General features: G+C 41.9%; 2 protein-coding genes across 2 annotated transcripts in view; both read left to right on the top strand.

The window, feature by feature from the left end:
* NDUFA9 (NADH:ubiquinone oxidoreductase subunit A9) overlaps nt 1-5,341 on the top strand; it is a 20,488-nt gene extending 15,147 nt beyond the window's left edge. The window contains exons 9-11 of the mRNA XM_074872034.1: nt 389-484; nt 2,478-2,544; nt 5,061-5,341. Coding sequence (XP_074728135.1) covers nt 389-484; nt 2,478-2,544; nt 5,061-5,231 — 334 coding nt within the window. The 3' untranslated portion in view covers nt 5,232-5,341. The remainder of the gene's footprint in view (nt 1-388; nt 485-2,477; nt 2,545-5,060) is intronic.
* A 7,071-nt stretch (nt 5,342-12,412) lies between these two features.
* GALNT8 (polypeptide N-acetylgalactosaminyltransferase 8) lies at nt 12,413-36,398 on the top strand. Its single transcript, XM_074872035.1, has 12 exons — nt 12,413-12,535; nt 13,440-14,079; nt 17,189-17,477; nt 20,216-20,382; nt 21,488-21,671; nt 23,623-23,820; nt 26,597-26,711; nt 30,086-30,271; nt 31,765-31,902; nt 32,743-32,838; nt 33,418-33,585; nt 35,286-36,398. The coding sequence occupies exons 2-12, from the start codon at nt 13,884-13,886 to the stop codon at nt 35,463-35,465; spliced, it is 1,917 nt and encodes a 638-aa protein (XP_074728136.1). The 5' UTR covers nt 12,413-12,535; nt 13,440-13,883; the 3' UTR covers nt 35,466-36,398.
* Nucleotides 36,399-72,089: the final 35,691 nt, after the last annotated feature.

Genomic DNA, 72,089 nt, shown 5'->3' on the forward strand with positions numbered 1-72,089 from the left:
AGTGGGTCTGTTGGAGCTGGCTGTGCCCAGCACGGGGCAGCCCCGACCCCTCCTCATAGGCTGCCCCGTGGCAGCACGTGGCCACTGGCACCCAACGCAGTGACGAAACAATTCTGCAATTTGTCACGCTGTTACCATTGCTGATGTCAGATGATATGTTTTTCTAATTTAATCCCTCTTTATTTCAAACAGTACAGAATCTGGAGAGCCAAAATTTATTCCTCTCTTGTGAGGAAATGACAGATCTGGCAAATCTTAGAAGAATTATTAGAAGAAAACAGGCCCTTGGTAGGCTTAGGGGTGGAGGACTTCAAAATTTTTGTCTCTTGCTGCAAATATTTAAATATACCTAGCTTACCTATAATGTTTGTTGCTTTTTTTTTTTCAGACCTAACCGATACCTTCTGTATGACATGGTTGAATACATCTATGCAGTTGCCTTTCGAACCTTTATTCCCTATCCACTTCCACGTCCTCTCTACCAGTAAGTGAGACCCTTCCTTCACTAAGAACTTGGGATCCATCAGGCAGCACAGAAGCATAAATAACCATTACATTGGTTATTTAATATTGCCAGTTGTGACTTAACATGGTAGGATTGTAGACACTGGCTTTCCCTAGGTACTCATTAGCTAGCTTTGAGTCTTCTGCTTAGGCACAGGCCCGCATTTAATGAGCTACTGTATGAAATGTGTGCTTGTAATAAACTTAACTATTTATTCCAGAGTGATTGAATGGCTTTGCTGAGTCAAGAAGGAGCAAGAGGTCGAAAGTAGAGACATTAATGAATTAAATGAACTTTTAATAGTACCACAGGGAAGAATCTATGTGTATGTTGCTGACCGTAGGCACTGACAGATTTTTCTGCAGCTTCTTAAGCTATTGCTACTGTCAGCTGTCCTTCCAGTCTGGTGAGCACTGCTGCCCAGGAAGCAGAGTTGCAGTAAGGGTGTGTCTGGATATTGACTTTCTAGTTCAGTCTGTTGTATTGATTTGAGTCAGTGTTGGAGATAAGTTTGTACTGAGATCTTGGCCTGGGAATTTGAGCAGTGCAGTTGTGAGCAAGCATTTCTGTGTCTACGATATGAGGGCAGTAACATCTCTAGAAGATGGTAATAAATTGGGAGATAAGAAGGGAAAGGTGTAACATCACTTCAGTTGACTACAGTGGATGGGCTGCGAAGGCTCTGTTTGCTAGGCTGAGCTGCCTCTGCAGGTGTGTGTTTTGGCCTCAGGGGGCACTGAGGATAGAAGATGATTTGCTGAATTGCAGCTACTGAATAATAGTCCATCACAAAGCGCAGTATAAGTCTGAGTCTGGGCCTAGTCCTTAAGACATTAACCACATCCTCTCGAAGACCTACTTCAAACAGTAAATGCCATTTCAGAAGTTGTCCTCGGTGTGGTTGAGATGTGTTAATATTTGGGGTGCTGGGCCTTCTCAATTTTAGTACAATGCGAACTAATATGCTAAAAAGTCACCAATGTTAGAACCCTCTTACCAATCTGCTAATAGGACTTCACGTTGGATTCATGTAACTGATGATGAATAACGCTGGAACAACATCTTAAACTGTTGTGGCTGTTTCTGAATTGGCTGTAGAGGCATCAGGTTAACATGGCTCAGCTGACAAAGAGCAGCTTGTTAAAAAGTAACTATGTGGGTGCTTATTAGTTTTACTAATTATGTTAATGTTATGCTTTTTCCTTTATGGGCTAAACTATGTAGTATTTCATATTTTTTGAGAAAAGAGTGCATCTAAAAGATGGATAAGCTTAGTTGTGTTTATGTGCAGTAACTTAGTAACACCCTAGTCTGCCAGGTGAGCACTTCAGTAAGAGATTCTACCTTGAATACTGTTGGTCCTGAAGACACTGAGCAAGAGCTGTAGTGTTTTCTGCCAGATTTTCTTTTTTTCAAGGGAAACTTCATTTCTGGAAATGGCAAATATACCAATCCTCATCCTTTTTATAGATGCAGATTGCTCCAGATTCCATCATCTTGTTTGTACTGCTGTTAACTCAGTTGTCAGCAAGCATGTTTTCTCATGGAGACATTGAATCAAACTTCGTGACTAATGGGATTACTGCCTACATTACTAGGGAGCAGAGTTTGGAGGAAAGGCAGGGACAAGACTGAACCCTCTGGTGTGTGGGGAATTGGATGTGGAGGCTTACTTTCCCCACCCAGTAATGCTCATTTTTACTTCTAGATATCTGCTCCTCCATTCCCTTCCAAAGTAAAAGAATAAGAGATCAAATAATGAAGTAGTAAAGAGTCAAACTTACCAGAAGCACAACTAAGAACTTGCTGGCTGGCACATTTACTGCCTTAATGTATTCATAGCTTGCAAGAACAGCTACAGAAGAAGCTCTTGCTCACTGTCTATTAAGCGTGAAATATTTTTACCAGTTCTTGTTTTCTTCTGTGCATCTGGATAATGACTATACTTTTGCAATACTCTTTCTGATTACAGTTTAGTTGCAAGATTCTTTGAGATTAGTCCATTTGAACCATGGTTAACACGAGACAAAGTGGACCGGGTAAGTGTAGGAGAATCCACAAATTCTTCTTGGGAAATGTTTCATTGTGTATTTATATATTGTCTTTGTAGTTTTGCATTTAAGGAGTGCTGAAATGTGTGTACATCATGTGGTATAGTATTTCAGTCAGTCCAATGCCTAGAATTTGATTATAAAGAATTGCTTTCAGACTTTTTGGATACTACAATAAAATTTTTAAAGATGTCTATATACAATCTTCCTCAAAAATGGTTATGATTCCTGCCATACAATTGCTGCAGCTGCTGTTCTGAAATCTTGCTCTTTAACTTATTTGTCCAGACCTGTTATAGTGCCAGGGGGATACACTGTCAAAGCAGTCTGGAGATTCCTCTGGCGTGGTCTTACAAAGACTTAGTAAGAGACAGACTAACATAAATTTTGTTTTAAAAGGCATCATGATGATCCAGTCTTTCCCCTAGCGTTGATGGAGGAACAGTAATTAACATATTTCTCTAAATACATTTAAGAAAGTGATTGAAACAATTGGTGAGAGGATTATGTATCAAGAAGTAATGTGATGGGGGTGGGGAAAGGGCTTAACCTTCTTAAGTGTTAAAAGTGGTCAAGGCTGCAGGCTTTGCTGTGCCCCCTCCCCCCAAAACACATAGCAAAGTCAAAGTAGAGATTGGATGTGCAATGTGCACCTAAGTGATGGGCGCAGGGGGTGCTCCTCACTTTTAGGTAACTAGTGAGTTTATGTACCTCTAGATGCATTAAAATCACTCATACCATCCAGATAATGGCATTTTTGACAACTCAAGTTGAACTGTCAGCACTAGATACAGCCCAAATTCTCACTTAACGTTAGACCGCATTTCTCGTGAACATGTTGTAGCTTCATGTTTATTCCTAACTTCTCAGAGTGGCTAAGTGGGGGTGGCGAAATAACTTGCAAAAAACCAACTGCAAGTGAGGAAAAAGTAGGATTTAGCAAGTATTAATGTCAAAACTGTTGGCATATGTATAGGTTAGCAAAGATAGTCATGTACTCTAACAGTCTCTAAGCTTGCTGCTCTCTGAAGGTATCCCAACTATTTTGCAGAGTTGGAGTTTTAATGCCTTTTGTTATGATGCACTAGCCATAGCCTATTTTGACCCGATTGTCCCAAAATTAATTTGAGATAGGACTACTGTGAATCTGGGAGAATTGGGTCCTATACTTAGAGCTGTTTACTGAATAGCTGTAAGCAATTAATCTCTATGTTTACATTTCTCCATCTGTTAAATAAACTGGTTTCCTATTCTGTTTGGAAATAATTGTGAAAAACTGTGGACAGTATGTGTAATAAAGGAGGTAAGCTTATTCACAGTCTAGTGTAAAACTGTTTTTTTCCTTTTCCCCCAAACCACTGACTCATCCCTCATACTAGAGAGAGTTGGCATGGTAGTTCTATTGGCTGTATTAGCTCAGGATGTAGATGCAACATCTCCTGAAAACCTTACTTCTATCTGCCTTTGTAGTTTATAGGGTTACATTTCATAAAACAACCCCACACCAAATCAGTAAAGCTACTGCAATTCAGCTATAGCATAGATAGTGTGAGAGGGCAGTTTCTCCATGTCACTTCTGTGTCTGATCCTGTTTCCCATCTTTTCATCCTAATCTACACAAAATTAGATGTGATTGACTTAAAGACCTTTCAAGGAGTAATAGCATAAGAGAAATCCTCATTTTCTAAGATACAGGTCATATGTGTTGTAAATATGGTAATAGAATTAAATATTTGTCCTGTACAGGACCCTGTTCTAAACCATAAACAGAGAAAAACAACCTTCCAGAGGTGATAATTCAACATACATTTTCTTGACAAAGCAGAATGTATATAATTGCAGTTGAAATATGCCCTTACAAGTTTGGCCTAATTCCATGGTTGCAATGCAGTCATCTTCCTGATAATGTATACCTGATGGAGAAAAAAACGAAGATGTTTTCTGCATATCTCACTGCTATTTATTCCTGAATCTAAATCTGAAGCCTGAAGGACTTTTTCCCAGATGCAGAACATCTGTATCTCCTGTCAAAGTACACTGGGTACTCAATACCTTGTATAATTATGCCATAGTTCTGTAGGGCCATGTTGAATCTTTTCTTCCTCCTAAGGAAAAAACAGACAAAATCAGTCAAGGAACTGGGACTGACACACAGTTGACTTGAGCCCACATTTGTGTTTGAATAGGTCTTCAGACCTACTACAAGATACAGCTGTGTACTGTATTGTGGGGTTCTTTCTTGGGGGAAGCAGTCTTGCGTCAGCAGCCTTGAAATTGTAGTAGAATCTCCCAAGAGCTGCCATTTGTAGAAAATTTTGAGACATAAAATGTTTCTAGTACTATGGATTTATGCAAGTTTGTTTCCGTAAAAGAAAAAAGGTGGCCTCAGGTATAAGTGCATAATACTTTGTTTTAGTACGTGAATGATTACATTGGGTGTAATCTGTTTATTTTATCAAGTGAATTCCCTCTTCTCCCCTGCCCCCTCTCCCTTGTTGTTAAAGTTTCACACCACAGACATGACACTTCCCGACCTTCCTGGTTTCGAAGACCTGGGTATTCAACCAACATCTCTAGAACAAAAAGCAATTGAAGTTCTGCGCCGTCACCGCAGATACCGCTGGTTGGATACTGAGCTGGAGGAAGCAAGACCAGCTAAGACACAACCTGTGTAACAGCTGATAAGGTGGTTACTTAATGCTTCTTAAACTGCCTTTGTTATGACCCAATTTGTTTGGAGAACTGTGTACATACTGAGTAAAATATATTAATCATGTAAACTATATTTCACCAGTGTTGTCTTTTTCAATTATAGAAGACTGTCATTGAAATGCAATTTTTCTCTTTGAACGGTCACGAAAACAAATTACATACTGTTGCTTAGCTGGTAAGCATTAAAATATTTTGAAGGTTGGGACTAGAGGGAATGTGTCTTAACACTAGCCAGTTTCTCCCTTGGCCCTCAAGGCAAGTGTGTCACTGAGCTTTAGTAAGTGCTCAACTGATTTGAAGAACATTTCAGTTCAGGACTATGTCTCCTAGAACATTTCCTATAGGGATTGCTGGTCCTGCCACCTATTCAGATTACGAGGTCTCAAATAAAGTCCCTTTTTAAGTTCTTGACTCTTCTGAGCTTTGTTTTCTGCCCTGAGCGCAACTATTATAGAAAATGCCAACCAAAATGACACAAGCAGTTTCTAAGGTCAAGGAACCTCAATCAGACATGTAAACAAGTTACTACGTGTCGCCTGATCTCTTGTGGTAATTGTGTGCTGTGGCTCATAGACATGAGGAAATGTGTCATTTCTTCCATTTTTAAATGAGAAAGTCTAATTATTTTTAGATGCTGAAAGCTTTTATGTGCTGGGACATTGTCTTTTAGTAAGAGAGATAAGCTTTGCTTCAGGATTAAATATTTTCAATTGTTTTAAGATCAAGGAAAGATCCGTGCCTGAGTTTGATCAAGAACTTTGTTTCCCTATCCAAAGAATTGCTGGAGGCTTTTGGTTAAATTTTGCAGGGACATCGTTTGCTAGGGTGCAGCTTAGAGCTGAGTGAGTCTGTGCACAGGACTGAGAGCAGAGATCTAGATTTTCTATGTGCACTGCAGTGTTCTGATGGCTTCAAGATGTGAAGGAAGACAGTTCTTGACTCAAGGAGTGAGCTGCTAGTTCTGGGAGTAGGACAAATCACATGAACTAGGATGAGTGGAGATTGGTGTGGAAACTGGTTTTAAACTGGGGCTGAGAGGGAATAAAATGACAGAACATTTTGTGTTTTCACCTCCAAGTTTCCTACTACTTGCCTTTGGATGTGAAATCGGAGGGAAGGATCTGTGACAAGTTGGACAAATGGGTATCAAAGGTAGAAGCCTAATAGAGGGGAAATCTGAAGTGGAGAATGGGATGGAATAGGTGATGAAAAAGGAGAGTAGGAGAGAGAGAACAGACAGATTTAAAAGAACAAAAAGGTCAAGGTTAGGGAAAGCACAGAAGTCTCTTGATTAAATCACACTGCTGACAAGACCAGAATCTTGCTATTTCTGTATTATTGCCAAACTACGTGAAACTCCTGGGCAAAGTGTTTCCTAAATTTCCACAGATTCCACATAAAACTTACTGCTGCTAATGCTGCTCTGTTAGGAAGAGGTAGGCTTTTGTGATAATATGAATTTTTGATCCTGCCTGCTATGTATTCAATTTGGCTCCCATGAATTGTTTATTTGTCTTTTGATAACAAGTTCATTTGTTTTAAAATAAATCTGCCAATCCAAACATTCAAAAGCTAGGACAAACTAGAAGCAAAGTGCATATTGTTGATAATTTGATCCTTTTATTATTTTTCTGACTGTATGCTTTTTTCCATAAGACCCTAGCTGTAAATAAGTAGCCTCATTAGTGCTCAATTAATATGTGTAGCCCTGATCTTGACTTATTGCATGTTATTCACATCCTGCTGTGAAAACAGTACTATTTCTGAACTGTTTCACAAGTGCACATAAAGTACAGAGATTTGCAATTATCATGATAGTTCTGTGTGGCTAACCAGCAGTTTCCATTTTCAGATGACAAACTGAGGCAGAAAAAACCATCAAAGGTAATGCTAGGTGCCAATTCTGGGAATGCTTACCATAATGCAGTGATTTTCTTTTTTTTTTTTTTTCCCCACTCAAAGCACAGCTTTTCCAGTGGCTTCAGTTACACCACAGACCACTCCTACAGGATCTTAATTCAGACAGCCATTAGACAGAGAACACGCAGGTGATGAATACCTATGAAAAGTTTGCTTTAAGCAGCCTGTTCCACATCAGGTAGTAATACTGGTGAAGTGGAGTATCCCATTAGTGCTCAGCTGCTGCTGCTGCAAGTTTTGTTTCCCACAATACTTTGCCTTACATAGCACTTCTGCTCCCTACCTTGTAGAAACTACAATGTGATTTCTCATTATTTATCCTTCCAAAACAATTTCTTTAGGGGTCTTGAATGTTAGAAAAAAAAGTCACTTATTTTGTAGTACAGTCCTGAATACAAAATTTCTATAAATCAGTTTCATCTGTGATTTTTATCCCTCCTCGTTTATCAGTAAGGATCTTCTTTCTTATCCCCTAGTTTCTCAGCTTGCAATAGTTTTTCAGCCATTCTGCAATTTGTGAAGTACTGCAGGTCCTTTAAACGTGTGGACTCAAGGCTCCTGCTAAAAACACCTTTGTGGAGGAAAGGAGGGGCTGTTGTTTTGCACCCTCCCCACAAGAGGTCACTGGTGGAGCAGAAAGTGGCAACGGTCTTTAAGCCTGCTGGGTGCCTCGTCTTGCAACCTGTCTCCTGCTCAGACTTTGCTGTTTCTCATCTCTGTTCCTTGCCTGCACGCAGCCAGAAGGCTGTCCAGAAAGGGATTTTTCAGCTCAACAAATTTAGGTACAGTGGCATAATAATACATGGCACTGGTACCATCTGTGGCTGACAGGGAACCTGTGTTGGTCCTTTCCCAGCACGTAGTCATCTAATCTAATCTATAGCCCACCTTCAGCCTGCTCGAGAGGGTCTTGTGAGAAAGTAGACCCTTGGCAGCATCTGTTTATGGACCAGATGAATTATTTGCGTGGCTGCGTTGAGTGTGTGTGCAAACCATACAGAAAACGTTGCTATTGCCAAAGTAGTATTTTGTTGGTGCTTTTAACCAAACACTGAGTATTTAAAAAATAAATATTTTAAAATGCACAGTATTTAGATACTATTGCACTAGTACTACTAAGGTAATCCTATGCATTTACAGTGCATAGTACAGAACTTGTGGTTTAACCATGATATGTGCTCTTTGCTCCCTCCGATTCTTTTTTTTTTTTTTATGACTCTAAAATGGGCTGTGCAGTAATATCAGCATAATATTTCAGATGTCGTCTGAGCAGAGTTTACAGCCAACAGACTTACCTTCCTGTGTGTGGTGGCGTGCGAACCCTGAACTGCCCAACCTTTTCTTCCCGGCATTTCACGCTAGTTAATTTGATGGGAGTTGTTCATTTCCTGGTACACTGTTTACTGGATTTCACAATACAAACTGCTGTGTTCTTGCTATCTTAGTTTTTTCTTTCCCAAGATGAATCTCATTCTGTCATTTTTTTCTAGCCCTGTTTCTGTCCAGAGGTCCTTTATTTTTCTCTTTCCTGGATTTCTATAAAATTTCAACACAAGCATAACCTGTATGTTTTGTGAAAATACTTTTGTCTTCTCTTTGTAACTGTTCATGGCAAAAGTAAAATTGAAAATTTTTTTTTTTCAAGACAACCAATCTAATGTGATGCTGGGATTCATCTTTTTATTTCTGCTTCCCTGCTCCTGCCCCCCCCCGCCCCCCCCCCCCAAAAAAAAAACCAAACAAACCAAAAAAAAGGTTCTGAAAGTCTAAAAGAAGCAGGAGTATCTTAGCACTGGTAAGCACACTTTCTTTTTTGCATCAGGAAAAAAAAATCAGATTAATTACCATTATTCCTTTCCATTTGAAGGTCAGCTTTTTAACATTATGAATCAAATAACCTTATCGGCCCATCTCAGTTGTGTATTCTTGAAGCTGTCAAAAACCTAACCAAAACAAACGATTCCCTTGCATATTTTTTTTGTTTGTATCATTATTTATTCCTTTGTATCATTAATGAAATACAGGGCATCTATTTTTCTGGCTTGGCCAGCGTCACTGAGGAGAAGGAGGTGCAGTGTTTTGCGTACGGAGTTACCTCTGTGATTGTGAAAGACCAGTTGTCGGGTTCTCCTTGGGTCTTGGAAGTAAGTGAAAGGCCAGAGCTGTTGGTGGCACGCTGCATTGGGTTTGCATGGTGAGGATTTGGTAGAGGAGGTGGCAGGGGGGTGCTACAGGGGTGGCTTCTGTGAGAAGCTGCTGGAAGCTTCTCCTGTGTCTGATGGAGCCAATGCCAGCCGGCTCCAAGTCGGACCCACCGCTGGCAAAGGCCAAGCCCATCAGTGATGGCAGTAGTGCCTGGGTCATAACATTTAAGAGGGGGAAAAAGTTGCTGCACAGCAGTAACTGCAGCCAGAAGAGGGTGAGAATATGTGAGAGAAACAACTCTGGAGACACCAAGGGCAGTGCAGAAGGAGGGGGAGGAGATGCTCCATGTGCCAGAGCAGAGATTCCCCTGCAGCCTGTGGTGAAGCCCATGGTGAGGCAGCTGTACCCTGCACCCATGGAGGTCCACGGGGGAGCAGAGATCCATGTGGCAGCCCGTGGAGGACCCCGCTCCGGAGCAGGGGGATGCCCCGAAGGAGGCTGTGACCCTGTGGGAAACACGCTGGAGCAGGCTCCTGGCAGGATCTGTGGAGAGAGGAGCCCACGCTGGAGCAGGTTTGCTGGCAGCACTTGTGACCCCGCGGGGGACCCACGCTGGAGCAGTTCGTGAAGAGCTACAGTCTGTGGGAAGGTCTCATGTTGGAGAAGTTCATGGAGGACTGTCTCCTGTGGAAGGGACCCCACGCTGGAGCAGGGGAGGAGTGTGAGGAGTCCTGCCCCTGAGGAGGAAGGAGCGGCAGAGACAATGGGTGATGAACTGACCGCAACCCCCATTCCCTGTCCCTCTCTGCCACTGAAGGGGAGAAGGTAGAGAAAATCAGGAGTAAAGTTATTAGCCTAGGGAGAAGGGAGGGGTGGGAGGAAGTGTTTTTAAGATTTGGTTTTATTTCTCATTATCTTACTCTGATTTGATTAGTAATAAATTAATTTTTCCCAAGTTGAGTCTGTTTTGCTGTGACAGTAACTGGTGAATGATCTGTCCCTGTTCTTATCTTGACCCACAAGCATTTTGTTATATTTTCTCTCCCCTGTCCAGCTGAGGAGGGGAGTGATAAAGCAGCTTTAGGGGGCACCTGGCATCCAGCCAGGGTCAACCCACCACACACACCTAGCTCCCCTCTCCTGCATGCTGACCAGAACACACTCACTGAGCTTGAGTTATTCCCGTGGGGAAACGTTTCTGGTAAGTCTTACTCCACAAACTGTGGCAGGTGTTCTGTGGGAAAGCCCTAGATGGTGCAGGCAGGAACACGTGAACAATTACAGTGTTGGCAATGATTGGGAAATGAATGACCTTTTTTCCTCAATTAAGGTTTATTTGCTGGTGTGGTTGTATCCCATGATTTTTCTCTACCATGGACTTTTTGGACTTGGCCAACAGCAAACTTTGACAACAGCAACTTGTCGATTTTGGCAATAGAGGGTCCATGTTCCTTGCTTTAAAATTATTGAGTTCGCTTGTCTCAAGAGTATCCCTGGACCTGGCTATTGCAGACTGACTGTCTGGAGAAGATGCCCCTCAGTTTCTGGTCCCTGGCCAAAGCTGTCTGTACTGTCCAGTAGGGAACCCAGACCTGTCAGAGCAGAAACCCAATGCTCTAACTGGCTGCTTGGTGTGTCCAGCTGCCTGCAGCTGAGGAGCCTTTCCAGTGTGGTCAGGTGGGGCTGTCAGGAAGGTTGAGAGCAAAGGTGACTACAAGCTCCTTCGAGAAGCCCTACTTGGTGGTAAGGGAGTCAGATGGGTGGAGAGGAGGCAGCACAGTGTTCGAAGCTCTGTGAAGCTGCTATCACCTTGTGTTTGCAAGCTACTCCTGGAGCTTCTGCATCCCTTCAGCCAGCAGTGCACGTGGTAAGTCAGTCTTTTGACTCTTTGCTATATAAAAAAATTGCCACGGGTGTTAAAGAATCAGGAAGGTTGTCCAAACTTCTTGGCTTGGAGTGTTTTGTAAAGAGGAGATTCACCAAGCAGCTGAAGGTTTCTCGCCTAGAGGAATATAGTTTCTTCTGTATTTGTCTTGTGTTTGGTTTCTCAGGTGTCTAACAGGGCATCAACACTTCACTTTGTCCCCGTTACAGTGTTTGTGGCATCTCTGTGCCATTGAATTAACTGGTGTGTAAGGCTTAGACTTATGCTGTAGTCTTTCTGAAAGTGGGTAGATGGCAGGGTCTCTTCTCTGTGAAGTTGCCTACTGTCTTTAGCCAACAGGATCGGGACTTACTAGGGGAAGGACGGATAAATAGGAACACATACACAATTCTACAGATATAATTTTCTTAGGAACTCCACCTCAAACAGATACTGGTGCCACTTAAAGCTGAGTCTGCCACTGCATTCGGTGAGGTGCTGAAGGCTGAGGCCATCCTGGGCAAAATACAGGGTTGTGTTCCAGGAAAGTGTTAAACAGGGCGGTACTTGGTATAGTGACAGAACTGAGAGAAAATGAAAACAAAAGGTGTTTGCTTGTTTCCAGTTTTGCCGGCATGATCCTTACCTGTTTCTCGTATGTACACTCCTGTGCTATATAGCCTTCGGTTGGTTTTGGATAGGAAAGAGAGATTTAGCTATCAATTTGTGATTAAGCTCCAGGTCACCAGCTCATTGCCAAGACTTGATTTCACTCACTCTGGTCATTCCAGTTGCTGGCACTTAGTCACACAGTCCCTCTGACCTGTGATCTCCAGTTGCTGGCACTTAGAGCTCAGACACACAAATGCACATGGAATAGAGAGTCCCTCACCCAGGAATATGCTTAGAAATGGAGCTTAATAAGAAGACAGGACCGATCAGGCACAGGGCATGGCCAGACAAGCATACGGACCAGCACTCATTCTTCCATGTTTGTTCCTCCCCAAACCACCACCAGTTTCTTTCCTAAGCATCATAACAAGCTTTTTCGATCCTGAAATGCTCTTCCTAGTATCACATATGTCCCATACCCCTAGGAAGTAACTCACCCATGACTCGACAGCATCTGGACTTCAAGAAACACTATGAGGGTGACTGTTCACTAGCCCAAGTTGCCCAGAGAGGTTGTGGAGTCTCCATCCTTGGAGATATTCAGAAGCTGTCTGGACGTGGTCCTGGGCTACCAGCTAGAGGTGGCCCTGCTTGGTTGGACAAGATGACCTCCAGAGGTGCCTTCCAACTTCAGCCTTTGTGATTCTGTGCAGGTGGGCTTGTCAGGTGAGCATTTGCAATACACAGGTCTTGGGAAGACTTGCAAGGACAAAGAAATGGAAGTGAATATCAAGGAGATCCACAGATCCATCTATTCTGACCTTTATTTCTTGAGGAAGGATCTCAGTCTTTTTTTTTTTTTTTAATCTCTTCCCCCCCCCCCCCCCCCCCCACCCTGCTTTCGTTTCCATCAGCAATTAACATAGTAGAGGGATCTTGCTGTACATGACTGATTTGTTTTTCAGTAGTCTTGATCCTTCTCTTTTCATATGAATTTATGAATTGAGGTCAAAGTTTGATGGTTTTCACCGGGGCGGGGGGGGGGGAGGGGGGGGGGGGGGGGGGAGGATTATACACTAGTGATGTGAATTTGAAGTAATGTTTACAGCAGTATGTACCTGACATAACTTAGGGTTTCTGTAGCAGGGGGCTGCAGGGCTGCCCTGTGGCAGAAGAGGCCATGAATGGATAGACATAAGAAAGCTCATCAGCCCTTAAGGCAGGAGACACCCAGAGGGGATTGCTGAGCAGGCAGCATGGGGCTGCAGACACACTTTTGGAAGGAGATGCCTCTGAAGGTGCTGTGTGTGGCCCTTGGGGGACATATGCCAGGGCAGGGACAGCCCTCGGGGACTGTGGCCAGCAGAAGACCCACACTGGGACAGCAATGCTGGGAAGGGTGAAGAAGCTTGGTGTTATGGAAAGCTCCATGCGCTAGTTGTTATTGCGAGTGCTACTTCAAATTCACACATGTGTACTAGGCAAAACCCTGCCAGTTATGGTAGTGGTGAGCTGCAGGAATGGCCTGTGTGGGAGAGGGCTGTGAAGTGCCCTATACCAGTCACAATTCCTTACAGCCAGCTCAACAACTGATGGAAAATCCATTATTTTCACATTTTTGTTTACTTAGATTCATAATTCCCCCACTGCGAATGACCAGGAAGTGTAGCATTGGCTTGCAGTTTATTCCGACTGTGTGTACGTGTGCTTTGTTGCATGACAGGCTTTCTGACATGTACCCAACTAGCCCTGCACTTCCTACAGCATCACCCCAGGTGCTCACTGGCTTCACGTGACTCGCTACACAAGCTGGTGAGAGCTGCATGCTCTCTCCAACATCGATAACTTGTACAGATATATATAAGTGTGCCCGTGGAAATACCTGTAAGCTGTACCTTATCATCATTGGTTCTATGACTCATTAGACTCAGTTAATTACTTCATCTGAGCAGCCTTAGCTCTCAGTCAAGTAGAGGCAATTTGAAACTGCATTTGGAGAGAAGACCCAGTGCAGACCTAGAACCACAGACAAACTCCAACCAGCAGCAGAACACTGAGTTTCTTTCAGCTTACAATGGCACCCTGGAAGAGACCGCATAAAGTTGCACTGTTAATCGTGAACGCAGGTTTTGTGTGTTATCTTGTGCACTTACTGCAAGAGCAAAGAAAGGGAAGACTTGATTCCATGGAAGTTAATCCTAGATTTCTGAACCAAGAATATAACATCCTTCAGAGACTGGACCATTTGGACTGGAACATTCATAACCTCTGTAAGTAAAATGGCATGCTGCTTAATTTTCTGAGAATTAGGTATCTAGATTTCCTGAAGGATAGAATAATAGATAGCAGTGATAATGTTTGGATTTCCCTGGACACTTCTGATTGTGGGGTGGGTTGGTTGGGTTTTTTTCTTGTGATCTTGAAAAAGATTTTATAGCTTCTCTACTTACACACAAAACAATAAAGTCTTTCACAGTCACCATGGTGTTTTTTATATATTAGACAGCTCCTGACCCTGAACTCTTTTGGAAGTGTTAAGCAATTTTAGGGTGATTGTACCAGCATGCTAATCTCAGGTGGCTATTATTCTTGTCACTATTTTGTTTGCCATAAAAAGCTATTTTTGAGAGAAACTGGACATGCCCCATTTCCTCAGCCTCTGCTGTGGGGATGAACAACAAGGGGAACTGTGACTCTGTCTTTTTTTCTTTGTGTACCTTGAGCACAGACACAATGGAGTTGCTGTGGGTAAAAGACGTTGATGAACTCTGCGTCACCTGATCGATTGGACTCTGTTCCCAAGCAACATTAGCTGAAATCTGCTGCCAGGACTGTGTCTCTCATCCCATAACAGTGAAAGGCCAACAGCGTCCCAGCAGATGTGCGTGTATATGAGCAATATTAATTTAGAAAGAGCTTTTTCTTTCTTACGGCGGGGTTTGTGAATTTTGACCTTGTTTTCAGGTATCTGTTGTAGGTTGGACTGTTGGGAAGTGGACACAATAGAGCCATCTGAAGAAGGGTTGAAAAATCCATCTCTTCTCCTTTGGACCCCTTGATTCCCTACTTTTTTCATGTTGTTTGAATCTCATCACCTCATGGCAGTGGTAGGAGGGCTAAAGCAGCCAGAACCCTGCTGTCTGGCGTTGCTTTGACTGTCGTGTTGTCCACATCTCCTCACAGTAGAGCTAGATGCATGCTATGTAAAACAGAAGAAGAAACTTAGAATGTCTCAATCATCCAAGCCTGAAACTAGCTGTTTGAAATGCCACTTGAGGCACTCTTGAACTTGGTGAGAAATTTTCCCCGTACAGTTTGGTCAGGTTTAATATCCCCTATCCCAAAGACCAGTATCCCATAATGTCACACTTATTGCTGACAGTGTCTTCACTGGCACCTGTTTGAATGGGCATCAATACTGGGGCATATTTTTGTAGGTTATTTTAGAGACATTTGAAAGAAAGCTGAAGAATTCACTTTAATACTTAGTCACGGAATCGCCTAATAGTTGAGGTTGGAAGGCACCTCTGGAGATGGTCTATTCTACTGATTCATCTGCTCGAAGCATAATCAGCTAGAGGAGGTTGCCCAGGACATCATTGGGGTTGGAATATCTCTAAGGATGGAGATTTAACGACCTATCTGGTTTATCTGCTTCAGTTTTTTATCACCCCAGCACTTTAAAAAAATAAAAAAATCTTATGTTTAAATGGAATTCCCTGTATTTTAGTCTCTTGTCCTTTCACTGGAGGAGGAAGAGGAGACCCTTCATCTTTGCTAGACCCTCTCGTAAGATATTTGTATGCATCAGTAAGTTTCCCACCCCCACCCCCAAGCCTTCTCAGGGTCTCTCAGCTTCTCCTTGCATAACAGATGGTCCAGTCTCATAATCATCTTAGTGGCTCTTTGTAGGACTTTTCTCCAGTATGTCCATGTCTCTTGTACTGAGGAGCCCAGAAGTGGGCACAGGACTCCAGGTGTGGCCTCACCAGTGCTGAGTAGAGGGGAAAGATCACCACTCTTGACCTGCTGGCAATGCTCTTCCTACTTCAGCCCAGGGTACTGTTGGCCTTCTTTGCCCCAGGGGCACACTGTTGGCTCATGGTCAACTTGGTGTCCACCAGGACCCTCAGGTCCTCATCTGCAAAGCTGCTTTCCAACTAGTGCTGGTCCATGGGGTTGTTCCTCCCCAGGTGCAGGACTGCACCTGTCCTTGAGGTTGAACCTCATGAGGTTTCTGTTGGCCTATTTGTCCAGCCTGTTTGGGTCCCTCTGAACGGCAGCGGGACTCTCTGGTGTATCGGCCACTCCTCGCAGTTTGGTATCATACACAGAGGGTGCACTCTGCCATATTTTCAACATCATTAATGACCATATTAAACCAGTATTGGAACCAGTATTGACCCCTGGGGTACGCCACTAGTGACTGGCCTCCATCCGGACTTTGTGCCACTGATCACAGCCTTCTGATCCTGGCAGTTCAAACCTCCTTGCTATCCACTTATTTAGTGCATACTTCCTTAGCTTGTGCATGAGGATGTTGTGAGAGGCAGTGTCAGAAATCTTACTTGAGTTTAAACAACATCCACTCATCTCATTCACCAATACAGTAATTTAATTGTAGAAAGCTTTAACTCACACAGGTTTTCTGTGCCTTTTTTATATGGCACAGTCCAATATTGTAAACTTAACAAAACCTTGAGAGATTAGGATTCACTCTGTTCAAAGGTTTCTGACAGAGCAGAAATCCAAACTAACAATAAGCTTTTCAAAAGACACTGCAAAGGGCTTAGTTATTGTATTTACTTTCAGGAACAATATGTCCTAAACAACCTAACACAGACTATTTGTGCCTTTATGGCACAATATTGTGAGCCAAATAAAGCCTTGAGAGATTAGGGCTTGCTTTTCTGCTCTTTCTGTGCGGAAGTCAAAAGAATCCAGGAAGCCTGGATTCACTTACTGTATTTACCTTCAAGATAAATATGGTATCAACAGCCTGACTTAGATAGGGATCCATTATGGATCATTAACACATTAATGTAACTGAAACATAACATCATGGAAATGATTTGGGCCCGATTTAACATTTTTTGTGTTGCTTCTACTCCCAGATTTCTCCACTGATGCCAGTGCAATGTCCCTTTTTTTGTGCAGTTGAGGGCAGAATCTGACGCAGGGCATTGTGAAACGTGATGCTTAAAAACTGTTCTCATGTAGGAGGGAGGGTTTGATGCTATTCTCATGTGAACATCAATTTAGCTGTAACTTCACAGATCTCTCAACCTGAAGTGTTATAAGGAGAGTTGGGCTCAGTTATGATGATGGAGAGAGTTCTCAATTGCTGTTATAATCAATCCTCTTTTATTTTTCAATCAGCAAAATCAGTGGAAGCATTCCGTGAAAATATAAAACAAATAGAACGTGATCTGAAGCTGCAAGATAACTCCAAGACTGAAGTACACAAAGCTGATAATGCAAAGGAGGAAAAGGAGATTGTACACCGTTTGCTGTACCCAGACTCAGCTTTGTTCAAACGCTGGGGTGCAGATTTAAGGGAGGAGGAGCAAACTGTTGCACAGAATCTGTTCTTAAGTTATGGGTATAATGTTTATCTCAGTGATCATCTACCTCTGGATCGACCTATCAGAGACACCAGATCTCCCAGGTGCAGTATAAGTGCTTTCTACATTCACAAGGAGACATGAAATTAAAGAGAAAGGGATTCTCATTGCTTTAGACTAAGTTTAAATAATCTAGTAACAGACCTCAATTTGTGCTGTTTGTTTAGGGGTTTTTTTCTATCATTTTCTTCCAAATTTTGCTCAGACTTGTGGTATTCTGAAGACTGTGAAAAGAAGTCACAGTGTAGAGATGACTCTTAGGAAAAAGAATATAATGTTAACATTATAATTGGTATAGGATTTCTGTCAGTAAAAAGGGCAAAAACTAATAGTATTCAGAAGATATGAGACCTTCTGGTCTGTTTACATTCTGTATAAGTCCCAAAGGCAGATGAAGCATGCTTCCTCTTGTCTCTTATGTTGTCTTATGTAAGCCTTTTATATGCTGAGATATCCAAAGTGGTGCTTTTTAACACACACACACACACACACACACACACACACACACCCCGCTTTCAAAAAACCCCAAAATATAATCAATGAAGAAATAAGACCCTACATTGTAAAATTCAGTCCTTTTTAACAAAATGCTTGTTTTTCTTAGCTATGTTGCAGACCGTAAGTGGGCGATACCTATGCTGCTTATTAAAAGATGATTCAAAATCAAACAGGAGAGGTGGTTGGAACTAATTATTGGCCAGTGAGTCCCATGAAGAGTGAGAGAAGATTCAACACTTGACCTGAATCCCTAGCACTCTTATCTTTAGCACTGTAGGCACAGCACTGTTATCTTTAGTATTGTAGGCAGAGCCATAATGGACCAGTGACCTTGTGAGTTTCCTCATAGCCTTATTTTCTCTCTCTGTTTCCCTCTCAAGTTATCAAAGAATCTAAGGATGGATTAATTAATTAAGGAAAAATATAGTGGGGTGAATATCTAAAGGATTAAGATGTAGGTGAGCAGTCCGCTTCATAAGAGGAAGCTTAAGGGGTTTTTCCAGGAATTCATTGGTTCTTGAAGCCCATACATAATACTTTTTAAGCAGACCAGCGGTGCTGTGGGAGCTGGCATAAATACCCATTAAAAACCTCATTAGAAACCAAGTATCTGATAAAAAAGCAAGCACATTTTTTCTGTATAGTATGATAAGGTATACAATTTACTGCAAAAGATAATAGTAAGCTTTACAGGATGTAACTGGTGTAAGAATGCCACAGATATGGTGCAAGCCTACACCTTTGTACCTATGGTCACTTGTGCTAAATCTGATGGAGTGTTTCAGAAGAGGATGTGGGGGGCAGAGAGGATTGCAAACTGGGCATGAATTAACGATGTTGCACTTGGGGAAAAGGTGAATTGTCTTACTGGCAGCCCTCTGGAAGATGTAAAGAACACGTTATGCAACTGGGTCCTCATCATACTGCTTGGATGGAGCCAGTTTTGTCTAAGGCAGACAGTAATAATCTGCCCATGACTGTGGGTGTCTGTGGAGCAGTGTTGCAGAGAAGGAGAAGGTTAAGGGAGATGGGCCTTGTGCAGCGGTTATCCAGCCACAGATCCTCCTGAGGACAGCCCTGAGCTGAACGATCCCCACTCTGCTGGGGGATCTGTTTGGGGAGCTGTCTGGAGCAGAGGTGGCTGGAGGAAGAGCGTGATGAGTCTGCATTACCCCAAAGAATGGGTGCGGTGCTTGGCACTCCTCTGCTTGACATCGTAAAGAAATAAATACATCATAAAGGCGTGTTTGCAGAGACTGCCTTTTGCAGATATTCACTCAGGCTCTTGCGCTAATGGGTAACAAAGCTAATGGAGAAATTCCAACAGAAATGCATTCCCTTCTTGCACAGTTGCCACTGTACAGGTCTACCTGGAGCATGAGCTTGTCTGACAGCTGCGTTATCTAGCTGCAGAACTCATGCAGTCTGAGTATTGCTTTCATGAGCATGTTTCTAAGGGTAGGGAGTGATCAGGCTGAGAATCCAGCTATGCTGTTGTCTGCTCTAGAGAGAGCTAGTGCTTAGCGCTGTGAAGAAGACCCAGTCCTCACCATCTGACAGGTGGCCAGGATGTTAGTTAGCAGAGCTGACAAATATCCCAAATATATACTTAAAAAAAAATAATTACAAAATCTTTTGACAGTAAGCAGGAAGTGCAGAGAGGTTCAAATAGCACAAAGCAAGTTTGTTTCAGTACTGGGAACAACAGATTCTGGGGTTGCATGGAGTTCCACAAGGCCTAGTTTACTCTGAAAGCAGGATTTTTGAAGCTCTGTCAAGAATTTCTGAAGGGATCCCTTGTCTAAGGGGATCCTTCTTGCATGTCAGTTTATGAGTATAGCTAGACCTACCTTGTTCTTCATTGCACATGAAAAGGGATTATTCTCTAATTTGCTTTTGTCTGCTGTCAAGTTTGGCTGTTGTCATCTCCTGTAAATGCAAAAAGACAAATTTCACTCACATCTCCACTGCCGTATAAGCTAATCATCGCTGGCTGAGTTAACTGTATACTTTAGCTTAAATGTTTTATAACCATTTCGGATTGAGCAACAGTAATTGTTCTTTTTGTTTTAACAGAAATTTTAACTTTACCCCAATGGTTTATCCACATACATAACACAACTCGAATAATGAAACTTGGATTTGGGAATTCCTTTTTTTCCAGTCTTAAACTGATTTTCATGATATGTTTTAAGCCAAACACCCCAATTCTGCCTTCTTGCAGCTGCCTTGCTCCCTGACTTTCTTTAGAACCTGTGCTAAAGTTGTTTGTCTTCTATTACAGCTGTAAAATGAAAACATATCCAAAAGATCTTCCAACACTCAGTGTTGTACTCATATTTATGAATGAAGCCCTGTCAATCATCTTACGTGCAATTACTAGTATAATTAACCGAACACCTTCTCATTTATTGAAAGAAATCCTCCTGGTAGATGATTACAGTTCTAATGGTAAGTGACCCAGGGAAAGTAGGAGTCTTGCTAATTTATGCCACTATTGTGTTAAATGAATATTGGCCTTTTGGGTGCGCACGCAGTAGACCGTGTGCAATTAAGAAGTAAATTACGTACAGGAAAAAAACCAAAACACCTTAATAGCCTGCAAAAAGACAGCTAATAAGAAACAGGATGATGCTCTGCAGGTATTTGAAAAGGTTAAAAATTGAAGTGGGAGATTATTCATCATCACTGGCTCATCAGGCACAGTACCAAATTTAGAGTATGCTAAGAAAACTATCTCTATAGGTATCTGAAATAACTCCTTGAAGAGTGGTGTCTTGGGTTGTGGAAAATACTCCTAGGGGAAGCAGTGGGTGCACTGTTGCTCTTAAAATTAAACTGAACAAAGCATTGTAAAATCATCTGTAAGAAACTTTCATGCCCCTGATCTTGAGTGCTCTTTTTCTTTTTTTTTTTTTTTTTTTTCCCCTTGCCTGCTGAGATGTGTTTGATTTCTCATTTTTCTAAGGCTTTGTAACTTCTAGAAAAACATGTCAGTCTGGGTGGACCAAGAGTTTAAGTGAGTTTCCAAAATGATGCTAAGAGGTCCCAACTTTCTATTCCTTTTTTCTGACACTATTTTTTTCTTTGGTGAGGGAGTTGGCATGCTTACAGCTCTTACAAGGAGCATTTCACACTTTCAGGGATTGTTTATTTTCTCTTTTATTTTCCACATGGTAGAAGATAAACCGAGAAATTACTGTACTAAGACAGCTAATTGGTTACTGTTATGGCACACATCTGAAGTTTCTACGTACTGATGTGTTTATGTACAATTTAGAAGCCATACAGTAGCACTATATGGAAATGAAATTTAGGTGCTTAATTGAAATCCTGGAATGGAAGCTGGTTTTTAAAATAAACCTCTTGGATTCATGAGTACCTGAATAATTCTACCTGTTCTATTGCAAAGAACAAATCAGTTTTCAGTCTGGAACTGGGAGAAGCTAGAAAGCCATTACCTACATAATCTTTTCCCTTTCTTAATATTGATTGACTCTTCTTTTTTTTTTTTTTTTTTTTTTTTAAACCATTAAAATCTGGGGTCTGGTTTTAGATGATTTGAAAGGACCTTTGGAAACGCACATCAAAAATTACAATGCAAAGCATCCTGGACTGCTGAAGATCATCAGACATCAGAAAAGACAAGGCCTAACACAAGCCCGGATTTCTGGCTGGGAGGCATCAACTGCAGATGTTGTTGCAATTTTGGATGCCCATATTGAAGTGAACGCGGCATGGTAAGACTATGAAGACTTGGGGGTTTCTGAAGTGGGGAGAGGGGAGAGGGAGATAGACAAGGACTATAACTGTGTAGTTGCGACAGGCATCCCCTATTTGGCTCTCCTTTCAGGCCTGCCACATGTTACTTAACAGCCAGCAAGTAATTTATTTCTCAGAGGAAAAAGGATAATATTGTTTGAAATAAATAGCAAAGCAGACAGGTAAGAGAGTAAGCTTTAGTGAAGAGGAAGAGAGAAATGTCTACCTTCTCTGTATATTTATTACATTTCTAGGAAAAAAAGACTTCATGCAGTGAAATAACATAAGAACGATGCAGGTTATTTAGTTCCACTGCCAGCAGCTGTGGCCCTTTATAAGCATATTAGACAGCCATAATACCCCATGACTTTAAATTGGTTTGGCTCTTATTCCAACTTTGGCTAATGTTTATCTGCTGTTGCCTGTTAGTTTAATAGTGCATCATAGTTCTGCAGAACTCTTTTTGCAAATAGAGACAAAACAAGTGGCTGATGATGGATGCTTACATTCTGTTAGGCAGTGATATCTATGGTACTGTTTTGTGTGAAATCTCTTTACGTTCTCTCTGCTCTCAGTTGTTGAATTCACTGGCTGACTATTGTCCATGTTGTCTCAATTTCGGGGAGCAAGGTTCTTCTCCCAGCCCCAAAATGGCTCTACGTGGTCCAGGTCTCTCCTTCTCTTTTGATAACATATTAACTGACACTCCCTAGCTGTTACAGTCTTAAAGGTAATGCTGAAGTCCTTTAGTCATGGCTTTCAGGACTCATTGGGCTGTCAAGAGTACGTAGGGAGAGATAAGGTCAGTTCTTTTAAGCCTAACAACAATTGGGGTCCAGTAAAAAAACTCCCTCTGACAGAGTCCAATATTCTCTGACCAGGTTCTTTTAAATATTCCACATGAGAAGGGTTTAAAGTTTTCATACTAAATTTACTTCTTTGAAGATACATGGGATTTCAGTTTAGAAAAGTGATACAGCAATATACTGAAATCACAGCACAAGCACAATACAGCAGTTGCAATATACAGTTGAATCACCATACAAATGAGATTCACATTACTATATGCTCACCATCAAGATGCTGGCCATCCCTAGTTGGGCAGAAATATATGGGTTGAAGCCAACTCAAGCATGTTGCTTTCTTCAAAGTTAATTTTTCTGGGTGTTCAATTTTTATACTGTATTTTGGGCTAAGCCACATATAGACTTCCCCTATGTTGGTCTGACTGACTTAGGAAGGTAATACTTTCTACTGATTATTTTAGGAAGGCCATGTACACAACCAGTTGACCCACTCAACTGACACTGCTGTTTATCTGCAACAAAGGCCACTCTCCGGTCCCCTTGGTGTTGGGATAAGTTCAATTTCCTTTACTATAGCTATGGTCACTCCCTGTGTTCTTCTCTGAGCTTTATGAGCACATCATCCTTGCCTGTCTTCGATGAACCCCTACAATGGAAGAAGGCTCAGAGATCAGTCACACCTTTCCCTCATACAGCAGCCATGCCATCAAGGCACAGGGAAAAGATGGTGAATGGTCAACTTCAGGGCTTACAGCACCCCTCAGAGTCTCCTTCTTTCTTTTCCTTTTCCCTTCTTGTCTCTTCATGCAAATATTGAGGATTCTCTGGAGCCTGTAGGAAGCAGACCCAGGTAGCAATAAACCCAGCAAGTTCAGTGTGGAACCTACGGTTAGTTTATTAGTGACAGTCAAAATGCAGAAGCAGCCTAATGGAAGGGAGAATTGAGCCATGGCATAAGCAATTTGGGTTACTAGAAGTCCAAGAGTGGTATATAACTTTTTGTAGAGGCCAAAGTCAATGACTTAAAGTAGCTAACCCAGTTTTAGAAACAGGTGCTAAAGTTTAGTACTGTTCATTAGATTTCCACTTTTTCAAGCTGAATAGACTCTGTTAATTTTGGTAGGGCTGAACCTATTTTGTCTCGACTAAAAGAAGATCGCACTGTTATAATATCACCAGTATTTGACAATATTCGTTTTGATGACTTTGAGCTTCTTCAGTATGCAGTGGCTGCAGATGGATTTGACTGGGCACTCTGGTGCCTTTATGAACCTTTACCAGCTGAATGGTATTCTCTGAAAGATGAAACAGCCCCAGTCCGGTAAGTATGAATAGCATTTGAGAGTGAGCCAAGATATATGCTATCAAATGTAGAGCTAGCAGATGGAAGAACATGTTTCATAGGTGGTGGGATAGATACCTACAAAACACATTATATCTAGATAGTTGGTTTGGAAGTGTGGGTTCTTTAGCAGTCCTGAAAATCTCAGCACACCAGTTGCAGAGCTGTATTACAGAATCTGCTCTGCGCTGATCCTGCTGTCAGATTTTCAGGCAATCCCTGAGTCATTGATGTTTCTGCCTTATGTTCCTTAGCTAGGAATGTGGTAGGAATATTTATTGACTGTACGAGATGAACTGTGGTCCTTCTCCATGCTTTCCCAACAATATGGAGTGAATCTCACAATTTTGCTGGACAACTGCATGTCTGAGCTGTGAGGACTCACATGGATTCAAGTTGTGCAGTATTTTCTTTGAAGATGTTGGGGTGACATATGATTACAGTGATCTTGGGCAGCCTTTTTCAGCATTTATCAATTGTGTATCACACAAAAGTGAGAAAAACACATGAACACAATACACACAGCTGTTAAAGTGACCCCTTACTGCTAGGCTTAGGATCCAATATATTTGCTTCTGTTCCTGATACCTTCCTTAACTGCTCAGATTAGTTTATGTATTCAACACAAGATGGTTGCTGGTAGTATGATACCAGCAGCCATCTCATGTTGAATATATAAACCCTTTTGTTTCCTTGTTCTACAAGGATGTCAGACGTTGTTGACTGTCCCTTAGCTATTAACAGCCATCTATCAAACAATATTAAAAAAACTGACATGACATAAGATATAGTTATCAGATTTTTCTATTCCTATCTTTATTGGGTTTACGTGACAAGGTTTTGCTAGTGGGGAAGGCTGCAGGGGTGGCTTCTGTGAGAAGAGGTGAGGAGTTTCCCCCATGTTGAACACAGCCTGTTCCATCTGGCTCCAAAACAGACATGGTGCTGGCCAAAGCTGAGCCAAGCAGCAACACTGCTGGTGCCTCTTTGATAACACATTTAAAATAGGGTAAAAAATGTTGTGCAGCAGCTGTGAGTGAGAGAAGTGAGGAAGAAATATGAGAGAAACAGCCATGCAGACACAGGTCAGTGAAGGAGGAGGGGAGAAGACATTTGTGAAGCACACTGCCCCGCTGCAGTGTGTGGAGGACCACGCCGGAGCAGATATCCACGTGACAGCCTCTGGAGGACCCCAACTGGAGCAGATGGATATGCCCTGAAGGAAGATCAAACCTGTGGAGAGCCCATGCTGGAGCAGGCTCCTGGCAGGAGCTACAGCCTGTGGAAGAATGCTCAGGCAGGAGCAGGTTTTCTGGCAAGAATTACAGCCTGTGTAGGACCCACACTGGAGCAGTCTTCTCCTGAGTAACTGTACCCTGTGGAAAAGGACCCATTCTGGAGCAGTTCTTGAAGAACTGCAGCCCATGGGAAGAACCCATGTTGGAGCAGCTCATGAAGGACTGTATCCCATGGGAGGACCCCATGCTGGAGCAGGGGAAACGTGTGAGGAGGAAAGAGTGGCAGAGATGAAGCGTTATAAATTCACTAGAACCCCCATTTTCCATCCCTATGCCCTACTTGAGGAAGAGGGAGGAGGTAGAAGAGTCAGTAGTGAAGTTGAACCTGGAAAGAAGGGGGGATGGAGGGAAAGTGGTTTATTTTTGGGTTTGTCTGTTTCGCTATCCTCCTTTTAATTTATTGCCAATTAAAAATAATTAGTATTACCAAGTTGAGTCTCTCTTGCTGCTGATGACAACTGGTGAATGGCCTCCTTATCCTTATCTCAACCCATGAGTTTTTTCATTTAGTTATCTTCCCCTGTCTTGCTGCGAAGCCGTGAATGCAAGAGCAGCTTCGTGGTCCAGCCAAGGTTAAACCACCATACTTGTTTATATAAAGGGCTTTAAAATTTACTATGTAGTTCCTGAGAAGGAAAGGCACTGTAAAAATATTTGAAAATAATGTACTGTGTTGTCGGTTGAGATGGCAGATTTCTTAATTTGTATAATACTACACCTGGTAGCTAAGAATTGGAGATAAGGCTGCACAGATACCTAGATAAGGAACTGTGAGTGAAATTGGCACTTGTATGTGTTAAAAACATTATATAGTGATCATTAATTGTTTGGGCAGGAGAATGGAATGAAAGCAAGCCAAATGTATGTTGAAGAATGTTTCATAGAGGGTTGTCCATGATTAGACCAGAGAAAATAGAAATGCGTTTGGTCATAGAGAATGGGGATATCAAAAGAGTACCAAATTCCTTTTCAGTCCCCTTTCCCCCACTGGATTCATCTACAGTGGAACTGGTCCTGCCAGACAATTGTCTCATCTGTCTTTCAAAATCTTGATTGACAGTGATTCCACAATCCACCTTGGCAATGGGCTTTAGTGTTTAAGTTTCTTTAATGTTAGGTAAAATTTCAGAATGTCCAATCTCATTCTTCTTTGCAACAGTTTAATCTGTTTTCTTTCTTCACGTTTTAAAAATGTGGAAACATGTAACATCATGTCTCAAAATAGATTTAATTATTTAAAAATTACTAGATCATGCTTTTTAGACCATTGGTTAGGTTATTTGCTGTTTTCTGATTCTTTAATATTGATCTACATGTTGTTCTGAATTAAATCTGCTATTCTCTCTTGGATACAACTGGAGGCCTTCTGGAAGTTCAAGATGTGATTGATGGCTAATTGACTTTACTTATTTCCATCATTGTTGCTCCTTTCTAATTTTACTTCTTTGGTTCTCCAGGAGCCCATCTGTAATGGGGATTCTTGCTGCAGATAGGAAATTTCTGGGTGAGATTGGTGTACTGGACGGTGGAATGCACATATATGGAGGAGAAAATGTGGAACTTGGCCTGAGGGTAAGCCTATTTTTTAATCTTTTTCTGAAAGACAGTGAAAATTAGTATGTGATTTTTTTGAAGCTCTCAGGCCGCTGGTTATTGTCCAAAGCAGGGGTTGATATTTCAGAACAATTCTCTTTTAGTTTGGGTACCAAAGGAAAGTGATAGATTTCCAAACGTGTTTAAGGCTCATCAATAGGCTTTTGTTGATACTTAAGGATTTTGCCTCTTGACACAAGAACCTAGTTCAGTGAGAAAATACTGAGTCTCGCAAGATGTGGTTCTCTGCAGACATTTAAGGCATATATTTCTTGGCTCAGCAAAAGAATTAAATAAGATCAAGTTAAATGAAGCTGTGTATTAGGAAAAAACAAAAAAAAACAAAACCAAACTAGAAAGAGGTCTGTCTGCCGTTAGAGGGTAATGTGTTCTTCAACTTTGGATGTCTTCAAATCAAGAATGGAGGCCTGTTTTGTTTTGTTTTGTTTGTTTTTGTTTTTTTTTTTTTTTTTTCCCCAGAATAGTTTTATCTGGAGTGATATTAGGGAACATGTGAGAGCACTAAACATTCCGTTGATGACTATTTTTTAAAAGTAATGGTGGCTGGAGAAATTCTAGAAGACCTGAGGGGGGAAAAAAAAAATGAACTTAGTGATTATCTCTATAAAGAAGAGAAAGGATGGCAGGACATGAGAATTATAAACCTGCTAGCAAGACTTAAATGTCTAGGAAAAAAGGGTTTGGTTATTCTCTTTCTCTGTAAACATGAAAACTAAGGGGCTTTAAAAGAAGTCGGTAACCAGTTTCAAAACATGAGGAGGAGGTACTTCATTCCTCCAGTAGCAGACCAGACCAACAGACCAGGAGCAAAGCTCCTTCCAAAGGGTGTTGTGGGTCTTAAAAACTTGCAGTCATTTGTGGGGAGACTGAACAGTTATGGAAGAAAAACCTACTCAGAGTTAGTAAACGAAAGTGAATCATGGGAATATGCAGAAAGTCCCCTGACCTGAAAATAACTGGGGGCCGTGAGAGGTAACATATGTACTTGTTTTGTTCTTAACCTTCCTCAGGAATAAGTTTGCAGTCACTGTGGGATACAGAATACTAGGCTAGATGGACCATTGGTCCAGTATGGGCATTTTCTCATGTTCTTATGGCTTTTCTTTTTTGTTCTGGTATTTCTTAGGAAGCACATAAAAAATAATACAGACAACATAAGTTTGTCTGAACAAATCATGTCAAACAAGTTAGTTTTCTTTTTTTCTATAACAGAGTAGCTTGCTTTGTGCAAAGAAGAAAGCCATCAGGAATTAGGAGAAACATGAAGAATAAACAGCTGCAGAGGTGTCGGTGGGGAAACATCCAGTTAGAAAAGAACTGGGAGTAACAGACTTTGTATGCGTCAATGTGGCTCTGCAGCTAGATGGGAAATGATGGTGGTGATGATCCTTTTCTTCTACCGCTAAGTTCTCTTCTGGAGTTGTGTTTTGAGTTCTGAGACTATACATCAGGAAATGTGTGGAGCAATTGAATAATCTGAAGCAAAGGAAAGAGAACAAATAGAGTTCCTGCAATATGTGACATTATAGCAGAAATAGGCCTAAATGAGGTTTTTTGATTTCATAGAATTGTAGGATAGTTTGGGTTGGAAGGGACCTTAAAGATCATCTAGTTCCAGCCATGGGCAGGGACACCTTCCACTAGCCCAGGTTGCTCAAAGCCCCGTCCAACCTGGCCTTGAACACTGCCAGGGAGGGGGCAGCCACAGCTTCTCTGGGCAACCTGTGCCAGTGTCTCACCACCCTCATAGGGAAGAATTTCTTCCTTATAGCTAATTAAAATCTATGCTTTGTCAGTTAAAAACCATTAACCCTTGTCTTATCACTACATGCCCCTGTAAAAAGCCCCTCTCCAGCTTACTTGTGGGCCCCCTTTAGGTACTGGAAGGCCTCACTGGAGGTCTCTCTGGAGCCTTCTCTTCTCTAGGCTGAACACCCCCAACTCTCTCAGCCTGTCCTCATAAGGGAGGTGCTCCAGGCCCCTGAGCATCTTTGTGACCTCCTCTGGATTTGTAGAAGAGACGATCAAGAGAAAATGTAGCAACAGTCATCCAAACATGTTAAGTGCTATGTTAAACAAAGCCCCTGTGTGTGAGGCACCACATTGAGACATGTGGATGTACTAACTTGGGTTGATACTATATTGGAGATGTTGACAGATTTATCCATTACTCGTGGTGGACATGGTCAAAGACCCCATGCTTCAGATTCTGTCTGAGACTGAAATGTCACATGTCATTACCTCATGTCTTGTGAGGCAGGTTGTAAATTAATATTTCAGTTCTGTTGCTTGAAAAAACATTTGCACTATTCACAATGGTGGCAATGTATGTCTACTCTGTAGTCATTTACAGAAATGCTGGGGGTGAAAATAATGGAGAATCAGTTCAGTTAAAACACAAAGCTGCTCTGAAAATTAACTATAAAAATAGTATTAAAGATCTCTGTTTATTTCCATCCTGAGGGTTTCTTGTGTCAAATATGCTTGGTTAGCATGCAAGCAGCCTCTCATGTTTTCCTTTAGCCAGCTGCCAGTCCTGGAAAATTTAATGTGAACATGTGAAAGAAATCTATCGCACATAATGGAGCATTGTTTGTCAATCCCTAAACTAGGACAATAAATCTACATTGTGCAGTGCCATGTGGACTTGCCACCTTGAGTTCAGTTCTACACAGCTGCTCGCCTTTTGTAGAGCTTCCACACTTACACTGGTTCAAGTATAGTCAGGTTGGGTGTGTTTGTTCTCAACCTTCTGTACTTTAGAATTATTGGTTGTGGCCTGCTTAGGTATCTCTCTGAATTTCATGTAGGTATTTTCCAGGAATCCACTGGATTTTTTATTTCTCTTGAATTCTCCCGAGTATGTAAGATTTTGCAGGACTAGTTTTGCTCTTGACATATCCTGGGCAATGTCAGTGCTTCTGAAGGATTTAGGCCCATAACCACCACAGTATTTAGCAGTCTAGCTCCTAGTGAGATCAGTTGGAGCTATGTACAGGTTTGCCTTTGTACATCTATGCCAACTGATCTGGGTGCCTTGTCACAGGAAACCAGTGAGTAGTTTTGTTAATGGTGATGGCAAAGAAAAAGAAGAAAGAATATGCCTTTACTCTCCTGGACCTGTGATAGGGCTACATGCAATAGAAATGAAATGTAGTGAAAAATTTTTTTCTTTCACTCAAGCCAGGAAATAGAGCTTTGAATGTTGAGGGCATGCCAGTTCAGCTGGTGAAGGAGTGGTGGGCAGCAGAAATAGGAGTATTTTAATAAAAAAATACGAAGAGTTTGAATAAATAGGCAACTTTACCTCAAATTCTCTCTCCTTGACCTAGGCTTGGCAGTGTGGAGGTAAAGTAGAAGTTCTGCCCTGCTCAAGAATCGCTCATTTGGAAAGAGCTCACAAGCCTTACTTGCCGGACTTGAGCATTGCAGTGAAACGCAACGCCTTGCGGGTAGCCGAAGTGTGGATGGATGACTACAAGAACATGGTCTACTTTGCATGGAATCTTCCAATGGAGGTGGCAGTGTTTCTCTGTGTTTCCAATTGGAATTCAAAGTCTAAAAGTGGTCAAATGAGAGTATGTAGTCACACGAAAAGAGGCATAGTGTGGTTATAAGAGTCACTGTGGAAAAAAAATAAAATTAATATTGATATGTTAATTATTATTTATATGGATATGGACAGATTTATAATTATTGATAAGGTCACAGACACGTTCCTCTTAGACTCAGACCAAGAGCTGATGCCTAGCTTAAAGAATATAAAATGAAATTGTTTAACAAATATTTTAATTTTTTAGGGAAAGTAGGGAATATCTTACCTGGAACATTCATAATTTTGCATGAAAAAGAAAGTCTCTAGTGATCTGGGTGTCCCTGAATATCTTTTAAATAAGCAAAACTGACCTCCAAATAGAGAATTCAATTATTCTTCATCATATACCAAATGACTTTTATTAAGTGAGCTATTCTCTCTGCAGCCCAAATTTCTGCTTTTTTTTTCCTGGAAGAAAAAGGCGAAAGTCTTATAGCATCCTTGGAAGGCTGAAAAATTGTAATGCCAGGAAATTAAGAACTTTCCTTTAATCTAAGTCCTTTAAATTTCAGAGGTTTTTTCCTCCTTTTGATTAACTTCAGTACTTCTGAATATGTTTTTAACTTTTCTCCTGCACACTGTTGAAGATACTGGAAGTGTCAAGACCAGGTCTTTTGAATATTGGTAATTTCAGTTAATAAAAGAAAACTGTATGAATTTTCCCAGACTGCACTTCAGTGGGTTTATGAATCTAACAATGGAAGAATAGCCTCCTACCTCTTTGTGTTTTCTTGAATAGATATTAAAGAAACAAATTAAAATATATAGTGATATAGCATAAATTAAAACTTCAGAACAATCCACTTCCCTTCCCTGTTTTACTGTAAATATTTGGAATTTTTCATCTGAGAATGCTAGTCATCAAAAACTGCTTCAAGTCTATTTGAAATTCCTAACCTAACTTATTCAGGCCACACACTGTGTTTTAGAAAACTGCTTAAAGACAAGCTGTAAGCTCCTGTTGGACTGATCTCTACTAAACTTTCCTGCTGGAGCTGTTCCACTTTGTATAAGAAGTTACGTAGTCTTGGAAACAATAGTTTGAATCTTGATTGCTCCCATGAAATGAGTGTCACAGTCAACAGACTATTGATCAAACTAAGCGCTGTCTTATTTCTCACGTTGAGCTAAATTATTTTTTGTCAGTATGAAATAAGAGAACTACTTCCTAGCCGCATCTAACTTTCATATTCTTTATATTTATGAAGTCATAACATGTTTGTTTTTCACTAATTTATTGGTGTCTCTAGGAAAAACAGGTTCTGAAATTCTAAAGTTTAAAAAACATATTTTTTTAATTAACTTTTAAATATATTTTTTATGTTATGAATAGACAATATGGAGAAATAAGTCTGTATTTTCCCTAGTTTCTCAAACCACCTTAATGTTCTGAAATTAAATATGGTGTTCTTGCAGAATCCTGGAATAGACTTTGGTGATGTTTCTTCCAGAAAAGAGCTAAGGAAAAAACTAAACTGTAAAGGCTTTGACTGGTACATAAAAAACATTTACCCTAACTTAATAGCTCTTCCCAACATTGTTGGCTATGGAACAGTAAGTACTGAGTCTATTTATTTGAAATATGGAACAACTCATTAGCTCCACTGTTATGAAGAATTGTTGTGAACACTGTTTTGCTGATTATCATATATTTTCCTAGAAACTTTAAAAAGACTTTTACATGTCTTTCTAGACACTAAAGTTTTTTAAAGTCTTTTTCATGCTAATTGTCAGTTTAGAATTTCTAAACTGTGTTTATTGTGTATGTACTGATGGGAGCACAACAGTAGTTTGGGAAAGTCCTTAAAATGCTTTTTTTTTTTTTTTAATTGCATTCAGAATTCACCTATTGACCAACAAGAATGGATTAATATCTTCTTGTAAGAGCCTGAATTTTTCAGTGGAATAGTGTAGATTTTTTTTTTTTTTTCTTCAGAGATTAGCAGGGTAATTTGGAAAGCATGTAGACGTGAATCAAGATAACATCTAGTACAAATAGGCAAAAGAGAGAACTAATCATCTAAGCTTCAGTGGCTTCTTAGCGTGGGGTAGGCATTTTCTAGACCCAAGCTTGCAGACCTTGCTGTAGCTGGGCAGTGGTACTCACCCGTTCGGAGCTGCCTGGTGACCTCTGAACGTGGTGCTACATGGCAGGATGTCGATGAGTCTTTGAAGTACCTTAGATTTACTTTTGATTTTTGCTGTGATGAATCATTTCTACAAAGGTAATCTGAGATTTATTTTCTAAACCCATATTGTATCCTCCACTTCAGGATTCAATGCAGAGCTCTGAATAAAGTAGCCTTGCTCTCAGGATAATTTCTAAAATTAGTGGTGAGGAGTTGAAAACAAGATTGTGGTTCCTCACAGTAAATTTCCTATTTTATTCTGCAGATGAAAAACACATTGAAAGAAGACATCTGTATTGATCAAGGGCCTGTCCCTGGAAACACGCCAATTATGTATCCCTGTCATGCATATTCACCACAGGTAATGCAAGGAACTGATCAGATCTTCACATATGAGCTGCTGCTAACTGTTCCTTTCCAGCCTCCACAGGGCCATGAAATAGGCACTTCAAACCTCTGTGCTATCTAAAGGGGAATATTAACCTTTATTTCATTAAATCCTGCCCCCCAATGCAACTGTCAGCAGAGCAGGTTCCCATGAGGATCTAAGTGCATTAAACTAAGGCTTTTGGTTTAGCCTTGCCAAAAAATTGTGAGACCTCATGTTGATACTGATTGATCTTGTTCATTAACAGAAGATCAGTGGGATGAATGGGAGAGAGGTGGAGCTCTTCCTCACACCTCATTGCCCATCCTCTCAGTAGGAGGGAAGCTAAGGGTTACCATTCAGTTGCAAACATCTTGCTTTTTTTCATTGGAAAGCAGAAAGATGTCGTATAGGGTCAAATTCATCCTGGTTTAATTACTGAGAGATCAGTGAATGCTGGTGCTGTGCAGCTGATACCTCTCAATACGAGTTTTGGAACTGTCTGCTATCATCTGCTGATGAGATTTCCCTGGTATCTTAATTCACTGACAGTGGTGTCACCTTCCCTTTCAGCACATCTTTTATCACAGCACTGGAGAAATGTATGTAGGAGGTTTACGTGCCCGACGAAATACAGTTGATAGATGTCTAACAGACCCTGGGAATGGGGATCGGCCAGTTTTAGAACAATGTGACACAGCTGTGAATAAAGGCCTGAACTTGCACTGGGATTTTAAGCAGGTAGGTGGATTTCTATAACCCCACATTTCAATAAGCTTTCCCATTATAATGAATCCTTAGACACTTTTCTTGCAAAGCAGTTTGCTTCTGAATAGCGTTACCTCAATTTCAAGACTTGCAGGTGCCACTGCAGGAGCTACGGTGAAGGTGACTGAGTCTTCAGGGATCTGTGATGTTAAAAACGAGGGAATAGTAACACAACTGAAGCTGAGTTACCAGAAGTTAACTAGTTCTCACTTGTTATCTGAACCATAGCCACTTATTTGTTCAATTGTCTGTCTGTCTGGGTGGAATCAGCTGGTTTAAGCCTTTACTTAAAGGTTTAAGTCTTTTAATTTTTAGCTGGGCTGACTAAAAACACTCACTCGCTCAGTTACCACAGTTCAGCTAATGGGCAGGAAATGTGCAAGCCCAGGTGCCTCTGCTTTTGATGGTCTGATTATAACATTGTGAACTCTCTCCACTGTCCACTGTCTGTCTTTCCAGCCTTCTCATGGGACCTGTTGGTCTTAGGGAAAAAGTGGGCTGATGTCTCATCCTGCTCGTTCTCTGGTACCATCTTCTGTAACAGCATCTCAGCGTGGGAATCCTTGTTGGAGATCGGGCTAGGTTCATCCCTTCAGAGCTCAGGTTATAGCTGGTGATTAGAGCATTCACGCCATGTTCACTTGTCTCCATTTGTGCAGGATTTATGCCAGCTGATGCCAACATGCTTAAGATCCCAAGTGATACTTTCATATTCTGTATTCAGTGCCTCTGAATACAGATATGATAGCGCTGGCTTACTCAGCTAGTCTAAGACAGATACTGCCACGCTGCTGGGGCAAGATAAACAGGCAGCAGCAATAATGATGGAGGGAGAAGTGGGAAAGGAAGCCATGCAGCTTCTCCCCTCTCAGGCAGTACAAACCTTATTAGCTTTATGTAATTAATAATTAATTAGTTTTACATGTAGCGTATGGGCCTGTTTACTGTATCCCTCTCTCAGTGAAAAACTAAGCAGGAGACAAATATTGTGAGAGAGTGGTGGAGAATGAGTGATGGAAAATAGAGGAGCTGAATTGGTGAAAGGTGAAGATTTCAGTGATGTGCACCAAATAATATAGACCCACATGGTCTCCAGAAATTCCGCTAACATGGGATTTCCTTTATCTTTAGTCTGGTCTGTAACCACAAAATTTAGAAAAAAGTGCAGGTATGTTTCTGGAAGGTTTAGACCCACCTTAAAAGTAAATCTTCAGTTCCTTGTGTGCATCAAGCATTATCATAGTGAAACAACTGGCTGCCTGAAGGAGCCGGGTAAGATCCTGTTTGCTCTGGAGCCCAACCCCTTAGGAAAATCTTCATTTCTGGCCTGATGAGTTGACTTAATCACACCCTACCCCATTCATAACAGTTAGTACTGAAATATTGACTCAGAGATAAGAGATGAATATTCTTACCTGTTATTAGCTCTCTTCTTTCAAAACAGGATACAGTACAGACACAAAATAAACCTCTAAATATATTTTAATATGCCTTGGAGAGTTCCATAAGCTGTCACACATCATTAGCCTGAGGAAAACGCAACATTCTTCTTTCAGGTCTGTGACCTACTAGAGTTTCTCAAACACATTTGTAGAGTCCAAGAGACTTGCTTCCTGACTGAGCACTAAATTTATAAGCCCTCAGTTTCTCTCATACCTCCTTTCCTTTTGTAGGGATCGGCCATAATCAACAGGAGCACTAAAAGATGCCTCGAAATCACAACAAATGATCCAGCTTCACACAGACTCGTAATGCGGACCTGCACAGGACAAAGGTGGAATATCCAACACACGGTTAAGGACTGGGGAAAGAAAAAAGACCAGGAACAAAAGACACAGCAGTCAAAGCATTGACTAAAGGACATTTTTCCTTGAAAATTGCTACGTTCATAATGCAGCACTGAAGGCAATGATTTCAAGAGTTTGTTTACACAGGATTCTACAACGTAGTAGTTATTGCAAGAGCTATGAGCTACTCATGCAAAGGTGCAAGTTCATCTCCTCACACTCTTGGGGTATCACCCCCCAGAGTTTCCTCAGTTAGGAGAATGATTGTCTTTGCTCTCTTTTATTATCACCGGAGAAAAGCAGTTACGTTTAAGAGTGTTTCAACTCCCCTGAGTTCCTTATGATGTCCTTTGGAAGTGCCTATCTCTGCTCATTAATGAAAGACTGGTGTAAGGTCTCTAACTTTGGAACTTTGGCATTTTGGTTAGATATGAAAATTCAGAAGAAACGAAAGTGGGTCTGACTTCCTGTTGTACACAGTTTATCTCATGCTGAATTGGACCATTTTTCTTGTCTTGTGTCATATAGATAATGCAAAACTTCTTGTCAACATGTGTTCATGCAAGTACGTGAAATGAAATACATCCCTGTTCTTCTGACCCTATAATTTGCCTGAACATGATTCAGTTTTTCAGTAAAGTTTATTAGATTCAGCAGTGTGCCACACTAAGGCTGTTTTATGTTTACCTATGTGAAGTTTGCTTGTATCAGCCAGCTCACAGCATGGATAAAATCCAGTCAAGCCCTTGGAAACAAAAGGGTTCAACTCAATATTTTCCAAAACCCAATATGAGACCAATGCAGAAGCATATGTCTGTCAAAGAAACTAAATAAAATCCAGCATGAGTTGCTAATGGGACGCAACTTCCAGGTAGACACAATATGAGTTCCTGTAGAAATAGGATTAGGTGGAATTGGCTGTCCTACTTAGAGTAACCACTCCTAGGATCTATGCTTACTTGTTGAAAGGAACTCCTGCAAAATAAACATTGAAACATACAGAGTTTCAGCCTGAAGTAATTCTGTTTATCAAAAGGGTGCCAAGCATTTCATTGGAGTAGAAAATATATTCAACATTTGTTTGACTATAAGCCAATATAATTTGTTTTTTCTTTTCTAATTTCTCTGTAAACTTGATGTGAACCATCTGGCCCTGATGTTCAGGACTGGAATTGGACAAGCTCTTCTTAAAGGAGAGTCTTTGGTCCTTAGGGTCCATATTTTTCTGTTCTGGAAACTGATTCTTAAAAATGCCACATTTTAACCAGATTCAATTTAAATTTCTAAAATCGACTTTTATTCCCATGTCCTGGGTCAAAGCCAACACCACTGAAGAATGAAGAATATGTGCTCTGGTGCTTTTCTGCATCTTCAACAGCATGTCTTACCAAAGCCAAAGGACTAGCATTTGGCAAGCACAATGAAGACAGCTGGAATTTTGCTAGTACAAATGAAACGATAATCTGACCTACTGGTGATGATGAATAAAAAGTGTTTACGTAATCATTTTTCCACCTTAATATGCCACTTCAATAGAATGTAATACACATTTTAAGAATTTGGTTTTGAACTAAAACTTTGGAAGACATCAAAATGTTCCAGAATGTCTAGATTTTCTGGTTCTTAACATACGACCTCTAGTTATACATGGGGGTCAACACTGAAACAAAATGCTTCAAATATTTTGATTTACCTCAAGCGTGAGATTTTTTAATTTCCTGAAGTCCCTCCATAAATGTGACTTTTTGGCTAGTTTTGTAATGAGGAAAGATAGTAGCCATAAGATAAGAACTCAATTTTAAGACTAGCATTTTCTCGTGATGCTTGATGAGACATAAATAACAGTTCAATATTTTTTGGTGCTACAGTAGTAATACATTGCTCTCACTACTAATACTTATGAACTTGGAAATTCACTGCATGCTGAAGCAACTGATGTGTGATTCCTCAGCAAGTCAGCAGTAGAGGTAGGACTCTACTGCCATGAGGTATCACAAGAAGGCAGCTATGACTGTGGCAGAGCATAGAGCGGGATCTCTTCATGACCTGAAAACCAGTCATCAGCTGAACTTTCAGAAATGCAGAAAATCACCTCAGCTCCTTCAAAATGACATGAGAGTACTGCAGTACCATATGCTGAAGACAGGTAGTAAATAATAACATCATAGGCAAGAGTTTTAATGGGTGTGCAGCTGCAAAGGAATGGGACAGTTTAATTCAGAGCAAATATAAACAAAAGGACCAACGTACATACTGCTGGGCAAGTAGGTCCTAATGGCCTCTGCAGAACAGTAAAGGTTTCCTCCTTGGTTTTGTGCTCAAGCAAGCTTGGCTTTACTGCAAGTGCAACAGGAATCCACCTTGGGAAGAGGAATTAGAAGAGGAAAAAAGGCTTTTTTCTTTAGCTGGTGGAATGGGGACAAGAGCCAGGCTGGAGACAGGAATATTTAAGAAACTATTAGCTGTCAATCTCTTTAAGGGGAAACAATCAGAGAACAGACAGAATCATTTAATCTGTCACCTGGGCATTTGGTCAGAACTAAACAAACCATGCGTGGTGGAACTGTGATAATCAACGATAAGATAATTAAAACCCCCACTGCTTTCATTCACAGTTTTTTGCCTGACTTTAGAAGTCAGGAGGTAAATTCAGATTTACCTCCTCATTTTCACCCCTCTTTGAAGCTAGCCCTTTTGAAGCATTAAGCGTATGTGTTATCAGTGGGGTATAGCACTCTGCTTGCATTGCAAGTGATCCAGTCAAGATCAGTGGGCAACCTTTGACCAACTGATTATTTAAATTTTATATCTTGTGTCAAAAGCAAGAGTAGCTTATTAGGCACAGGAGAGTTTGTCAGAAAAAATGCAATTTTTGGAAAGCTAGGTGGTTTACTACTGGTTTCACCTGTTCACCGCTATGCCTGTCTCTGTCACAGCACAATTCTTCCATTCCCACACAAGACATGAATATCTCACTTTGTTCTCTGGTTTGATTTGATATTCCTGGACTTTATTCACCCTATGTAAGCTGCTATATACCTGTTTTCCTGCACACATCTTCCAGCACAGTGTATTTTTCTTCTACATAACCTATGAATACATGATTTTTGAAATCTTCAGCAGACTGGGAGCCTTTTTCCCCTCTGCTGAGAGATCCAGGTGAGGTGAGAACATCTACCAGTTTGACAATTAATTGCCAGCACTGAGAGGACTGAAGGGTAGAACTGCTCACAGTCAGCCACCCAGAAACCCTCAGTAAACCATGCAAGCCTGAAGACTGCCCATGAGATAGTGGGTCCATCAATCACACAGGGTGAATCAGGGTCATGTTCTGTCCCTCCTGCCTGGAAAGTATGGCACTGGGGCTTTGCATAAAGCTTCGTGCTTGAAACCACGCACTTCAGTATTGAGCTCAACTCCCTGTAAGCAGGCCCCTCACTACAAAAGGACATTGAATTACTCAAGTGTGTCCAGAGAAGGGCAACGAAGCTGGTGCAGGGTCTGGAGGACAGGTCTGATGAGGAGCAGCTGAGGGAACTGGGGGGGTTTAGTCTGGAGAAGAGGAGGCTGAGGGGAGACCTCATAGCCCTCTACAACTACCTGAAAGGAGGGTGCAGAAAGCTGGGGATGAGTCTCTTGAACCAAGGAACAAGCGATAGGACAAGAGGGAATGGCCTCAAGCTGCACCAGGGCAGGGTTAGACTGGCTCTTAGGAAGTATTTCTTTCCAGAAGGGGTTGTTGGGCGTTGGAATGGGCTGCCCAGGGCAGGGATGGAGTCCCCATCCCTGAAGGGGTTGAAGAGTCGGGTTGACCCAGCACTGAGGGATCTGGTGGAGTTGAGAACGGTCAGTGTGAGGTTAATGGTTGGACTAGATGATCTTCAAGGTCTTTTCCAACCTTGATGATTCTGTGATTAAGCACATGTGATTTCAGCATTTGTTTTATACTTCCCCAACACTGCTAAATTCTGTCCACTCAGATATGGTAGCTACCAGTCATGTTTGTAATCTCAGATTTCAAACTGTTTTTTTCTGATTTTTGGGAGACTCACTGTTACTTCAGAGTATGTTTTTCCATCTGTTCACCATGAATTTACTTGCAGTCCCTAGTCCTCCCAAAAGCCCCTCCCAGACAAGGCAAAATGGTACCTTTCAGTGTGTGTGTTTTCCTGCAAAAGTCCCCAGAAATGTGCCATCTGTTGCTAAGTGCCCAAAGCAACAATGATAATGGCAGCAGCTTTGAAGCAAAACCAGGCTTACTTGAGTTCTGCTGTGGTGAATGCACGGAGCCCTGAATTCAGTCTCATGATAGCTGTTTGCTTTTAATCCCATGTGTATTTTTGTTACAGTGGTTCAGAGGAAATTTCCAAATGTAGGCCAGTTTTGTGTGCATTATTTAAGAGAAAATCTCACTGTAAACATTATTTATGCGAGTGTCACTATTCAAATCTAGGAACTGCATGGTGTAATGGCACACATCCTGAAACTGCTACTTTTTTGAGGAGTTTGATAAAGGGGAAATACTTGTGTTACACAGACAACTTTGAAAAGGTATTGTCAATTCACCATATTTTAAAGAAAACAGATGCAGCATTAGAGCTCTACATTGAGCCACATCCAAAAAAGACCGAGACAAATATGTACAAACCTATGATGCACGGACACTCTATGTGGTATCTGCCACTGCACAGGATTGCCCAAATTTGCTTCTGCATCTCCTTTAGACTTTGAATTTCTGTGTGTCTGACGTTTTTTTTGTTGGATGTGTGCAGGTGTCATTAGCCTGGATGAACCAAGCCTGGATTATTCTTCACCTCTGCTGGAAATGGTCCCTAATGTGTTCAGGTCAGTCTGCATCGTGTGCCATGTTTCTGGGACTGCCATGCTTCTGGTATGCAAGTCAGTTGATTTAAGTAATAGCATACTGTGCTGCAGTCTGCTGTATAATTACACACTGAATTAGATTCACAGTTTGTTACCTATGTCACACTGTGACAGGGCTTGTCGCTCTTTAGGAGGGAAAAAAATTCTTCTGGCTATAACTTAGAAAAGCATCATGAGGGTTGATTTTCTCCCTGAAAGTGTGAGTTCCTTTTAGAAGAACCTGCAGAACAGATTAAAGCTAAAGTAATCACTGTTTATTAAATGTCTGTGTTTAACACCCCCCAACTAAAGGTATGCCTTTGGACTTGCAAGGAAAAAGCCCAGAGAACACGATGATGATGGCACACACACTTACTGCTGTGGGATAAGCAAAGAGGAAATATTAGTGTGTGAATTTAGGGTAGCTGACTGGTGGTGAGGTCTTGCACTACATTGTGAGATAGTTTATATCTCGAGGGATGAATTGCCTCCTACCTCACAGGGGACAAATATGCTATTACCTGCTATTCTACAGTATACCTCACTTCAAAGTATCTTCTTTATGTACCTTAAATCTGTGTTAAAACTGTGTGTGATGGGTGCTGCTTGTGTGTCTAAGCGAACATGTAATAACACATTTAACGTTGTTCTTCTAAAACAATAGTGTGTTTTGGAATGGATGTATTGATTCCTGAAACCTAAGAATTGTTTTCACTGGTGTTTGTTGGATGGTCTTTAAAGTCTATGAAAGGAGTGCGGGGCTTTCTAGCACAGGGAAACAAGATTTCATAGAATCACAGGATGGTTTGGGTTGGAAGGGACCTCAAAGATCATCTAGTTCCAACCCTCCTGCCATGGGCAGGGACACCTTCCACTAGCCCAGGTTGCCCAAAGCCCCGTCCAACCTGGCCTTGAACCCTTCCAGGGAGGGGGCAGCCACAGCTTCTCTGGGCAACCTGTGCCAGTGTCTCACCACCCTCACAGTAAATAATTTCTTCTTTATACTTCATCTAAATCTCCCCTCTTTCAGTTTAAAACTGTTATTCTTCATCCTATCCCTACACTCCCTGATCAAGAGTCCCTCCCCATCTTTCCTGTAGCCCCCTTTAAGTACTGGAAGGCCGCTATAAGGTCTCTCCAGAAGTTTCTCTTCTCCAGGCTGAACAACCCCAACTCTCTCAGCCTGTCCTCATAAGGGAGGTGCTCCAGCCCCCTGATCATCTTCGTGGCCTCCTCTGGGCTCACTCCAACAGGTCCATGCCCTAGTTCATTTACCTTGTGCTGGCAACTACAGGTAGAAGTTTAAGGAAGTAAAGACAATATGAATGTTCATTGCCATTATTTGTCTAGTAATACTGGACAAAAGATAAGCTATTAGTTTTTTAATTTGGCAGTTCCCCGATGGTTGAAATTCAAATAAGTTTATGTACTGTTGTAGTAGCTCATACTGAATCTATTGTATAGTCACTTGCTAGCTTAAACAGAATTAATTGTATAGCATTAATAAAGAGACTCACTAAAGCCTTAGGCCACAGTGGTGAACTTATGCTGAGTTTATACTTAGTTACACAAAGGGGGGCCCTGAGACCAGTGCATCCTATGAAAAATAAGGTAGCCACATCCATCAGCAGAAGCGGCATCCTGTGAAAAACAAGGTAGCCACATCTGTCAACTGAAGCTGCATCCTTGAGATAAGGAAAGGAATGACCAGCCTAGAGACGGAGACAGGATCCAATGAGGAACAAGACCCCAGACCCAAATATTGCTATTTGACCGAACTGTCACGTGAGGAGAGGGGAACTTAAGATTGTAAGGGTATGATTGCCCAGGGATTTCTTTGTTCAGCATCCCTCTCTGAAGGCATCCAGCTTGAGCAGGTTCTCCACTCTACCATCTGAATAAGTTATTTTTATAAGATTCAATGCCTGAGACTCTGCTACAGGGAACCTAAGGTAAATTTTTTTTAGCAGTTCATGTACAGTAAGGAAGTTGGTGATTGTGTGATTAATATGAAAATACATAATTATCTAGAGAAAATGAGTCACCAAATCAAGCTATTTGCTTTGAATAAAGATTCATCCACATAAAAAAATCAGAGTAGCATTTTTGGATAAGCGATACAGTTGTTATCAGCCATGATTCAGAGACTGCAAATTGTCAGACTTCCTGAGGGAGATCCATCTTGGCCCAGCCCTGTGTGACAAACTCAAGCTATTATCATCAGGTAAGTGTTGCAATGGGATGTAGTGGGGTTATACAATTAATCAACATGAATTTTATTTGCTCTGGTGGAGGACTGGAAAGATCCAAGGGAACTGCGAGGTAACTTAACAGCAACGGTTTCTTCCTTCTCCCCTGGTGATCAGCAAGATACTGAACTGAAATTATTCTGAAAGTTGGACACTTTGATCTATTATCATGGACTTGAAGAGAAGAACCTGCTTAGTTTGCCGTGTTTCATACCTCGCAGCCTCGTAGCCTGCAGTCTTGAATGTGAGAAACAGTAAAAGCAGATGTGCTGCTCAGCAGCTTCCCCTTCATTATCCCAGTTCTGTATTACTGAGACTCTGTGGTGTGACTGTCACACTTTTTTCCAGTTCATCTGCAAGTCCCAAGAGCTCAGTACATTATCAAAAGGGTGCGTAAGGTGAACAGAAGGGAGTCAAGCTTAATATTTCTTAAAGAGAGAAGATATTGTGCAGGGGTGAAGCATTGAGGTGGCTGCTACCCAGCAGCATGTGTATATTATGAAGGGAAAGAAGCCAGTCCACACAGACAGCTTGCCTTTGCCTTCCACTGTCCCAAGCACCCCACCCTTCAGGCCTCAGCAGATGTCCTACCATTTCCACTGCTCTTTTACTTAATACTCCAACCAAAGCAGCTGACAGTGCTCTGAGATGCAGGGTGCAAACCAACCTCCACCTTGCTCTTCTTTTGTCATTTGATCCTTCATAGAGAAATCCTTCCATCCTTCTCTTTAAAACAAAAAGAACAAACGGTCATACATTTTTTTTCCTCACATTGTTCTTCTGCTTCCTTCCTGTATAGAAACTGTAAAAGTGGCTGACTGCTTGAAGCCTCCACAGATGGGTTTCTCAAAGCATGACGCTGTAATGAGCAGTATTTCAAGGACTGTGTCAAAATGTACAGAGTTTTAAAGATATCAGAAACATAAGCCAATGTTTCTCACTGTAAGGGAAGAATCCTTCACAACATCTTGCTGGTGCAAATATGGCAGATTGCATTTGTACAGGCCCTGCTATGATACTGTGAAGAGGAGTATTGCGCGTTTCACTGAGAAGCCTCAATATTTAAGAGTGTATGTTGTTAACTGTGCTGCTGCTCAAGGTGAGTGTGTCAGGAGAGGATGATCTACAACTTTTCATTAAGTCTCACAGGAGGAATGAGCAAAACTGGAGAGAATGGAAGGGGGAGGGAAGTTAGCTGACAGACAGGCGTCTGTATCAAAGCATCTCTTAAATGAAACTGAGTAGTGGGTGCCATTAGGTACAGGGAATGGCCCTATCCAGTCACAGCCTTGGGTTATGGGACTTCACTAAGCACAAAAGCGAACGAGGCAAGATGGAGCTGAAAGCAGAACTACAGAAGGGTTGCCATAGAAAAAGCAGAATCTGTCAGTAGAAGCCTGTTTAGCTGATGCTGACCCTAGATTATGTGATAACTGTTTGAGGCTAGGAACACCTGGGCCTGGGGCTGCTGGTACCACTTCTTTAATGGACAGGATTGTTTAATGCTGCAGGCAGGTCACGGTCTGCCCTGGCCATGGGATTGCTCTGCTGGTTCTGCAGGGGAGTGGGCTCTGGCATACAATAGAGCAAGGTTACCAAGGAAGTGCTATACCTCACTTTCAGACATGTAAAATGTATTCCCCAGATGCCAAGAAAGGGGAGGAAAAAGATACCATGGAAGGAAACTTCCTGACATGTACTTTCTCTTTTGTTCATCATCCCAGTGATGGGGCTGGCTGATCCTATGCAGAGCAGAGTTCATCATTAAAATAACACGACAGACCTTGTGTTTGGAAATAATAGATTTAAAGCCAACTGTAGCAGAAACGTATCCAAAAGAAAATATTGAAGGCAGTAGTTTCATGCTGTTTCCTGCATATGTACCTTTGTTTTGAGGGTGCTTATTTGGGACAGTCCATCACAAATGAATACACCTTTTCCCAAAACTAATTGAAACACTTCCCTCACCTTCCTTCCCTGCCTCCAAACAAAAATAACAGTGAAAACTTTCACAAAAATCTGTATGTGTGCATGTGAATGCAGGGAATGGTACCCGTTCCTCATGGGTTGGGTTTTTTTTTTTTTTTCTCTTTGGGTAAACACAAATTATTTTGAAAGAAATAAAAGAGTTGTTTATTTAAAAAATAAATATACTTGCAGGAGAAAAACAATTTTTCAGTCAGTCCATGCAATTTTCCATGTTTCCTGTAGAAAGAGAGTGCACAAAGTCAGGCTGTATGTACTTTTGCTCCTCAGTGTTCATTGGCCCTGCAACAGATCAAACCTAGAGGAATGGAGATCTTACTGTTAAGAGTCTTCAAGTTTTGAGAAAGCAGACAGTCAGGTAGACACCAAGGGAGAGACGCACCTCAAATGAAGGTTTCACCTACCAGAACCAACACAAGGGAGAGAACTTGCACAAGTTACCTTGCCAAAAGGAAAACTTCAGTCTAGTTTACACCTCTCAAGTGCTAAAAACTCTAAAATTTAAATCCATAGGAAGCCAGTGTTTCTGCATGCTAGTATTAATAGAATAACCTTGCTTATTTTTATTTTGACTCTCTTCTGTATTTTTAACTCAGACGACTTCTTATTTATTTATATATCAGTATGCTGTAATAGATTGAAATCCATATCTATGGTAAGATTTCTCAGGTTTTTTATGCTTTATTTGTGGGATTTATTACTCGATGATGGTCCACTTTCAGTTGAGGATCTTCTCTGTATGCTTTTAATTAAATCTTGGATTACATTAATTTTTTTAGAAAACATTAGGAAGAATACTGAGGGAGGAAAAAATAGAATATAATATTCAACAACAGTGAAAACAAGAAATACTGTCAGAGAGATGTAGTGGGCAAACTGGAGAAGACTGGCTGTCCTCTGATGTATCTAGGCTGCTTCTAATTAATTGTAGCTGCCTCAGTCACAACTGGTGGGTAGAAAATGATTATTTTTCACTTTAAGAAACTAGGTTTTTTTCCAGTTTGAGAGGAGAATTAAAAAGTAAAAATAACAAAAAGAATTGTTGCAAGCTTGACATTTAAAGATTTTCTGTGAAAGAAAATTTTGAAGAGGATTGTGTAATTCATTCAAAATATTTCACTCTAAATTTACCATAAACCAAAATAAAACTACTAAAAATAAGTTCAAAATAAAACTGAAACATTTTGTTCTAATATATCAAATCAGACATTTTCAATTTGTTGGAATCCTCTTCTCCTTTTCTATCAAAAAAGAAGAAAAAAATGGCTGATTACAAGAAGTCTTTTCATTTGAGTGTAATTTCAGATCAAAAGTTTTTGCTTAACCCCCCCCCCCAACACAGTAAATAGCAGACTATAATTTCTATGACACCTCTATTTTCAAGGTATTTATTATCATTTATTCCTCCTGAGCTCTTGCTAGGATTCCTGTTCTGCTGCCTTGAGTGAGATTCATCCAACAAAAAATATTATCTTATATGATAAATTTCTAGTTGGTTCAATACTATGTATGATTGCATATCTTATCTTGCTATACAGGCAAAAGTATCATATTTGAGTTTTTAACAAAAATCTGTTCCTGAGGAGGTTTTTTAATCATTAATCACATCAACTTCCATGGCAGCACTGAGCTAATTGTTAAATATTTTAGCTGCTGGTTTCAGCAACCAATATCTAAAGAAAAGCCTTTAAGATTAATTTTATCAAGTGGACTGCTTATCTGTCTATTAATCCTCTAGTTCTTAACCCTATTCTCTTTTCCACATATTTATTCCCAGAACTCTTAGATAACTTAAAAAGGAAAAGAAGTGAAAACTGTAAAAAGATGTTTCTAGTTGCTGAAGATGATGTGAGCATTAATTTTCTGTTGCTATTATATAAAAACAGGAAATTATATATATAAATGGGAAAAATATATATAAATGTAGTTATATGAAATGGGATAATAGGGCTTAGAGAGCTGTGATGAGTTTTATTTAGTTTGAAAACTTTGACAATTTTTATTAGGCTAGGGTGGGATGGCATGAAATTCCAATGACACACAAAGCGTGTGTTTTTCTGGCTACTTGGGTAACAAGGTAATGAAAGTTCTGACATGCTCATTCACTCTAACTGGGATGACATTAGACTATTAACACTTTTTTACATCATCTACTGGTCATGTTTTGTGAAGGAAAATTCTTTTGACTTGCTAGAGCAGTAGAGTAAACATGAGCATAAATGATAGTGTGGTGCAAGTACAAAGTTATATAGACCAAACAGAATGTATTATAAGAATATATCCCAAGGTGGGGATACTCTACATGTACTCTACATCATTTATTAAGGAATAGGACAATTAAATGACACATTAATAAAGGAAGTATTGAACATTAAACTTGATTCCACAAACTGACAATTTGATTAATTGTTGCTTATCTTGTTTCATTCAAATTAGGATTTTGTGTGTAAAAGAACGTATTTATGTGCTCTTTTATGCATTTATCATTGACTTCTAATGTTAATTACAATTATGACTCTGGCTCAGGACAATGTAAACACATTCCCAACAGTAACTACCATATTAAGAAGCATAACCTTAAGGAAAGAAACAGAAAATGTCCCTTTCTTTTTTTAATGTTTACAGACTATAGAGTCTGTTTTCTCAGTGAGTGTCCTGACAAAGCCCTTTTCTTCCTGATTATTTTCAGGAAGGATGCATGAACTTAATTACCACGGAAACCTTTAAACATGCATCAGACTAGGCTGGATCTCTCCATGGGTCCAGAATCAATTGGAAAGAATGATGGAGCATGTAGATGCCTGCACTAACCTGCACGTGGACTGTGCATCTGTAAGCCTTGTTTCCTGAAGAAATTACTCCAAAAAAAAAATTGCTATATCTTTGTCACATTTTCTTTCTTTTGTTGCAAAGTATTTCTTTTAATTTCCCATCGAAATTTGTGTCCAGCACTTCCACTTTTAGACAGCTCTTTTCAAACTTAGATTTATACTTCAGCGATGTGGATTTAATTCAACAAAAATAAAAATGTTTCTAAACACTTTTCAGTTCAGTCTGCCCACAAACAGGGAGACAGACTATTAGGGAAGTCAATGCATGTTGGACCATCTCTCTTGATTTTATTAGGAATCACGTAATAGTTGCTGTTCTTCCCAGATCTGTGGCTAATACCAGACCTTGTAATAAAGTTATAAACTTTTGTTCAAATAAAGAGATGAGGTGAAATGCTGGAAAGGATGACACTAGTGTTAATTATAGGTTCAGAAACCAGAAGGAAAAGAAGTCTAGATACTTACGACCTTGAAAGATTCTCAAATTGCCTAAGCTGGTCTCAAGATTTTCCTCTTTGGGGCCTGACTTCTGGTTTTTGAAACTCATGGCTTAACCATCAGCTTCTCAACTTTTTGTCCCCTGTCAGTTGTTCTCAGTTACTGTAGGCACTGGTATTGTAAAAAAGCTGCCTTCCCATGGTCTGCATTTGGCGGGTCTTCAGACTTTCCTCTGGCTTGACTCATGAGATCCCAACATGCAAGCTGAGAACTGTGATGGTGAAAGAGGATGTTTTGTTGCATTGAGGATGGGAAGGCAACTTGAGCCAGGACTTTGACCAGTGCAGGGATCTTAAGCTATAGCTGGCAGTGGTGTAATGCCACAGCCCTTCATCTTCTGCCAGTATGCCAACCATGGCTAGTTCACAGGTCACAAAAGCTGCTGATTAATTATACCTTTCATGGGGCGGGAAAGAGACATAGACAACTCTTCACTGTGTATAAAGTATGGGTGTAGCTGTAGAGAGAAAGAAGTGAAAGGTATTTCTGCGACTTTACACACCTTTGGTTTGTAAACTTGCTGGACATTTATTGGACCTTTAGACAGCTGCTCTCATGACTCATGCAATTATTCCTGATGCAGTTAAACCATTCGGTTCAGACAGCTGAAGAAATAAGGGCTATTTAGTGAGACCTATTAATATTGTTCCAGGAAACCAAGATAAAACTTAAACACTGTAATTGCTAGTTAAAATGCAACTCTTAATCACTGAAGTCCACAGCTTGTTTCACCTTGCCAGGAGGTTAAGTACAGTGTTTGATGTTCCCTGTTCTATAGCAGTGCCACTAGTTTTAATGAGATTTATTCGCTTTTGTTAAAAGTGCAGCCACTTAATCCTTAAATCCTTTTAGAGCTTTAAATACCTGCTTGTAGCTATTTGTTTTATCAATTTGTTTCAGCAACTGCTCCTTTCATCTCTCAGTTTCTGACTTGTCTACCCAGACAGACTGTCCCAAGCTACCCTTCATGCTCCTTTAGGGTGCCTGCTGATACAGAAAAGCGACTTGTTTCTTTTGTGTTCTTGACCTCTGTAAGTGCTTTGATGTTGTTCTCATCATGCAATGGACCATGGCTTGTTCCTGCATTGTTCTGTGACAGTATCCCCAGTAGCTTTCTAAAGACCTCAATTTCCTGCTGTTCAAACCATCCTGGTCTTGTGATGTACTAACGGACATCTAAAGAGCAGCCTATCCAGAAAGGGAACATTGACACTGCTTGGACTTTCCATCCTTTTCCAGGTTGTATCCCCAGAGAGAACTGAGCTCACTGGCAGATGTTTCATGGGACAGTGTGACTGAGACCAGCTCTGTACCTCACCAGAAGCTCTGTGGCATTGATAGGATCCCACCCTTTTCTTTCTTGCACTGCTTTGGGCTGCCACGTCACCATTAGGGAGTTCACAGAATCACAGAATGGTTGAGGTTGTAAGTGACCTTTGGAGATTGTCCAGTTCAATCCTCCTTCTCAAAGCAGCTTCAGCTACAGCAGGTTGCCCAGGACTGTGTCCATCTGGATTTTGAATATTGCTAGGGATGGACACTCCACAAACTCTCCAGGCAACCTGTTCCAGTGTTTGTCCACCCTCATAGTAAAACATATTTTTGTTGCCTTCAGATAAAATCATATTTCAATTTAATCCCATTGCCTCTTGTCCAGTCATATGTCACCACTAAGAAGAGTCTGTATCTGTCATCTTTATGCCCTCCCATCAGATATTTGTACATAGTGATGAGGTTCCCCAGAACAAGACTTCACTTCTCCAGGCTGGGCTGTCCCTTGACAATCTTTGTGGTCCTGTGCTCTACTTGTTCTAATAAGTTTATTTCTCTTTTGTATGGGGGAGCCCAGAGCACAGCACTACACATATGTCTTCACCAGTTTTTCTGCAACAGGAGGTGCTGGTTTTTTGCGATCCGAGTAAGAAAGGCACTCAGACTCTGTAAAATATAATTTAAAATACTGTTTATTAGAGCTAATGCTATAAAGAAAGTATAAGTAATCTTAGGTCCCTTCAAATGCTGGGAATCCCAAGTTATGCAACATCAAATGGGTTACCCCATTTTGGTCATTTTAGTTACTCTAGGATTTTGTTAAAAGAAGACAATTCTGTTCGGCATTTGTACTGTCAAAAAAAAGGGGTGTTGGCACGAGAACTTCTTGCTGCACATTTAGATAAAGGCAAAGCCAGGCAGATGGTACAAAAGCCAGAGCCAAGTGGAAGCTGCCTGAAGGCTCCTCTGTTACCATGAACTATCTGAGCTTATCCTGAGGCCAACGGCTTTGTGCCCCATGACATAGTCTGAAGGGCACATGGCATGTGCAGCACAGTGCAGCCCAGACCTGCGTCTGCTCAGGTGTGCCTGGTTGGGCTGGGATAGAGTTAATTTTCTTTATAGTAGCTAGTATGGGGCTATGGTTGGGATTTGTGTTGAAAACAGCATTGATGTTTTGGTTATTGTTGAGCAGAGCTTACACAGTGTCGAGGCCTTTTCTGCTTCTCACCCCACCCCACCAGCGAGCAGTCTGGGGGTGCACAAGAAGCTGGAAGGGAACACAGCTGGGACATCTGATCCCAACTGACCCAAGGGATATCCCAGACCATATCACGTCGTGCTCAGCATATAAAGCTGGGGGAAGAAGAAGAGAATGGGGGGTGTTCGGAGTTATGGCATTTGTTGTCCCAAGTCACCGTTATGCGTGATGGAGTCCTGCTTTCCTGGAGATGGCTGAGCACCTGCCTGCTGATGGGAAGTGGTGAATAATTCCTTATTTTGTCTTGCTTGCGCATGCGGCTTTTGCTTTACCTGTTAAACTGTCTTTATCTCAACCCATGAGTTTTCTCACTTTTGGCCTTCCAATTCTCTTCTCCATCCTGCTGGAGACAGGACTGAGCGGGAAACTGTGTGAGGCTGAGTTGTTGGGTGGGGTTAAACCATGACAGTCCTTTTTGGTGCCTAATGTGGAGTTCAAAGGGTTTGAGATAACAACAGATTTGATTAGAATGTGCTAGATCAAATTTATAGCTGTTATTGCTGTTTAGCTATTAATCAGTAGGCTTCTGTGCTTGTCACAGGGCTCGCTTACCTCACTGTATATTAGTCTAGTGCTCATTAGTGGCTACTTTTTGCTTTCGCTGCTTGCTGTACTGCTTATCATCTTACTCTGCAGTGCCTGGGAACATTTTGATAACAGCAATGGCTGTGCGCCTGGGCTGGCAGATGGCCAGGGCATCATTGCTGTTTCTGTGCTGATGGAGCTCCAGTGCGAACTTGAGCCGAAGGGACTGTGACCTGTGGATGCGTCCATGTGGGAGCAGAACACCCCAAAGTGTCTGTGGCCAGAAGTCCATGCAAGCACACTTCTGAAGCGATTGTGGCCCAAGGATAAGTCCACGCTGGAGAAGGTACACCTCGAAACATCTGTGGCTGTGGATAAGTCCATGCTGCAGCAGGTACACCTTGAAGCATCAGTGGTTGTGCATGACGTCATGCTGGAACACCTCAAAGCATGTGGCCATGGATAAGACCACAATGGAGCAGGTACACCCCTGGAGGGACCGCAGCCATGGGTAAGGCCATGTTGGAGCAGGTTCATTTCTGAAGGGACTGTGTCTGTGGGTAAGGCCACGCTGGAGCAGGTATATCTCTGAAGGCATTCTGGCCCATGGAGAAGGCCATGCTGGAGCAGATGCACCTCAAAGTGACTGTGGCTGTGGATAAGTCCATGCTGCAGCAGGTACACCCCTGAAGAGACTGTGGCTCATAGATAAGGCTCCACTCGGAGCAGATACACCTCTAAGGGACTGCAGTCTGGGGATAAATCCAAGCCAGAGTAGGAACAAGGGGGGGAGTTCACTGCAGTGTTAAACCCTCTAACCTTGCCCAAGGGACCAGGGGTGAAGCTTGTAATGGATATACCTTTAGACTGTTGTAACACATGATTTGAGTAGCATGTTAGAGGAATTACTACAGCAGGAACTACCCAAACCAGTGGAGGACAAGTCTTAGAAGAAGCAGTGCAAGTGCAGCAACGACCTGACCTGAGCTGGCTTTGGTGACCAGTAACTCCATGAAACACACCACGTCTGCTGTCCTGAGTGACCACTGTAACAGATGAAGCCCAATGTAATGGACTAAATGAACTCAGTGGACATTTTACAGACATTTGTGGACATTTTATGGACATTTTACAGGGGAATAATATCTGTGTATTGTATCACAAAGGATGGGAAGGGGGTTAATGATTTTTTATTGGAGAGTGTGGGACCTGAACATGATGTGAATGGTATGGAATAAGAGGGGGAGAGTGTGCTGGGTTTGGCTGGAATAGAGTTAATTTTCTTCACAGTAGATAGTATGGGGCTATGGTTGGGATTTGTGCTGAAAACAGCATTGATAACACAGGGATGTTTTTGTTATTGCTGAGCAGTGCTTACACAGAGTCAAGGCCTTTACTATACTCACCCCACCCCACCAGCGAGCAGGCTGGGGGTGCACAAGAAGCTGGAAGGGGACACAGTCGGGACAGCTGACCCCAACTAACCAAAGGGATATCCCAGACCATATGACATCATGCTCAATGTATACAGCTGAGGGAAGAAGGAAGTGGGAGAAGTTCGGGGTGATGGTGTTTGTCTTCCCAAGTCACCGTTATGCGTGACGGAGCCCTGCTTTCCTGGAGATGGCTGAACACCTGCCTGTCAATGGGAAGTAGTGAATGAATTCCTTGTTTTGCTTTGCTTGCGTGCGTGGCATTTGCTTTATCTATTAAACTGTCTTTATCTCAACCCATGAGTTTTCTCACTTTTAGCCTTACAATTCTCTTGCTCATCTCATCGGGCAGGAGTGAGCAAGAAGCTGTGTGGTACTTAGATCCCAGTTGGGGTTAAGCCATGACCTCAGGTTAACTGATACGTGGATCACTAACTCCTCCATGTACAGTGCTCTCCTGGTCAGGATCCCTTGTCTTACCACTACATGCCCTTTAAAAAGTCCATCTCCAGGTTTCCTATAGGCCCCCTTTAAGTACTGAATGGCTGCTAGAAGGTCTCCCCAGAACCTTCTCTTCTCCAGGCTGAACAACCCTAACAGTCTCAGCCTGTCTTCATAAGGGAGGTGCTCCAGCCCCGTGATCATCTTCGTGGCCTCCTCTGGACCTACTCGAGCAGGTTTGTGTTCTTATATTGGGGACCCCAGAACTGGGCACAGGACTCCAGGTGGGGTCTCATGAGAGTGGAGTAAAGGAGGAGAATCACCTCCCTTGACGTGCTAGTCATGATTCTCTTGATGCAGCCCAGGATACAGTTGGCTTTCTGGGCTGCGAGTGCATGTTGCTGGCTCATATTCAGTTTTCCATCCACCAATATCTCCCAGATCCTTCTCCATAGGGCTGCTCTTAGTCCACTCTTTGCCCAGCCTGTATTTGTGCTTGGGGTTGCCTCAACCCACATTCAGGACCTTGCACTTGGCCTTGTTGAACTTCATGAGGTTTGCACGGGCCCACTTCTCCAGCCTGTCCAGGTCCCTCTGGATGGCACATCCCTTCCCTCCAGCGTGTCACCACACCACACAGCTTGGTGTCATTGGTGATTGCTGAGGGTGCACTCGATCCCACTGTCCATGTCGCCAACAAAGATGTTAAACTGCATCAGTCCCAACACCGACCCCTGAGGACACCACTCGTCACTGCTCTCCACTTGGACATCGAGTCGTTGATCCAACTCTTTGAGTGTGACCATCCAGTCAATTCCTTATCCGCTGAGTGGTCCATCCATCAAATCCATGTCTCTCCAATTTAGAGACAAGGATGTTGTGTGGAACAGTGTCAAAAGCTTTGCACAATTCCAGGTAGATGACATCAATTGCTCTTCCCTTATCCACCAATGTTGTAACACCATTGTAGAAGACCACCAGATTTGTCAAGCATGATTTACCCTTAGTGAAGCCATGTTGGCTGTCACCAATCACCTCCTTATTTTTCGTGTGCCCTAGCATAGGCTCAAGGAAGATCTGCTCCATGATCTTGCCAGGCACAGAGGTGAGACAGACTGGACAGTGGTTGCCTGAGTCTTCCTTTTTTCCCTCTTTTTAAAAATGGGGGTTATGTTTCCCCTTTTCCAGTCAGCAGGAACTTCACCAAACTGCCACGACTTTTCAAATATGATGGATGGTGGCTTAGACACTTCACCCACCAGTTCCCTCAGGACCCGTGGATGCATCTCATCAGGTCCCATGGACTTGTGCACCTTCATGTTCCTTACATGGTCTTGAACCTGATCTTCTCCTACAGTGGGTTGTTTTTCATTCCCCCAGTCCCTCCCTTTGTCTTCTGCAACTTGGGCGGTGTGACTGGAGCACTTGCTTGTGAAGACTAAGGCAAAAAAAGTTTTTGAGTACCTCAGTCTTCTCCATATCCTGGGTATCCAGGTCTCACGTTTCCTTCCAGAGATGGTCCACATTTTTCTTCATCTTCCTTTTTTCACTGATGTATCTATAGATACTTTTCTTGTTGCCCTTGTTGTCCCTAGCCAGATTTAATTCTATCAGGGCTTTAGCTTTTTTAACCTGATCCATGGCTGCTCAGACAATTTCTCTATATTCCTCCCAGGCTACCTGTCATTGCTTCCACCCTCTGTAGGCTTCCTTTTTGTGTTTGAGTTTGTTCAGGAGCTCATTGTTGATCCATGCAGGCTCATGGCGTTTTTACCTGATTTCCTTTTTGTCAGGATGCATCGCTCCTGAGCTTGGAGGAGGTGATCCTTGAATATTAACCAGCTTCCTTGGGCCCCTCTTCCCTCCAGGGCTTTATCCCATGGTAATCTACCAAGCAGATCCCTGAACAGGCCAGTCTGCTCTCCTGAAGTCCAGGGTAGCAAGCTTGTTGTGCAGCTTCCTCGCTACTCTAAGGAGCTTGAACTCCATCATTTCATGGTCACTGCAGCCAAGGCTGCCCTTGAGCTTCACATTCCCCACCAGCCCCTCCTTGTTGGTGAGAACAAGATCCAGCATAGCACCTCTTCTCACTGGCTCCTCCATCACTTGGAGAAGGAAGTTATCATCAGCATATTCCAGGAACCTTATGGATTGCTTATGCACTGCAGTGTTGTCCCTCCAACAGATATCAGGGTGGTTGAAGCCCCCATGAGGGCTTGTGAACATGAGACTGCTCCTATCTGTCTGTAGAGGGCCTCGTCGCTCAGTCTACCTGGTTGGGTGGCCTGTAGCAGATCCCCAATATAATGTCACCTGTCCCTGCCCTCTGTTTAATCCTTCAGACCACATCCTTCTTTGTGGAGTATAAATAAACAGACCATATGTTCTGCCAACATTGTCTTTTATCTTACAAATTCCTCCTCCTTTGTATTCTCCCTCCTGGGAAAATAAAGAAGCAATCATATCCCCTTTTTAATTTAATTTTGATAGGCTAAATAAAGTAAGCATTTTTTGTTTTCTTTTTATATGAACTCCTTCCTGGATCATCCTACTTGTGTTTCCTCTGCATCTGTTACAGTTATAATTCATCCTCTTCAAACACTGGGATTAGAGTCATTCACACGGTATTGCAAAGGAAGACTTATCAATACCTAGTGCAAAGTAACTTGCATTTTACTGTTTGCTGGAAATACCTTTCTTGATGCATTATAGGATTTTCTTAACTGCTTTCATAGTCTTGTCCTAGTGATGTTTCATAATCATCCTATAATCAAGCACTATATGGAGTCCTCATCTTCATTCTTTTCCAGTCCATGAACACATAGCAGAGAGGAGGAGTTCTTATTGATCTCTAAATATACACTCTTACACTTAATTTATTTCACCTCATTTCTATAATTTTAGTCCTCCAGTTCACCCAATTTTTTGATTGATTTCCCAATCTTCCTGAAGAAGCCTTTAGTTTAACAAACTAATGGTATGGCTCTTCATTATCATAGCTAAATAAGCAGTCCTTCTAGAATTGACAGTTTCTGGTTTCAACTCCAGATATTTTTGGCAATGAGAAAAAAACCAAAACAAACCAGAAAGCAACCAGATCCCCTTGCCCTTTTCACCTAAAGAAACAATGTTTTATACAAGACTGTCTGTAAAAAAGCTGAAAAGGTACATAAGTGCTTAAAAAAGAAAAAGGGCAGGAAAAAGTTTGGCTTCATTTGAAGTGGGAATATTGAGTCGTCATCAGCTTTGAAAATAAGGTTATGGGGCAGGGAGATTGGGAATGTACAAATTAGCATCTACCTGAGCCAGTTTTGGAGTGTAAGGAGAGCTTGTTTCTGCTAGGTTGAGTGAAATGCCTCCTAAGTCCACAGGCAAGGACGTTACAATTGATTGTCAATAGGACTGGGAAACCTTAGAAGGAATTATCGATTTTTGCAAAATTAGTTTTTACCCATGTAAACACTTGAGCCTGAAGCATTCCTGACAGTAAGTTCTGTGCTGGTGTAGCTAGAGTTTCTTGAGGGGTGGAAGGTTGACCTCTCTCTGTAGAAAAAATAGCGAGAAAGCTGCCTTAGTATTTCTCAAGGAACCACACTTTCACAGAATAATATTGGCTTTGAAAATACGCCATCTGATGGGATATTGCTTTCAGAAAGCTTCTGCAAAAACCTAAGCAGAAGTTGGCCTTGCTGCCACCTAGTCCCAAGGCTTGAAGCCCTCTGGCACCTGCAGTCAATGGCTCTAGGGCAAATTTTGTGGCCTATCTCAAGGGGAAAGGTAGAAGGTTTCTTGATTTCTTACTGGCAAGTCTCCGCAGCAGGAGCCCAAGGAGGTTTTGGATCAGTTCTTCATGATACAGAAAATCTGTGCTATGCTTGAGCATGTGAGGCAGTTCTGAGCTGGGTAAGGCTCAGGATTCAGACTGTGTCACTGAAATGTTTAATTTCAAAATTAAAAATTCAGCACAAATCAGCAACATTTTCCAGCTGGGGAATTTTATGGGTTGTGATAAATTACAATGAAGAAATCTGCTCCCTAGAGACTTCACTTAGCATATCCTTTAAAAAAGTTCTCCCTTATTTCTTCCATTGTTAACACAACCATCCACCATGTCATTGCCACCCACTCCTCCTTGCTGCAGGGTCATCTACCACTGCCATGGAAACCATGAAAAGCTGCGTGCTCTCAGATGGATGCCAGCTCTCAGTGGTGAAAGATCCTGTGGAAAAAGAAGATAATTCTATTTCTTAGCTCTAACAGGTGCCACAAGTAAGTATAGAGTGGATTGTCAGAGCGGGGACTCCCATCAGCTAACTGGTGGAGTCCCCCAGTTGCCAAAAGAGACATAAATATTTGGAGGTCACTGTAAGTTTAGGTGAATGCAAGGCAGCAGTTCAAACAGGTTGGCCTAGTGCAGGTAGAGTAAACACAAAGCAAAACATTTAAATATTTGCAAGACTAAAGGAATCATTCAGAAATCAGAGGCCTTGCTCTCTGCATCTATGGCAGTTTTGCATTGCCTAAATCCTTGGGTAACCTGGAGGTTTGTGTTTTTCTTCCCTGGGTGGTTCCCTAGTGTTCTTGACAGCTTTAAAATTGATATTATCAGCCACATGAAACAATGCAAATAAAAAAACTCAAAAGGCAGTTCTCAGGTTGCACATTTTATCAGTGGCCCACAATATCTTTGGCTGATGATGTGTGTTAGCAGAACAGTTTTCAAGTAGAAAATACAAATGTTATTGCATCAAACTATTCTGCAAGCACATAATGAAAACCTGTTTTGTTAGAAGTTCTAGTGTCTTCTAACAAGCTTGATCAGATGCCCTTGTCCCAAGGCTGCCTGAAGATTTGCTGTAGCTGCCCCCTGATTAGGGATGGTCAAGCACCTTTTGAGCTTGTGTGAGGGAAAGACCTATATGAGAGCCAGGTCTAGAGCACAGCCAACTGACAGCAGCTTGCTCAGAAAGATGCAAAGAAGATGTCATCATTTGAGTTCAGATCAGCTTAAACACTTTCCAGTATGGTGGTGATGTGCCACAGGGCACTTTCCCCAGCAGCTGATGGAGCAGCTGTTCTTGCCAGGGCAGGGACCTCTACCCAGGTGGAGGTTTGGATGGTGAATGCAGCCCTGCAATTCCCAGGCTGCTGGAAGCACCTGTGGCTTCTCTGAGGCTGGAAGAGATGGCCTTCTGTCCTGAGGGAGCTGTTGTTGCTGTTGAAGAGCCGTGTCGCCACGTGGAGGAGTGATGAGAGAAAAGCTGACTGTACAGCATCAGAGAGGATGAGAGAGAGAAAGAAAGATAATCGGGGGCATGGGGGCCCAAGTGGTGTTCTCTTCAGTCCTGCTGGTGATGTCAAGATCAGGGGACTGTGTGTCAGCGACCGGTTGCAGAGCTGGTGTCAGTGATGGTGTTTTGGTTTGGACCATGGGATCCTGTTTGAGGATCAACATCTACTTGGGAGAGATGGGATCCATCTCACTAAGTGGGACAAAGTCATCTTTGCCGGCAGAATGGCTGACCTGGTAAGAAGGTCTTAAAGTAGGAATTATGTGGGAGGGACAGTCACCAGCAGCCCTGTGAGTGATGGACAGGACTGAGGAGCAAAGAGGCTGGGTTGATGTGTACAAAAGGGAAGGCAAAATCAACAAATCAAGGCTTACGTGGGATCACCTCCAGCATTTGCATGTCAGCAAGGAAGTTCCCACAAGGTACTACTGAGGTGGAGGGTAAGGGAAACAGAATCTTCTGGGAAATGAGCATGCCAGGGTGCCTCTCTGAAGTGCCTGTGCACCAATGAACACAGCACAGGGAATAAACATGATGAGTTAAAGATGTGTGAGCAGTTCCACACCTATGACCCCACGGGGATCACAGAGACGTAATGAGATGGCTCCCATGAGTGGAGTGTTGCAACAGGGGGATACAGGCTCTTTAGGAAGGACAGGCCGGGAAGACCTGGAATTGTCCTTTATATTAAAGAGCAGCTGGAGTGCCTGGAGTTCTGCCTGGGGATGGGTGAGGGGCCAAGTGAGACCTCATAGGTGAGGATTAAAAAGAGGACAGATAAGGGCAACATTATAGTGGGCATCTGTTATAGACCACCTGACCAGGAAGAACAAGGGGATGAGGCCCTCTATAGAGAGATAGGATCAGCCTTGCATTCCCAGGCCCTGGTCCTCATGGAGGACTTCAACCACCCCAATATTTGCTGGAGGGATTACACAGCAGGACATAAGAAATCCAGGTGGTTCCTGGAGAGCACCAATGACAACAGCCTGACCCAAGTGGTAGATGAGACAAAGAGGAGAGTGTTCCACTGGATCTCATAGTCGCAAATAGGGAGGGGCTTGTTGGGGATGTGGGGATTGAAGGCAGCCTTGGCAGTAGGTGAATTCACTAAGATTAAGTCTCATCTGGAAGGGATTAGATTCATCCTCCATAAGACTGCCCCATGACATGACTCAAAGTACAGTAAGTGGGTATGATTAGGAGATTAGCTTCAAAAGCACGGTTCCTATCGAAACATGGTGACTTTCCCAAGGCTATGAGTAAAGCCAGAATTTCTCATCACAGTCACGACCCCTACATTACTGCACCAGGCATCTGTATGAGGCAGCCTTCCCAGGTCTGCAACCAGGATGCAGTGTGCATATACATTTTCAGTGTGCAGATAAGTCATGGCCTTAGCAGAGAGGAAAAGCATATTTAAAAATCAAGTTTAAAATGAGTAAGGCAGCTACTCTGCAGGCTTATGGGACTAAGACAAATGATATATCTTCTGAGGATAACCCACAGAAATGGCAGGTGAATGTGCTTAGGCTAGAAGTGTGGTAGAACTGCACATCCCAGTGTTATTTAACATACTAGTAGGCAGACCTGACTGGGGGAACTTTGCTGCTGTCTTATCACACTCAGCTGAAATTAGGTTTTAATTGTCCTCTCTTGTCTTGATAGAGGAACATCTATTCTTCTGATTGTGAAGGCTCAACAAGGAAAGTGTTAGTTTCCTGCAATCTAGCTTTACAACATAAATACTTGCATTCCCTGCTTATAAATACCTGCATTCCCTTTGCTTATAAATGTGCAAAGCCTTTTCTCCTGAGAGTATTGCCAGCATTATATAGAGTTTAAATAAAAATGTATCACTTCTGATAATATTTCTCACTGTGGACTTTAAAGTTACAGGAAACTGCAGAAGAAATGCAGCATGTTTACCTTAAGGGCCAAGAACAGTTGATGGGATTTTATTTGGTCTGAATGGGATGTTAAGAGGTAATCAGCAAAGGAAACTGCATGTGTATATTCACTTTCTCTCTCTCTTATGGATCGTGATCAGGAAGCTTTGATTATTTTGTTTTTTTTTAATTTTTTATCTGCAAACCCTAGCATGTTGTCTTCAGGCAGAAGCCTGTGTATTTTAGACGTTTGAAGCAAGGGAGGGTCTTAATGTAGATTTGAAGCTAGAGAAGATATTACTAATTTTAGATTTCTGTCCAGGTATGGAACTGTGCATAACTCTAGTCTAAATCTTCTTCTGTGGGAAGTAAAAAGTTCTGAGCCTGCAATTTCAGGTTTGTAATAATGACTCCTGTATCTTCTCTGATGTGATGTAAGGATAAACATTTTCACCATGAGAGTAGTTCAATGTCAGCAAAGCTCCAAGAGTCAGTGAAATCTCCATCCTTGGAGAGTTTCAAAACTAGGTAAGTTTTGAGCAACCTAATCCAAGTTTGAAGTTATGGCCTAGGGAGTTGGCCTAGATGACCTCCAGAAGTCTGTCCTCATCTTAATTCCTACAAAAGTACTAAGTGATTTTGTTTATAGCCACTGCCTCTTGCTCAGGCCTCTCCCTTGATAGTGATGCCCGTAGGGTATGCTCTTACAGGAAGGAAAGGTATCACTCTGCTTACTTTCTTCATCTGGAAAAGCTTAATTTGAACCAAACCACTGTGATGTACTGAGTGATGGTGTGGTTACTGTGATTGCTGAGAAACCCAGGAGTTAGGTACCAACAATGGCATCTACGTCTGTGTTGGCAGTGGATGGTAGTCACCCAGAGCTATTAACAGACTAAACAGAGCCCAAATATATTTCTAGACCACAATTTAGACAACTTTTGCATATTTTCAGTGTACAGTTGTGAGACAGCCTGATGGTTGAACAAGAGAGGGCAAGAGCTGGTGCAGGCTTTAAATTGGAGGATGATCTAATACAATTCTTCACTGGTGCTGCCTGAGAGAGGAGAGTGGGCTCTGTGAACCCATTTTTTGTCTTAGATTCTCCAGGTGGAAGCTGCTACCAGGTGACAAAGCACCTCTACCTTATGCAATACAGAATCACAGAATCACAGAATCATCTAGGTTGGAAAAGACCTTGAAGATCATCCAGTCCAACCATTAACCTGACACTGACCATTCCCAACTACACCATATCCTTAAACGCTGGGTCAACCCGACTCTTAAACACCTCCAGGGATGGGGACTCCACCCCTGCCATGGGCAGCCCATTCCAACGCCTAACAACCCATTCTGTAAAGAAATGCTTCCTAATATCCAGGCTAAACATTCCTTGGCGCAGCTTGAGGTCATTCCCTCTTGTCCTATCACTTGTTACTTCATTAAAGAGACTCATCCCCAGCTCTCTGCAGCTTCCTTTCAGATAGTTGTACACTTCTTTACAAGAGGCAGCCCAACTGAGTTAAAAGTGAAGCATTCTAAAACAACTGAAATGGCAAAAAGTAAAGGACACCTCCCCTCTCCCAGTGAATTGCTCTTCCTCGGCCAGTTATGAGTTGTCACTGTGCCAGCGTTCATGAAGCTTGCTTGTGCACCAGTCTAGGTTCATGCTTGTGCTGGAGGTGCCCTTCACCCACCAGACCCACCAGACTCAGCCCACCCATCCCTGGCTGCAGGGCAGGGTTGTGACAGCCAGCTCCAGGCTTCCTCCGGTGGGGCAGAGGTCAGAAGGCCAGCTATCCGCTTATGTTTGATAGTGGTTTAATAAACCTTGCACAAAAATCGCAGCCCCAAGAACCTGGCTTTTGGGTATGGGGAGCTGGACCTCATCCAGGAGATGGGGTTGCCGTGTCGGCTGTGCCACCCCGAGGCCTGGACAGGCACCGCACCCTTCCCGGGCTCTACAGCACCCTCCCAGGAAAACCAGGTTTGCTAAAGAGCAGGAGCTCACCAGCCATCCTTTTCATTTAAGAGATTTTCTTTTCTCCCGAGCTATTTGTGCTCCCGTTTAATCACTTTAAACCACCCTTGGGACTGCCCTGCCTCTGCTGTTGCTTATCTTCAGATTTCTGAGGGATCAGCTGAGTATTAGAAGTGCTCAAGTGTTGAAGAGCTTTTCTATCGCTGTGGTTTAGTGCACCTGGATGAACTTGCTGACAAATCTAGCACTATGACTTACTGTAGATACTGAAGAGATGGGCTTGCTCCAGAAATTCTAGATGAACTTCAGAATTTATTGATGGCAGGGTTGCTTTCATTGTTTTCTTTTTCCATGCAGAAGTGTCAATATTTTTTTTTTTCAATTTTCCATGAAGTATTTTAGTTTTTTTTTGTTGTTAAACTTTTCCAAATCCCACTTGGACAATTTGAAAATAAAGGTTTGGGGTTTTTTTCTTTTTCTTTCTTTTTTTCCCTCCCCTTGAACAACCCTTTCAATGAGAAAATAAGCCTACTACCACACAAAATTAAATTATCCAAGTGATATCCCTGTGCTTCAGGAATCATTCCTACAGCTTTGAAATCAATGTGTGTGTGTGTGTGTGTGTGTGTGTGTGTGTGTGTGAAATTTCACCTTGTCTTTCCCCTCTGGGACAAAGTCTTCCCAAAGCCTTAGGTCTTTTTAGGTTGAGAAATACAACTCCCACTCATTCCTTGTAAGCACTTTTTGGAAACGATACAGGAAAGCTACATAATTCATCAGTAAAGAGTTCTGTTTTCCAAATAGTTGAGTTGTATCTCCTTCCCTCCACCCCTTCTGTCTGTATTCACCCACTGACTAAAGCCAGGAACATGCAGTGAAATCGGCAGGCAGGTATTTAGCCCTAACTTTCGAAAACGTTAACAGAGCACTTACACAAGCTCACAGCAGGCTTAAAATGTGGTCATCCAGCAGGAAAACCCTTTGCTGAATTTCTTAAATACAGATCAAAATGCAGGCTCTGTGTGTTGCTTTTCATGCTCACTAGCCATTTCTCTAACCACTACAAACCTTAAGTTTTTCTAAGGAACACACATGCAAACACCCCACTACACACAGGAGCAATCTGAGCACTGGAATCGGCCAAATCTTACGGACTGGATGGATTGTGTAAGGATTCTTCTAGGTTAATAAGTGTTGAGGATTTTTTCCTTCAGAAGGGAAATTTCTAGGTTTTCTCTCCTCTGTGGAAAATGTGGAAACTTGTTATATCAGAGATTTATGCCTTTCTGTTACATTTTGTTGAAATTGGCCAGTGGTGGTAGTGATGACTGCTAAACAGACAAGGGCAGACATCTGGTCAGAGAGAAATCAGATGGCACTTGAGTAAAATGCAATTCTTGGACATTTTTAGCGCAGGTCATGCTCTGAGGCCATGTTTTATGACCTGTTTGTAGACATGCTGGCATGAGACCTGCCAGGAAGCAAGCCAATTAACGTTTCTAAGGCTGATTTTGTTCAGATGCTGTTCAGTCTCTTACAGGAGCCTCCTGCATCCTGCGTGGGAGCATCAGTGCTCCTGGGGGGTCATCCTCATCTCACAGATAAGAAAAGTTGAAGAAAAGTTGATGGAGTTCAGCTGTAAGTGGTTGGTACCTTGAGATTCTCGGACAAATGGTAATTTCACATATACTCCTATTAAGTTTGGGAAATGGGTCTAAAAATGTCAATGTAGACAGGCTCAATTATTATAAAACAGAGTTTATACTAACATAAAGTATGCCAGATTGAAAGTTGGACCTCTCTTCTCCTAAACTTATGCTATTTAAAATGAACATGAAAAATCTGTGGTTTACTGGATCATCTTCACTTTAATCTTGTTGAGCAACTTTCGGTATTACCACATCTCAGTTACCAAATAAATCAGAGGGTCTCTCAGTGGAGTATGTAACTTTGTGTACAAGGCCATGATCTTATCTGTGCATTAAATGATAGTTTTTGACAACTTTGGAAGCCAGCATAAAAAAAAAAATGTAGCATTAACAGATTATTATCAAAATAATAAAAAGCTGAGGAATAGATACTTAGATAACAGATAACATGTCTGAAATGGATTTCTCCCCTGCCCCCAGTAATAAAACCAGCTCCATAATGATAGTCCTCAGACTGAAGCTATGAGTCTGCAAACATGCACTTGTATAGTTCCTTTCTTCTAGGTGGGAAGAGCTCCAGGCTTTCGTGGAGTAAAGTTTCGTAATAGCGTTCTTATTATAAATCTTTGGTCTTAAGGGTTTCTGCCTTGGTTAGGAAAGTTCATTCAAGGTTGGCAGCTGGTACAAAAATGTTGGTCTGACCTCACAATCAAACTTTTATTTTTGATACAACTGACGGGAGCAAAACTTGACTGGTTGTGCACTTCTCCTCAGCAGACTTAAATTTCAGAATAGCAGTATGACAGACCTCAGCTGCAAGGGATTTAAATCCGAATGACTGGTTTGGACAGGAACAATCTCTGCCAGTGTTTGTACAGCAGTAGAGTATAATATAGCCTGTATGTTGCCTGAGACCTTTGGGCAATGTTTTAATATGGACTTAAAGTACCTATTCAATTTATTTTTGCAGATGTTGTAGAATAGTACATCTAGTCTAACATGTTTAATGATGGTGGGTATGACACTTCATCTAGTTCTTCCTGTATTAAGTCCAGGAACTTATTGAACCATGAACATAATTTAGACTTTCATGAGCTGATGGATAGAGTCAACCACAACCTCATTATGTCCAACAAAGACAAATGTGAAGCTCTAGGATGGAATGACCTCATGTCAGGCTGGGCGCTGACTGGCTAGTGAGCAGCTCTGCAGGGAAAAGCCTGAGATTCCTGATGGACAACAAGTTCAACATGAGTCAGCAGTTGTGGTGAGGAAGGCCAGCTGAACGTTGAAATGTGTTATCAGAAGCATAGCCAACACCTCAGAGGAAATGATCATTCCCCTCTACTCAGAACTCAGTCACCTCTGGAGTGCTGTGCCTGGTTTTGGGCCTTCCCATGTAAGAGAGGTATCAACTAACTGGAGTGAGTCCAATGGAGAGCAACCAAAATGGATGTGAGCTGGAACACATGATGTACCAGGAGAGATTGAGGGTGCTGGGCTCGTTCAGCTTGAAGTAGAGAAGGTTTGTGGGAGATGTAATTGCAGTTCTCCTCTGTCAAATGGAAAAGGAGGGGAGTTATAGAGAAGACAGAGCCAGGTTCTGCAGAGGTATACAGTGAAAGGAAAAGAAACAACGGGCACAAGCTGCAATAAAGGAAATTCTCACCAGACAGAAGGACTCTCCTTCCACCTGTCACCCTACCCCAGGAATGGTGCAGCACTGGAACAGGTGCCCAGAGATGCTGTGGGACCTTCATGCTGGGAAATACTCAAAATTCCACTGGGCACAGCCCTGAGCAACTTGCTTTTGCTTTGAAATCGATCCTGCTGTTAGCAGGGGGTTGGAATACAGACGTCTAGAAGTCCTTTACAACCTGAATCTTTCTAGGATATCTGAGTATGTAGCAAGTTACTAAGAACTTGGAAGAGGATCGTGTCTTACAGAAACAGCTGAGAGTATTAACAGATGTGGAATCACAATGTTCCAGCAGAGCTCTGGCAGAGGCTGTGACTTGGTCTCCTAGGACATGAGCAAACATTTGTTAGGACACAGTCACACAGCACAATATATTTGCCTTTGAGCTGGCCATAACAGCTTATCGGTACAAAATGACTGTGCATTTCCTAACCTCTATAACATTGCATGATTTGATCAATCACGTGAAGTACTATGTGCAAGACAGTCTGCCTTCTACAGGATGGAATGATGGAGCAGAAAATGGAAGAAAAGATAATGAACTATAGATAGAAAAGTAGAACCAGGAATGCTTTTGTAATTAATGATGCATTATCCATGTGACTACATGGAGTCGGGGGAGGTGTAGGTGTGTCCTACATGAGAGGATGGGACTCCGTGCCCCCATTAGCAGTGCCTGGTACAATGCATCACATGAGACCAGCTCCAATGGTACAGGCCTATTCCCCTCTTTCCTATTCAGTCTGTCGCTGGCAGTGATCTCCAGGACTGTGACAATGTCAGCCAGGCCATCTCTAGTTAGATATAAACATCACATTAAAAAAATATTGAGAAAGAGCAAAGTCATCCATGTGAAGAACAGGATATAAATGCAGATTTTTCTCTTGCACTAAAACTACTAAATCATGTCTTCCCAGCCTGAAAACTCAGTTGTTTGCACATGAAAATGGAGAGAAGAAGATATTTACTCTACCTGATCCCTTTGGTTCCCTACTTTAAAAATGAAGAGCTTTGATCTGAAATTAATGAAAAAGAAGCATAATCTGTTTTATATAGATGTATCCAGGAGACTTTTCAAATAGTACTTTTTTTAAACTTTTTTTTTTTTTTCCCATTGAAGGCAAGGAAACTTAATAAAAAAAAGATCTTTTTTTTTCAAGCTGACACACAGAGCAATTTTTCTGTCTCACTCTTTAACAGAGTGTGCATGATATTGCTTTCTTGACTCCAGAGTTTACTCTTGTCCATGCAGATTTTAATCCCCATTTTACTGCTGGAAAATGCATGTGTTGAAGAAAAGGACTTTTGTGATCAGGATAGTAAGTGGAGTGACTGCAGGCTTTTAAAAGGTCCATTCTATATGACTTCTATATGCACTTATATATGACCAGTGAGTTACCAGAGTTCTGTCGAGGGGCTTTTGAAAAATCATAAAAGTGTTGGCTGGTGGATGCCTCTGGAAATCTCTAGTTTATCCTCCCGCAAGGGCAAACTGCCAGCCAACACTAGGTCACATCAGTCATGGCTTTGCCTGTCTGAATCCTGAAGACCTCTGAAGATGGAGTTTCTGTGACACAGGAGCCCTTGAAAATTATACCCTGTCATCTGTGCTAACTCATCATCCCACAATAGGTAGCATAAAGTAGCTTTGCAGAATTCCATGACTAAAGAGGAGAATGTGCCTACAACTGCAGAAATAAAGATTAATTGGTTTTTTGCTTTTGCAATGAATTAGCATATTATATTTTAATAGTTTAAGCCAGATCTATATTTGGCACTATACTTCTAGAAAAGATTAAAAGGCTTTTGTTCCACTGCTCCTCAGGCAGACCAGGTTGTGCAGAACTCTGGCAAGTTGCACCTTCAAAACCTTTAAGGATGTAGAGACTGCACAACATCTCTGGGCAACCTGTTCCTGTGCTTTGTTATATTACTGTGCATTTTTCCCACCCTTACATCTATTAAGAACCTCTCTTGATTCAATTTATTACCATTATCGATTGTTCTGTAGCTGGGCACCTAAGACCCTGGCTCCTTATTCTCAGTAACAGCATGTCAGGAATTGGAAGGTAGCTTTAAGGTATCTCCAAAGATTTTCAGTATGATCAAGTTCCATTTCCTCAGCCTCTCCTCACAGGACAAATTCTCTAGCCCCTAGACAATCTTGCTTCTCCACTGAACTCATTCCAGTTTGTCAATATCTTTCTTGCACTGAAGGATCCAAACCTGGAAACAGTATTCCAGATGAGGTCTCATGAGCACCTAGTAAAGGAAAGAATCATTTTCCTCTACCTACTGTCTGTGCTTCTGTTAATACAGCATAGTATGCTGTTAGCCTTCACCACGGTCATGGTGCACTGCCGATTCCTGCTTAGTCCATTGTTCACTAGGACCTCCAGTTCGTTTTCAAAGCCAGTCAAACCTTAGCAGGTAGTTAGTTCAGCTCAGGTACAAGACTTTTTCATTTGTTAAGTTGAATTTCTTAAGATTCCTACAGGTCCTTCCTCCAGCCTGTCTATTTCTCTTTGAATAGTGGCTGTGCCCTTGAGTGTGACAAGTGTATCCCCGGTTTGGTATAATTTGCAAACTAGCTAATTGTCCACCCATGCAGACTGCAACTTCCCAACTTAGATACAGGGATGTTGTGGAGGAACACATTGAAAGCTTTGCTAAAGTCAAAATAAACAACATCCGGAGCCTTCCCCTCACTGTATATCTAGTCTTTTCATAACAGAACATAATCAGATTGTTCAGGTTTGATTTATCCTTGGTACATCCATGCTGACTGTTCCCAGTCACCTTCTTCTTCTTCATAAACCCAGAAATGGTTTCCTGGCCTTTGATTTTCCCAGGGACAGGAATGAGACTGACTGACCTGTAGTGTACTATATAGTCCTTTACATCTTTTTTGAAGATAAGTGCTATATTTGCCTTTCTCCAGGCACCAGGAAAATCCCCAATCTGCCTTTCAGACATGATGAGACTAGCCCCACTATGACATCATACAGTTTTCTCAGCACCTCTAGATCCATCCAGTCTGGTCCCGTGGATTTGCATGGGTTATTTCTCAAGAGATCCATGACTTGTCTCTCCACACATAGAGTCCTGGAAGACCTTGTTGGTGAAGACCAAGACAAAGAAGGCATACTGTATCTCAGCAGCTGTGAAGTTTGGGGTGGAGGGACCAGACATTGTGAAAATGAGGACAGGCAGAGCAAAGAAGAGCAATTTTCTGGACAGGGACTTGATTTCATTTTTTGCAGCTGGACTGAAGCTAATCATATTCCAGCTCTGGATGAAGGCAGTGATACTTACTCATCAAAAAAGAGACTAAGAGAAACATTCTCTCACATCAACAGCAGCTCCATAACCCCAGGTCCAGCCAGTAGCAAGGGTGAGTGTGTATGAGATACACATGCACATATACATGCACATACACATTGTATATATATACATATACATGTCTGGCCACACAAATCAGCACATGCAGAAAACGCAGCATTCCTGCAAGCATAAACAACACCCAGAGTTCATCCTGCTCCCTTCATTCCCTGTTCATGATGAAAGCCCATTAATGGATAATTTCTATGCATATAAATATATATATATACACATGATATAGATCACTCCAGGCGCAGGTTTTAGACACCCAGTCTATCCAGGAGCTGGACCCTGGACCACCAAGTCTTCCCGGTTGCTGGCACCTGAGCATATGAACCCCAGAGGCTTGCAGCCCCACTCCAGTCCTGTACAATCCCAAAATACTCTTCAGAGAATACCTCCATAGGTGGTAACTCCCTTGCATCTATAAGATGACCTAGAGATTGTCTCCAGTTGACTCATCCAGTGGGTCTCACTCCCCGAAAATGGGGCTGGTCGCTGCCCAGTGGCAACCCTGGAGGGACCTGTGGTGCCCCAGTGGTTGTCCTCAGGTTACTGGGGTTTCCCCACCTGCCCTTGTTCCTCTGTGTTCCTTTGTGTTTGTGGAGATGAGCCTTTAGTCACACAGCCTAAGAAAAAGTTAATATGGTGTAGTATAAACAAACTGCAGAAACATTCACTGTAGTTTGTTTTGTTGGGTTTATTTTCAAAACAGAACAAACTTGATCATTCATTCATATTTAATGTTTCTGTCAAGGAGGCTTCAGCTCTGCACAGATTGTTTCCTTCCACACCTTGCCCATCATCCCTGTGGGAGTCTTTGAGATACCATTCACACTGGATGTGGTCAGAAGGTGCAACTAGGGAAAATCAAACCATCAGGACAGCATCCAGTATAGCAGAGTTCTCAGAATGTTCCTGTTGGGACATAAGTGAAGACTTGTGAAGCTTCTAGTCAGAACCAGATAGGGAAAACAAGGAAAGAAGTGCTCCATGCACTGTGCATTTTGATACATTCCCCACGAGCAAAGTCAATCTCATGAGAACTGGCTGGGTGCAACATCACTCTATGCTAATACTGTTACCTACACTCACCTGCTCAAGCTTGTAAAATGACGTACTACACACAAAGACCAATTATGTGGTAGATTTGGGCATGGCATTGCAGTGGAAAGTATCTCCAAATGCTCAAAAGCTCTCTGCGGGTCTAGTCAGGCAGTTTTGGAGAGGGCAGCTCCTCACAGAGATGTCAGACCTGTCCCATTTCCAGTTCTGAAGAGCAGCTCCACCTGTGGAGTTTCTGATCGATTATGCAAGAGGAATCATGTTGTGGACTTCAATCTCTTGCTACTGTGAGTTTGGCATAATCCCTGTTAGCAAAAATACAGTCTGTGTAGTAGGATGACACTGTCTACAGTGCAGCAGAGCAGAGCACTTTCTGGCCAATTGATACAAAAATATATCTGCAGATACTGCTTCCTGATGAACATTAATCTATTTTTAAAGGATTCCCTGAAATATCTGTTTATGCTTTAGGAGTTTTTTACATTTTATCTAAAAGGAGGGATAATCATGGCTAAAACATTTTGACTGAATTTCCTATAGGCCTATATTCAAATATATGAGCACAGCATCTGTTTCATATTTCCTTGACATACTGTCTGGGTCATCTTTTTATGTTTTGTGTCTCGTTCATGACACCTAGGACTTCTATTCAGTTTCCATGGAGAAAACACAGAGTTTTTGGCTTGGACTTAAATGAAGCAAAAAAAATGGATTCTTTAAGTTTTTGTCCTACTCCTACTGCTTGTGTTATTAATTAGGCAAAATGGCAAGGAACTGCTGCTTAAAAATGTACATCTCTGTTTTGTCAGGTAGAAGAAAAACCTGGATATTTCTGTATATGTTTTATCATCATGGCAAGTGTTAAATGGTGCAAGTAATTTAACATTAATAATGCAATTGAATGAGCTTTCCTGTCAATTCAGCTGAGCACATTATGTGTAAAGCTCAGATTTCCCCCCCCCCCCCACACCACTACAAAAGAATGTTCCCTTCTCAGACTTGGTCAAGAAAATTACTTCAGGAATAGAAATGAATTATATAAGGCTGTACCCTGGCCATCTGACAAGCTTACGTCTTCCCAGTAGGCACAGTACTAACTTTATCCCAGCACAGCGCTAGGGCTAATATGAGTCATCTGATAACCTCCTCATTGTGCACTGACCTCAACCTTGGACCAAAATAAACATAAATTAAATTACAAACCTATACTTGGTACTCTCACACTCTCTTTAGTGTCTCTGAAGCTGAGAAGTGTGGCAGACTTGGAGGCTTCGCTTTCTTTCCATCCGGCTGTTGTGAAATGGGAGCTGAGTCTCGGAACATGTTATTGCCTTTGTCCTTTAAAGACCCTGTGGGCCTGATCCTGTTCTCAGTGGGTTCAGTACTTGTGCTGCTCTGTGCATTGCAGGTGAATTACTTCTGACTGATGCTGCTGTAAGCGCGAGCAGGTGTCCTCTGTCATATGAGAAAAACTTTGCATCTTTCTTTGAAGAAGAATTTGCTTCTAATATCTAATTTCTTGACTTTCCCTCTGATTGCATTAATGGATGGGAATTCTGTAGTTTTACAGTATTTTACCACTCTCCCTGCCTGAAAGACACATGCAAGTTGCAGATCTCCAGGAGGAGAATAGAGCATCTGAAGCAGAGGGGAAGGACTGGGGACAGGTTTTTTAGGATAAGCTCTTCTCTGAAATAAATCCACTTTGAAGACACAAATCTGCCTCCACCCCTCCAGCTAGAGGTCCCCTAGCTGAATGCTGCATCTAAGAATGGCCAGCTGAGATGTGCTCTACATGACAAGAGAGTGATGGCACTTTGCCACACATGGATATGGGTTTATCAGAGCATTGGACTGAGGCAAAGGTAACCTCAGCTCTGGGGCTCGCTCTGCCACCGACGTGCTTTGTGTCCTTGGGCCCTCAGCTCGCTGCGTCTTTTCCCCATGTACAAAAAGGGGCCCACCACTAAGGTTGGACTGTTCCAAAGCTGTATGCTTTTTAGGGAAACATCTGAGGTTTGGTAGTTTGGAGAAGATTCCAGTGGGGCTCACTTACAGTGCTGAGTATTGCTGCACCAAAAATATGACTGCTCATCTTCTAAAGCCTTGATTTAAAACTCACAGAGCTGTTTTCTGTCAGTAAATTATAGAACAACTCTACCTCAGACTCTGGAGCCATCCAGTCCTGATTTCTCTTGAAATAAATATTTTAAACTTCTCAGTGAAAAGCAGATGTGAAGTCATGTTATTCTACAGACTGTCTCTGTACTGCTTGCTTTAAGGTGAGCCTTCCACCTTTCACTGTTGCTGCTGTGCGTTGGTCATTTATTCTCCAATATCTGAAACCACTAAAGCAGGAAAGTAATCTATGAAGAG

Source organism: Strix uralensis, chromosome 5 (assembly GCF_047716275.1).
Source record: "Strix uralensis isolate ZFMK-TIS-50842 chromosome 5, bStrUra1, whole genome shotgun sequence".
Lineage (NCBI taxonomy): Eukaryota > Metazoa > Chordata > Aves > Strigiformes > Strigidae > Strix > Strix uralensis.

Excerpts from the sequence above, each read along its gene's own strand:
- GALNT8 (XM_074872035.1), top strand. The coding sequence starts at position 13,884 with ATGGCACCCTGGAAGAGACCGCATAAAGTTGCACTGTTAATCGTGAAC. Across the intron at positions 21,672-23,622 it reads ATTGAAGTGAACGCGGCATG|GGCTGAACCTATTTTGTCTC; the intron begins GTAAGACTATGA and ends TAATTTTGGTAG. Across the intron at positions 26,712-30,085 it reads ATGTGGAACTTGGCCTGAGG|GCTTGGCAGTGTGGAGGTAA; the intron begins GTAAGCCTATTT and ends TCCTTGACCTAG.